The 72,089-nt window shown below is 40.6% G+C and overlaps 1 protein-coding gene across 1 annotated transcript; it reads right to left on the bottom strand.

The window, feature by feature from the left end:
- Positions 1-15,730: 15,730 nt before the first annotated feature.
- On the bottom strand, positions 15,731-16,711 carry LOC111862170 (protein rtoA-like). Its single transcript, XM_023847353.1, has one exon. It carries the CDS (start codon positions 16,709-16,711, stop codon positions 15,731-15,733), a length of 981 nt encoding a protein of 326 aa, XP_023703121.1.
- Positions 16,712-72,089: the final 55,378 nt, after the last annotated feature.

Here is a 72,089-nt window from a genome sequence, read left to right on the forward strand (position 1 = left end):
CAGAGGCGAAATTGAACTCCGCTTCTGCATACTAATTACTTGTGTAATGAAACATTCCTGTCTGCTCCCGGTCCGTTACAGCAGTCATTTAAATGAGAAGCTCTTTATTTCCATTTCTTTCTGTACGAACCAGAGCAGATGAAATACAGCTCTACACTTGCTACAAGCTTATATACAGGGATACTATAGCATGCTCCGAAGCTCAGGCTGTTCCGTAAGAATAAATTATTTAATTTCGTTAAAATTAAACTTCCTCTGACACAAGTTCATTATGATCTGTTCGGAAAGTGAACAAATATAATGAAATAAGAGTATATGGAAATATTGAAATTCATCCAGGAAGCTGCTTAAACAAATATTGAAAATTCAGTACAATTCAAATCACTTCTTTGTTATTTATGTGTCGAGTCAATAACTACAAGACCAATTACAGGCAGAGTACGGTGTATGTACAAGTAATTTCATTGTGAACAAAGGCAACATAGAGTCAAAGACTCATTATATGAAAGCAATAGAATATATTAATGCAGAGACGTAAAAAAAAGCAACAAAGTAATAATAATAATTCCAGTAACAGAAATCTACGTTATTACTGAGAACTGAGAAATGTAAAGCATAAGCATATAGAAAGAATAATTCAATTCAATTCAGTTCTTGTTTATATATGTGCAAATTTCACAGTTCAGAGGCGAATCAGTAAGTTAGCACTAGTACTTAGAAGAGCACAGAGAAGTAACTAATTAACAAAATACGAAATAAGGTAGTCTAAATAATAGCGATTTAAAAAATAAATTAATAATAATTCAATGAAATTTAGAGTTTTCATTAATATATGAGAAAAACAAGCTAACTACATTTCCAGTAATTATGACTTTTGTGGCGAGAAAGGACTGTACACGTACGTACATATATAGTGCTTATTAATAATAACAATAACTGAATTAATTCTTACTTATTTGTCTGCTAACTCAACATCCAAAATAGTAATAATAATAATAATAATAATAATAATAATAATAATAATAATAATAGCATATTAAAGAAATGATCGATGAACTCTCCTTGCTCCGAATACGTCAACATCCCCGAAAACAATATTAGCAGGTGTTGCACATCTAACAGAGGAACAATTTTTACATGAGGGTCAAACATTGAACAATGCAAAGTCTCTGACATACCGAGCAGGAACTCGGAGGCCAACAACTTCCAGAACAGAAGGGGAGAATTTTTCCTTATATAAAAGTTACTGTCCTGTTCATTTGGGGCGCCCTCTCTGACGAGAGGTCGGGTCTCTCATTTGCCAGCCATAGTCCGTATTAGTAAGTCCATTGTCAGTATTTATTTATATTTACAAATTTAAACTTAATTTCTATTTCTATGTACAATATATACAAGGCCTCTGTCAATCCAGGCTCAGTACAATAGATTAAGCCCTATTTCTAGTACTATTCGCTACCTAGACGTAAACACAGAGAAAACTGAGTATACGTTACTGTCTCGTCACCAAAATGCAGGGCAAAATCATAACATAAAGATAAGAAACAGAAGTTTTGAAAATGTGGCACAGTTCAGATATTTGGGAACAACGGTAAAAGATCGAAACTGATTCGGGAGGAAATTAAGAGGTTATTGAACTCTGGTAATGCTTGCCATCATTCAGTCAAGGACCTATTGTCTTCTCGTCTGTTGTTGAAGAACATAAAAATTAGAATATACAAAATTATAATTTTGCCTGTGGTTCTGTATGGGTGTGAAACTTGGTCTCTGACATTAACGGAGGAACATAGACTGAGGGTGTTTGAGAACGGGGTGTTGAGGAGAATATTTGGACCGAAGAGAGGTGAAGTGACAGGAGGTTTGAGGAAACTGCATAATGAGGAGCTTCATAACTTGTGCTCTTCTCGAAGTATAATTAGAATGATCAAGTCAAGAAGGATGCGGTGGGCAGGTCATGTAGCACGAATGGGGAGACGAGGAATGCGTATAGGATATTGGTGGGAAAGCCAGAAGAAAGAGACCAGAGGGAAGACCAAGGCGTAGGTGGGTGTACAATATTAAAATGGATCTTAGAGAAATAGGATAGAATGGTATGGATTGAATAGATCTTGCTCAGGACAGGGACCAGTGGAGGGCTCTTGTGAACACGGTGATGAACCTTTGGGTTCCATAAAATGCTGGGAAATTCTTGAGTAGCTGCAGAAATGACGGCTCCTCAAGAAGGGCTCAGCTCCATGAATAAGTATGTAAGTATTCGCTACCACGGCAGTCTAGTCACTTGAACAGTCGTATGCCTGACCGCCGCCAAGTGACAAACCTCTTATACTTTCTGTGTCGGACTTCTCCTTGTCCGATGTTGCCAACATTCTAATTTTCATGACTTTGTATGACTTCTGCTTGTTTCCTGCATAATTTTGTTATATAGTCATAAAGGTACGGGACACCTGATATTCCGCGTTATATAGCCTCGGAGCGGACATCACGGAAAACACCGTCTCTCAGAAATTCATAAGGGTGTTTACCGCTCCTTTGCCTAGAAATGGACTTCCTATTGTAGCGTATTATTGTACGCATAACCCAGAAACGGGTTCTTTACCAAGAATCTGTCTCCGCGGAAAAGTTTTTGTCGAGCCTTTGTTTATCGTTGGCTCGATACTTTACAATACTCTACTGCACGGTGTCACATCTCAGAAAACAGTTACTTTAGACTTACTATTTATCGAAATAAAGTAGCACTTAGTAACACAATTCTTCATTCACGTGACCTTGTATATATTGCCAGTATCAAACTTGGGCGGAAACTTAAAGTTCTTCGCTTCAAGACCCCAGCATACAGCATTTTCACTGAAAACGAGGCTGAAGTCAGCATCGTCCCTGCATATCTCTCCTTCCCGCACGTCATGCAACTATACACGCAAAACGACTTCTGTACTTTCAAATTTGCTATCATCATTTACACGAACATGGCAGCCGACCGAACTGCTGACTAGTGACAGTGTAGGTATACAATTCCTTTTGTGTTCACAGATTCCCGAAAATTAAAATATAATTCCTATATTAATATCGTTGTATAATGTGAAACGACATAACAGTCGTCAGATAGGCCTTATTTTTGATGAAGATAACCTATTGAAACCGTGGAGCTACACATGTACAAGTATAAATTATGAACACATAAAAATTCGGTAGGAAAATCTTCGTACCTGTATATGTCAAAAGATCGAGGAATGAAGATAGTGCAAATCTTTGAAGTTATATAAAAAATCTGATGTAATTAGAAATTATGAGTAGAGATGGATCATTACGTTTACTAATGATTATTTTATAGTTCTCGCTAGACTCAACATACATCTGCAGTTGCAACTGACATTTCATTTTTTAAATTGATGATTTCATGCTGCGTTCCACTGCATAACTCTCGAGTCAAATAATCTAGAGACAAATGTGCGGCATAGATCTTCAGAAGCGTTACTGCATAGAAGTCAGTTCCTTCTTCATAAGAAGTAGACAACGTCACATTTCGACCCACAATTTCACCTCGACCTACAAAATCAATCTTGCAACTGCTCCAGTTAATAGTCAGTTAAGTAATGTATTCGGCGGAGCAGAAGTCAGTCAGTCGCGAGAAGAAGAAGAAGAACCAAGTGCGTGTGCAATAACTGAGAAGTCAGCCAGTGCAGACTTACTGTGTGCCTTCAAGACTTCAAGACTTTGTGTGTGCTGTGGTACCGTTATATTGGCAGTGTGCAATTCAGAGAGACTTTTATAGCTCCGCGTTATAAATGCGAGAAAACTACTGAAGGTAGAGCGAGGAGGTTAGTGTGTAGTGAGGGTAATTTGTGTAAATCAGCAAGAGTGTCATAAGTAATTGTAGTTACGACCGGTAAGTGGTTTATAAACCCAAGTAACAATTCGAACGTCGTCTTCAGTAGCCAAACACGTTACAATATTGTAGCACATTTGCTCGAGGCAAGAACTGTGAAGCCAGAAGCGACAACTTTTGCTAGAGAATACTTATGCAAACGCACCCGTTGCTAGACAACCAACATAGTAACTGGGAAAAGGTGTTCTCTAAGCTGTCCGTGCCGATAGCTACATGATGCAACAACAGAAGAATTGAAAAATGCCGTCTTCTCGGCTGTGGCGCCGTATAGCCATCTTCAAGATATAAAAATCCAAGTGCGAGGAACCAGCGTGGGCAGGCGTCTGCAGTCTGCAGCCACCTGCTCACGCTTCTCTTTGCCCGCGGATTTTCTACCCTGAAGATGGAGGCAGTACGCTCCTCCTAAACGTCGGTCCACATAAGATCTACACGGCGTCATATCCCAGTAGACGACATTATTCATGGTCACCGCTGTGAGAACCTCAAGCTTTACACAGTATAAAATTGTTTGGAGAGGTGTTTTCTATGTGGTCCATGCGGAGGATACATATGGAGTCGGTTGTGCGTTGTAAGTTAGTTCGGACCCAATGCCTGGGGATATAACTGGGCCAGCCTGTTCCTTGGGGCCATAAATACAGGAACATTGTCCTTCAGTTTGGAGAAGTCTCGAATGAGAGAGAGTAAAATACAGTCACGAGCTCCGCGGGAGTCAGACCTGAGAATAAGTGCGCTGGCAAGGGCCAGTAGTATTTGTAAAGGACAGACCCATCCTCTCATCAGAGTGGATGTTTTTTAAGGACTATGAAAGCAAGTATTCACTCGAAAAAATACTGGTCGTGAGTTTCAAGGGCCTTGTTGTTAAGACGAACTGATTGGCGGTAAACAGTCAATCGTAAAGTAACTCTGACTCTGATCGTGAGTATGGCAGTTGGAAGTCAGTTCATCTCGGAAACTGAAGCGGGAATTTGCCAGCCGGGGAGGACAAGTGCCGTTGGACAAGGAAGCCGCTACCAAACAACGCAATAAAGATCTTGACGGAGGACACTGGTCAATGTATGAGAGTGATTTGTAGAGTGCAGTCACAGCGGCCGAGCGATCTAAGGCATGGACCATATTCGCTCTCTCGAGCACTAGGATCGTGGGTTTGGAATCTTACTCGAAGCATGGATATCTGTGTGCATTTATTATGTGTTTGTGTTATTATGTGTGTAGGTAGCGACCTTGTGAACGTCTGATCCCCCGCCCAAGGGGTCCTACCGATTGTGAACAGATTAAGACACTGAAAAAGCGGCCAGGTTCCACAAGGGATGTAGAGCCATAGCTAGATAGACAGATAGATAACATGCTGTGTTGAAACGCCCAATAAATCAGATTACCAATCCAAACCACGTTGTTGTATCCCGAAGGATAGTGATGGGATGTACTTGTAGACCGAGCGGAAGTCTTGTGGACTGGGATCGTGGAGCACTTAAGAATTGAAATTCAAGTCTTCGGAAGTCGGTTTTCAGGTTAATAGAACGATGTATTGAATCAAATGCTTAAACAAGGTTACAATAGGAATATTAATTATAGTTACTTGATAAATGAACAAAAGGATGTGAGTGCACTATGCACCAACGCGGTAGGATTCGGCAGGTAGTGAGAGGTAGCCTCCAGGGAGGTGCTGAGCGTGCCACTCGATGCTGCCGCACTGAATTTCAGTAATAACACACAAATGCTTGAAGCTAGTGATTAAACTGGCGAGGAGTCCGACCGAAGTGAACAAGTCAAACGTTTAGCGTGGTGTCCGCGTGGCTGGCAAAGCCTGAGTTTTGAAGGGATTCGAACTCCGAACTTGGTGTTTGGACACCCAGAGACACGCCTATTGAGGGCGTAGTCAGATTCAGGATCGACATTTGATTCGTCGTTTTTAAAGAAGAGTTTGACCATTCAGACGTATGGAGCACTGGATGGTCATAGGAATTCTAAATGAGGATTCCAATTAAAATAATTTTTTAAATCACGAGGGGAGAACATCTGCAGGAAGTGACCATAAGCACGTCTCTCCCCAAAAGGGTGAACCTCTTATTTTGTATTCACTCAGAATTTCGGGGTCTAGACTACCCCATCCAGGAAACGGACAACTTAGAATAAACAAGTAGGGTAGCTCGTGGTGCATGGTACAATATCACATGTCGTAAAATTATGTGGGGGTTAAATACATATTACACTGTGTATAGTCTCACTTATCCCGTGACAGTATATTTTGAACGAAGTCTCTGTAGAGTGCCTTGACGAACCACTGATCAATAGCATTAATGTGTGGAAAACAGTTCCTTTTAATCCTATTGTCCAATTAGATGCGTCACAAAAAGTTGCGCGCCATAAAGCTTCGTGGAAGAGGAGCGTGAAGGTGTTGGGATTCTGATCCACTACTTCTCATCGGGCACTAGAAGAATGTTCTTGGTTACCCCGCTGCTCCACGTATTGTCGGCGATGGAACTCCCAGTAAGCTTTGCGCAGGACGGTGTGTGAGGCCTAGCGGAATCACTGCCCGTAGTCAGTGAGACCCTTTGGTTCCTCTCTCCTCTAAAATTAAAACGTAATTTTAAATTGCATTGTGTTGTGGGATATGAACCTGTGCAGTGAAGCAGAACTCCCATAACATAAGATTAAACGGCGTCACAACCCACACGGTAGTGTTATGCACAGGCATATCTGTGACTACCTCATATATAGAAGTAGCGTGCGCTTCTACAGGTTATGCAATAATGATTTCAGTCAAGACACGATCATTAATGTACTCTGTCGTCATTACTCTGCCGTCTGTCTAAATCAGCCTCACGTTTCACACACGCATCGCGGCCGATTAATGAAACAAATAATCATACAAAATATGCTGAACAATTTTGTTGACATAACACAAAAAGGGATCCCATCACAAGAAGATATTTCAAGACTCCTCGTGTTGAATATAACGCTCTTAGGTACAATTATAGTCAACCGACGTACGAGTGAGTCGAGCGAGAATCCAGCATGAAGCAGAGAGGTGGCAGCTGCTGTAATTCCGTGACACGTCGAGACGAGAGTATTCTTCGCCTTATTTATTGTACACGTATTAGAAAAGAACTTTCAAACCTTGCAATCTCAAGTGGCACTGCAGTTTCCCTAAGCGAAATAGGACATTGACTGTGTATTCACTGACTAGAATTGCAAAAAGCTAGGAATTTTATGTTATTTTTTCATGGTTGGATTCGTCAAAATGGACAAATAGATTCTGAGTAATTTGAAGTTTTTGACTCGTATGTACGAGGTTCATATATTATATTCGAAATTTAATTGGGACAAGGAAGCAGATCGACTTCTTGGACCAGCCACCGAACAGATATTATCTATTTACTTAATTATTTATTGATTCATTTATTTGTTTATTTACTTATTTATTTACTTACAGTTTACTTAAATGTGCTGTCAGTAACTCAGTATAAATAACGTCGAATATTTGTGAATTTATGTTGAAGGAAGCGGCCATGTTGCAACTTAAGATATATCCAACATTTGCCTCTAGGGACTAAGGAAGTACACGGTAACTTTGTTGGTCAGGATAGGAGGTATCCCGCCTGAGATTGAGCAGAGAACCCTACAAAAAAAGTCTCAAAATGGAACTGGATTTCTGATACTGGTTACTATATTTCCTGATGTGACGTCTTGTAGAATGAGAGACCGAAATTTTAGAATAAATGCCCTGAAAATGCAGGCAGTACTTTCTTCTTAGTGTCTGTGAACAACTACCGAACTACACTGTATTATACCCAAGAAGACAGAACTCTTCAAATTCAGAAGCTTCACCGCTTCAGCTGAACTGCTTGAAACTCTACCTGTCATAACGTAATTTCGTTAGAGGCGCGTCTGTCTTTGCGCAGTCGACAACACAAGCTTCTGCACTGCCTGAGGTGTTCTTGAGATCTCAGGTCAGCAGTCCGGTAAAGGGTAAGGACAATAACCTGCAACCTAGAGAAGTGATAACATTCAGGGCAGATAAATTACCACAAAAAGGTGTAACCGTTCCACTGCCAAGAAGCCTACTTGTAATTTCAATGTAATTTAATTTATTAATTTAGTGTTTGATTGTTGAATGCAAAGAACAAGTATGGAGACATAGGTCTGTTCTTACATGTAGAGGAGTTAGCGTCCTTCTCATACATGAACAATAGGCCAGGAAGAGGCTTGTAAACCTTTAGAAATATTACGCGAAAAAGTAACTGCAAGAAATCTTTTAGTTAAGGCAATAAAATTTTACTGGTACAAGCTATAACTTTGGAAAGCGAGATGTTAAATAGCCCAAGCAACGCTTCGCAATCTATCAAATTCTGACAGGATACCGTTAGAAGTCAGAATGCCAAGAAGCCTTGCAATGAGGAAAAAGATTGGCGGAATACGTAATTCGGATGCTCCAGATTTTTAAACCTAGCCAATCACTAAATTTTGAGGGTGTGACAGAGCCGAGGCCTAATGAAACCAGGGCTTCATAGTCCTAAGTGGAGTCAGTTGTCGAGGAGTCACACACAGGCCCGGGAAGAAATCAGACGCAAACTTCGTGTCAGTCAGTCATTCACCGCTTCTTTGTAACTTGTTATGTGTGTGTGCCGCAGATTAAGATAAAGTACTGATTTGAAGTTATATTCAGAAGTGGATCAGCAATAAGCAACTAAAAGTGTGTGAAACATAATTAAATATAGATTTTAATTGTGCTTGGATAGTATGTGTTCTTTCTTCATTCTTTGAGTTGTGGCCCGTCAAGGCTCTGGGATAAGAGGACTCAAGCTCTACCGGACCAACAAAACCCACATCCTCAATAAATTAATCCAAAGATCAAAAAACCCTGAGATTTAGCGCAAGAAAGAACAGCGAGAGCGACCAACGTGTGCGGGCGAGGTGAAAGAGCAATTAATAAGAACAAGGTAGGTGAAGGTGTTAAATATAAAAAGTGAGAAATGGGAAAAGGAGGCCGGAGCGGTTAGAAAGGAAAGTTTCGTTGTCTATTTTATGATACTCTCCCTAGCATTTTCTGTGATAGACTGAAGAAAATCATGAAAAACGTCAGCCAGTATCAACGTTGCGGGGGCCGAAATTTGAAACCGGAGCCTCCTGATGTTACACAAGTAGTGCGCAGTTCGCAGACATGTTCTGCAGAGAAACTGTAACAAGCAGGGAATAGAATGGGACAGACGCAGCATCCCTGTAAAAGCACGGAGTAGTAAAGAGGGAGTCAGTTAAATATATTCACCATACCAAAGAAGGAGGTTGGAACAAAAAGGTATTTTATACTATAATATATACTATAATAATGCATGAGACTGCTGAATAAAATAAACAATAATATAACCCTAACAAAAAGAATGACACTAAGTTTATTCTCTTAAAAATACAAAAGTGTGACTTTTGGAATAAACCGTGGAAGCATGAGCACTTAATTAAATTAATGAGGTTGAACCACTTGATCTTGTTTTCTCGTCTAAAACAAAATCGAAACTTAATTCTGCATTTAACAAACTGAACCTAAGGAGAAATTGTTTCACTATGTTGGGATATCATGTAAAAGTGAGAGTACCTGACGACTCCAGACCTCGCAAACAATGAGCTCAAGAGTTCGAATTCCACTCGGCCGGTGATATATGTCCACGCATATTTGTGTCATGAAGTTTTGATTAGCCTAGAGAGAAACAACGCCTGATCAATCCGCCGTCAGGGTGTCCTGCCAAACATCTGCTGGATTTCACCGTCATCCCGAACCATGCAGAATCACAATACAGCCTGTCCCTACACCCTCTGGGTGCAGTTCATGTCTACATAACCACTCCTGCAGACTAGGATCTCGTTATCCTACTGGTTTATTTCCCATCGTAAGTCGTGTTCGAGTGGGTAGCATTTATTCTGTTTCGTATTCGTGACAGCACAAGTTCAAATATTGACCTGGAGACCGGACGCCCATCTTAGGTTTCTCGTGATTCTCCTTAGTCCCTCCTGGAAAATTTCGGTATATCAACTCTAATCAGACCACGACACTTATTTTTCCTATCTTTTTCACTCCATTAGCCACTCATCCACGCTGTGGAATCTGGGCTAAGAAACCTACCGGTAACTGAAGCAACTCTGGCGTTCGCTTCGGTGTTAGGTTTGTCTCCATTTTGTTTATGTACAGTAGGCAGTTAATTTGGCTTCCTCCAACGTCACTGATAAAAATGGAAAAAATTAACCTGTTAACTGTGTCTGCATTTCGTTGAACTAATCTTCTAATATACAGCGAAATCTCTGATTGTGTCTGAATTTCGTTTGTGAACTAATCTTCGAGTACACAGTGAAATTTCTGCTTGTCTGAATTTCGTTAGTGAACTAATCTTCTAATACACAGCGAAATCTCTGATTGTGTCTGAAATTCGTTGGTGAACTAATCTTCGAATACACAGTGAAATCTCTGCTTGTCTGAATTTCGTTAGTGAACTAATCTTCTAATACACAGCGAAATCTCTGATTGTGTCTGAAATTCGTTGGTGAACTAATCTTCGAATACACAGTGAAATCTCTGCTTGTCTGAATTTCGTTAGTGAACTAATCTTCTAATACACAGCGAAATCTCTGATTGTGTCTGAATTTCGTTGGTGCTCTGACCTTGTAATGCATAGTGAAACCTCAAATGTGACTTTTTAAAAATATTTTCCAGGTATCACTACAGTAATTCTTTCTTCATTATACAGAATAATATTAATGCAGCTGATAACATTAAAAATTCCTCCTAGATTTCAGAAAAGTGTAAATTTGGTATTTCAGTGCCTAGTCCAGACATTTCAAGATATATCTCCTTATACAAACTCTTGAACTATATTCGTAATATTCCACAAAACTTCGTCGCTGACAAACCAAATCACAGAAAGCAGATTCGCTCAGGTTTTAGCGCTTTTGAGTCTTATAAAGGATGTCGACTGGGAGAGTATTATGACTGATGAGTTTCGTGGGTTTCTTAGGCCGGAAACACCCGAAACACTTGGTGGCGAAGTCGTGTGTCGACAGCGTTAAGCATATTACAGCTGTAAACGAACGAGAACCGCTTCAGTTAGTTCAACGATCCTGAGAAGCTTATCGTCTTTCGCCCGTCTGCAGTTTGGGAAGTCTAAATGTTTTCTAACCATTGCTCTGTTCTGAAGCAAGGATCCGCCATACTGCCTCTCAAACGCGAAGTAACATTGTAAATGCCAAAGTTTCTATTCAAAATATAAATCCACTACTGAGCAGCCAAACATTTCAAAGCAGAATATTTTATTACTCCATTGTACATATTTTTATTGCATTACATGAGAGGTGAAGAACGCAATGAAATGAATTAATAAACTGTAGAACACAATTGACAAATATTTTATATTTCTTACGGCATATCTTTTTCAAAGAAAATGGAAAATTTTGTGAGATAGTTACGCCAGTGAATTGTTAAGGAGGAAAGAAGACAAATATGGATCAGCCTCCCCAACAGGACGGAGGCAATATATATACTTCCATCAACTCAGGTCCCTTGAAGCAGGAGTACCATCAACCAGATGAATTATACAGTGTTATTAAAAAAGAATGAACCGATTTTATTAAATGAAAGTAATACAAAACTCCAGCCAAGTTACAAGTATTCTACTCACAATCAACTTTTATTTCCTGTCTTACAAGTGTTCAATGTGGCCACCACCTGCAGCACAGACAACATCATTGCGATAAGAGAATTCCTCCCAGGCACGTATCAGCGTATCACGATGCACTGAGTTAATCGCTGTTGTTATTCGATGTTTAAGGTCATCGAGGTTAGTGGGTAGCGGTGGAACATTAACGTGATTTTTACATATCCCAACAAGAAGAAATCACACACGGTGAGCTCTGGGGATCTCGCAGGCCAAGCACAAAGAGCAAGGTCTTGGGCCCCCTTCCGACCAATCGATCGCTGGGGCACTTTTTCATTTAAAAAAGCTCGGACCATCAGGTGCCAATGGGGTGGTGCTCCATCTTGTTGAAAAGTTAAGTCATGCGAATCTGCTTGCAGTGAAGTGAAGAGCCGGTTTTGGAGCATATCGAGATAGGTTTGTCCTGTAAAGGCGTTTCCTTCAAAGAAAAAGGGACCATAAACCTTGTCCTGAGACACAGCACAGAAAACGTACATTCACCTTAGGGGAATCTTTTTCGTGCTCAGCTGCTTCATGTGGGTAATCTGCTCCCCAAATACGCACATTGTGACAATTGACTGTGCCGCTCAAGTGAAAAGTAGCTTCATCACTAAAAACTAAACGTGAAAGGAACGTTTCGTCTTCCTTCATCTCCAGCTTCGAATCGCAAAATTCCAGTCGCTTACTTTTGTCGTCATTGGTATGTGCCTGAACTAGCTGCAGTCTGTATGGTTTCAAATGTAGATGTACTCTTAGCACACGCCAGACAGTGGATTGTGGGATCGCAAGCTCACGGCTAGCTCGATTTTTGACTTCCGCGGGCTCCCCTCAAACGCAGCACGGATTCTCGCCACTTGTTCCTCCGAGACTCGTGGTCGTCCTGGATTTTTTCCTTTATACAGACACCCACTCTCTTGAAACTGTCGAAACCACCGTCGAATGTTCTTAGGACAGAGCGGATTAATGCCGAATCGCCTTCGAAAACCACGCTGCACCGTGACAACCGAATTTGTTTTCGCGAACTCGAGAACGCAGAACGCCTTTTGCTGAGGACTCGCCATTCCGAGGGTAAACGAAAAACTGAACGTTGCCGGAAGAACGACATGACTTCAGCGCCCATATGGCAGCCATTTACAACTTAGATAACTCCTCTTTCAAATGGTCACTGACTCATTCCATGACGATGCTTGAGCACTGAAGCAATGCATCATGATCGCTTCATTCTTTTTTAATAACTCTGTACTTTCTTACCTCAACGTCAGCGAAAGACTTTCTCCTGCCAGAATACCCCACGACTGTGTTTGATCTAGAAATATTCTCTTTCAGAACCGCCAGTAGTTCTTCAAACAATTTTTCAGCATACGAAAATATTGAAAGATTTTCTGTTATGTTGCCACAGATTTTCGTAATGTACATGAAACAGGCCTTTCTGCGCTCTTCTACTTAATAAGGCCAGAGCCCAACACTTTCTTTGGTTTTTCTGTACAGTTTTCTGTAAATTATTGTCATAAATAGTGTTTCTGTGACAGAGTCCGTCTTGAAAGTTAGGGACTGCACACAACTGTGGACACTGTTCCCGGCTTCAATCCGTTTAGCTGAATCACGACGTATCTGACCAACTAGTTGCAAGGCAGCAGCTCTGTAAATACGATTCGCGCCCGCAACAGTACTGCAAGCTCTATTTTCCGTGCGTCCGGCAGTTGGCGACGTTACACATCAACAGTAGCTGGCCGTCACGTGACATATGTTTCCTTCGTGTCCTTCAGCTACGGATGTGCGGTGACGTCGCACAGCAACAGTGGTAGTGGTCGCGTGATATGTTTTTACACTTAGTCCATGTCGGCCCCTCGGCTATATAAGAGAGTCGGAGTTCTCATGTGTTCGTCAGAGAGAGAAATAGTAACAGCGGAATTACGCGAAAGGAGCGAAGTGGAGGATCCAAGAGGGTTCAACTGTTAAGAGTAAGTGCAAGGACAAGGATGGAGCGCGGCGTGTCCTTAGAGAACTGTGAGGATTAACTTGGTACAGATTAGGATATAGGAGTACAGAGTGATTTAAGACGAAATAACAAGAAGTCTTCATAGCGATTTGAGGTATACATTCTGTGTTGAGATCCGTTGCTAGAAGACGAGTAGTGGAAACTGAAATGCCTAGTACGTGTGCAACACTGAACTGTAAAGTGTGTGAATCAGCGATAGCGCTGTATTGCCTTAGTAAATATAATTAAGGAAGTTTATAAACAAAATGCTAATAAATCCAATCATCCGAACTATAACCCGTCATTTTCGTCGCGCGTACCGCCCTACACTTGACAGTATCTTGCTCCTTAATGAGGTCTACTGAAAGCATAAATAAATCGCAAATACATAAACAATTTAGACTGTCTGTAGGCACTATGCTTTTAATGGTCATCTTATGCAGCTCTCTTGTCATAATTCTGAAACTGAAGCTACCCTCCCAGAGGGAAGCAAACTGAATGTACTGCACAAGCATAAGATCTTAAAATAATAAAAATATGCGGTAAGTCGGCTCAATTAGGTAACGTACATCGCGTGTACGCCGGACGTACTCAGTCCGATTTGAAGCTATCTCGACTGTCATAGTTCTTGGTTTTCCTCAGTACATATCAGCAAATCCCAAGTTCGTACCTCAAAGTAGGCAACGATGCTTTCTTCCACATTCTTTCTCAACCATTACTCAATAATCACCATTCCATTCCACTTTATGTCTTCTCGGTTGCCGAGAATAATAACAGATCTCTCTACACATGTGACAAGAAGCTGTGGGAACAACTAAGGCCATTTTCCTTTTGATACGACGGGAGCTGGATAGAAAACGAGGCGTCCAAAAATTCTGCTTTTGTTGTCTATGTATTCGTTGACGCGGGAAGGCCGATGCCTACCAACGATAGGAGATACACACAGACAGCATAGTAATCTCATACGCCTACTTCTATTTTCTCAATGTGGGGGAAGCAGGCTGAAACATACTGTAACGGGAAGATGAGAGCTCTGAAATTACGCAAATTCGGGTTGCCATAGCAACAAATTATTGAACGTTATCACGTTTTAAGTAAATTGTGAAGTAGGTCACGAACAAAGGACTCATTTGTTTGAGTGTATCGTGCATATTCTGCGAGTATTGATAATAATTTATGTGGGTATATAAAGTGAAATATACTACATAAAGGGGACGGTTTATGATTGACTATTTGTGGGAGTTATTTGTGTGGCTTGTGTTGATAGTCGACCTCGGCGTATCATTCGATAACATGTAGGTCTGGAAAGATATCCGGGAGAAATCAGAGGAAGTATGTTTTACGAAAGTAAATATAGTAAACTATGAGAATTTCCATTGAATTTTTATTCTGTGTTCCAATAGTAAATGTAGATTTGTGAATGACAGGAAAAAGGATTTATAAAATCTTTAAAAAATATGCTAAGACTTGCTTACATGAAAGGTCTAATATAATACGGAAGCTGATGTTGGTTCAAAGTATAACAATTGTATGGCATAATCTCGGTTCCACAGAATGTAAACACATATAGGGCTATTCGGAAATTTTGGCACCATTCTGGGAATATCCTACATCTCAGCATAATCTGAAGATACAAACATCGCACTACAACGCACTATACCACTCAACAAAGAGAACAAATTTTGACGTTCTAATTAAAGTTATGGGGTTAGACCTAAATATAGAAATGCACGAATAATGTAAAAAAATACAATTACAAACCTAACATTTTGTTTAATATAGTAAACTCAGAACAACCAAGTGCACGAAATAAAACACATTCATGCAATAACTAACACGCTGATTAAAATTTTAGGGTTATCTCAGAAGAATCCATCGCATGAAAAAATAACTCGGTGCAATATCTAAAAATCAAATTTAAATTGCTAGATTAACACAGAATGCGGCGAAGCGCGACACTGTTCGATAGTCCATATTGTAAAATTTCTGATGAAGTTTTAGGTTAACCACAAAAGTCCTAGCGCAAGGAACAGATCAATTCGTACATTATCTAAGGTTGTAGCAAAAATTGTTGGGTTACACCCGAACATCTCGAGGCAAGAAAATAATGTAACAACGTGTACTAATTCTAATATTCTGGTTAACACTGAGGGTAAACTAAGAACTTTGTGTTCACATTTCACACTCAATAAAAGGCTACTGGTAACATGAAGGTTTCATTAAAAGAAAAGCGATTATGCGAATACAAAAAAGTGAGCTAATTGTGTTCTTGCAGACGTTACCTGGTAACTCGAGGAAGTTCGAAGTCCTCCGCTGGCGTCCTCGAGGATTGCTACTGAAGTTAAGCGGCCCAACATCTTCCGCGGACGCTTGTGACAGTTGTGAATCCCTGCTGCCACGTCGTGACGCTAGATAGGCCAGTCCTCCGCCTCCCTTGATACTGCCCGCCCGGCTCCGCGGCGAGCACGGTCGGGACAGAGAGGTAGCCGTAGTGGAGCAGTCTTCCTCCATGAGGTCTGTCAAGTCTGAAGTAGACCTGCGATACCTGGTCCATGAGGATGACGAAGTTGAACCTGTGTCGGTTGAGTTTACGTCCTGAGTGCTTCCAGAGTTCGAGTGCTGAAGTGCACTGCTGCTAGAAATGTTGGAACTCGACGAGAAAGAATTAACACTGCTCTCAGCCCTAGTACTTGGGCCCCGAGACCCAATTGAAGACGATCTTAGATAACCGTTTGGACATCGAGGAGCTGTGCTTGGGCTTCTGGAACCAACAGGGCTCTTGAGACCGAATGTAAACTGACTAGAGCTTTTCGAACTAGGACTTTTAGGACCAAATGTAAACTGCTGTCTTGGACTTTTAGGACCTCCTGGACTTTTGGGTCCAAAGTTGAAATTCATTGGGCTCTTCGGACACCCTTGGCTCTTTGGACTGTAGTTAAATTTTGTAGGACTCTTAGGAGCACCAGGGCTTTTAGGACCAAAGTTGAACTGAGTGGAATTATTCGAGCTTCCAGGGCTCTTAGGACAATAGTGGTTGGGACTTCTCGGTCCTCCGGCACTTCTTGGAGGTGCAAAGTTAAAATGACTTGAGCTCTTAGAAGCGGTTGGACTCATAGGTAAAGGACTTTTGGGGCTTCTTGGACTTAAAGGGTATGTTCCAGGACTATTGAGTGCCATATTTAATCAAGATGCCTTACAAAAGTCGGGAAAATTTCCACGAGCCTCTAAAAATATAATATTTTTGTTAATATAAATGTGAAATCTTAGTATCTGTTATTATCTACACCAACGAAGATATAATAATTTTAAATAAGCAACTATAATATTCTGGTTTCGTCTTAGTGGATGACGTTATGTAAACTTAAGGAACTTGTCCAATCACAAGAGGAAGCACAGAATGATCACATTTTAGCGTCGTCCCCACATGCAGTGAGCGTCTACACCAGACGCGTCTCGACGCGACGCCACTCGGCCGCGCACTAGCTAGTGTCTGCCACATACTTTACCGGCCCCGCTCACTGCTGTGCTAGGTAGCCGAACTGCCAACCTGTGCGCAGTTCCGATATCCCTGAGCTGGAACTAGAGCCGGTCTGCCGCAACGCCCTCAAATTGCTCTCACAACGACTTACCTAACTATTTAATTAACTACCAGAACAAGCAATTGTGTTGAGCAGATCCCTTCTTAACAAGCTCAGAGTTGCTCAGCTACTCTCGAAAACCCTCCACTTTGAATGAACACGACAATTTATTACCGTATTAAAATTTTTCAGCCACTTAATTTTATCAATAGCCAGGGAATCCGATCGACACCCTACCATCCTACATAGTCAAGATACTTTTCAATATTATCCTTCCATTTACACTTGGGTCTTGCCAGGAAGATCTTCTCTTCATGAAGAATTCGGTTTTCTGTGATGTGGCGTCGTGTAAATCTTGTGTGAACAGACGTTTCGGAGGAACTTATCGCCTCCATCTGCGGGATAGAAAAATCCGCGAGCCAGGAATCATCTTGAGCAGTTGGCTACAGTCTGCAGTCACCGCAGTGAAAAGCTCAAATCTTACATCTTCTATTTATGTTTTCCGAGGAATGTTTTATATTCATTTATGATCTGCCACATGCCCAGCCCTCCTCATCCTGTTTCATCCGATTATTCTAACAACACACAGTGAAGAGCAACAGTTACGAACTCATCATGACGCAGTTCTTTCCCACCTCCTCTTACATCTCACCGTTAGAATGCAATTCGCGATTAAACCGAAGTGCAACAGGTGACTTCGTTTCATCATGGAACCAGTTGAACATAAATAACAATTCTTACTTCTGAGTTAAGATTTCTGTAGTAAGTCTTCTGTTGAGAGAAAATGGGCAAGAAGACAAATAATTAACGGTTCGCCTGTTTGGAAAAACTGGACTGACGACTGTGTACAATATTACGCAAGTCTTATGTGCCGCTTTAGTTGATTTACAGAAGTCTGAATTTTGCACTGCGACAGAAAGACACGTTACATAACATATTCTGAGATATGACGCCGTGTAGTCTCGTAGAAGTTTATCAAAACTTCAGAGGAACGTATTTATTTATTTTCGTGGTGGTACAATAAACTGAGAAAGCAAATAGTTAAGTAGAAATCTCTTCGTAGACACTTCAGTAAAGCTCACACGAGATACTTAGCTTACAGCCACACATAACTAAACGTTTTACAAGTGTTGCCTTAGATTATCTGATTTTTGACAAATTTCACTTTGAATTAGACCTGCCAACCGCCACATATCTACTCTCCTTTCAAGTAACTGTGCAACAAACGTGCTACTGAGTGCGCTAATATAAATTGCCGGCCGTCATATTTAGCTGACTTTTCTTACATAGAAAGAATAAAAGGAGGTAAATGAGATCACGTTGATGCCTCTGCATCTGTCTGTCTGTCTGTCTGTCTGTCTGTGTATCCCCTACTAATACCTACTGGAGCCCTCTGTGTCTCTATGTGTATGTCCCTTGTCTTTGCTAGACAACGACTTGGTAAAACAATTGTTGTACGTGTTTTCTTCTTTGCGATTCATGTCGTATCAAAGAAAGAAGACGATAAATATAAATGTACGTGGAACTGGACAAGGAGAATCTATGTATGGGAAGTATAAGTGGTTTAAACTCGGCGGCGGTAAGACTTACGACCCTTCAAGTGGCTAACTGCGGTTTCTAGGTGTTAAAATAACTTGAAAATATTTGTTGCATAAGCCTGCATTGAAGGGTGTCCTTTGTATATCTTGTATAAATGTTATTCATTGCAGTAAAGAGACAAAGAGCTTATAGTGTCCATAAAATATAAATGCCTTACCTGGACGCTGTGTGAGTGCTGGTACACTCTTGCTGAATTGTGACTAACAAATGTGACGCATACTCAGAAAGATCAAACTCTTCTCTCGACGGAGAGGATACCCGATTTTCAAACACACAAATCGTCCTAGAACGAACGAAAATTTGGTCATGGGTCCCTGTGGGGCCCGAAACCAAGAAAGACTGTGCTGGCGAGAACCAGCAACGATAAACTGTTTTGTTATGTTATGCTGTGCTATGCTACTTCTTGCCAGAATTTCTTGTTCATTTTCTTGTGGTTATATCCACATTCCATCAGATACATTACTGGTTGTGCTTACACAAGTGTGCTACAATTTTATTTGTGGTTATATCCACTTTCCACCAACCATACAATTGAATTATACTAGGATAAATCGCCTACCGTCAAATTTAAACTCTGTTTTCAGTTATGGCTACTGATATTATTCCATTAGACAAACTACTGGTTGTGTTATGATAAGTCGCCAGTAGTCAAATTTCCAACACGCTCCTCAGATACAAGCTTCAAGGCTGTTACGGAAGACACAGTAATGGGATAAGCTGATTTTGTGTCTGCAGGCAATTCGTACAATCTGTTCCTAATCCTGTCTTCCAATACAAAAGGAATCAATTGTCTTCCAAGATTTACGACCCAATAGATAGAGTAAGTTTAGTAAATGAGCTCCATCTTCCACACATACAGACTTACAGGAATAGAATCCCTTTGTACTGAATCAGGAAGCAGCTCGTCCCTCAGGCTAGAACAGTGCACAGCTTCAATGTAAAAATATAAATTTTTGTAGAAACTCTTTCAGCATCATAGAAAAGTTCTAGGAACAGTTAATCGCCTATATTCCTTCCACTACATACTTAGTACTTAATAAAACAGGGACCGTATTAAAAACCAGGCCAAATAGTTTTTCTTTGTTGCGTGTGTATTCGTTGCCATGAGAATTTATTTACAGAGCCATTGCCTAGAAATCGCCGACTCTTCTATTTCCACTATTAAGGCTTTTTAAGGAATAACACACAGACAATTTCAGTAAGGTAGTGTCGTAAGTATAATTGCATTTCTCAAAATAAGGAAATGAGCATAGAAAAGAAGGAACAAAAGGATGTATATTGTCACGTGTTGGAGAGAATATAGACGGGGTTCGGATTGTAGCTGCATTCACTGACACTCACAAGTCGTAACTACAATTAATTATAACACTTCCAAGATTACTGTAATTGTAACGTATAAATAAAATCTTCTATATTTTCTTATACTGGTCGTTGCTAGGTAACACATCTCAACATTGGGTAAGCTTTGACAATATTTTCACTATCCGTTTCCCGTCAACGGATCTTACGCAGGTATTATAAACTCTCACTTAATCACACACTCGCAATATCACTGCACTAGAGCACATATACATACATACACAAAACATACATATAAATATATACATACATACATGCACAAAAAGCATGTCACGTGTTCGCTATCTCGCCAATCCATTGGCGTGCTGACTGGTGCCTAGCAATTAGCTATAACAGCCGCCCTATTGTTGCATGCGCGAATCGCGAATTGTTTATCGAGCTGTAGGCTAGCAATGCTTTGAGCAAATCCGTTATAATATTTGGAAAAATGTATTTTTCTCAGTTTTGAGCATTTCTGCTCCTTTCATGTGCATGTGACACAGATTCTAGGAGATATGCGAGAACATATTTTTTTAATCACTGTACCCTTTTATCTAAGAAGAAAGCAAAATGGTTCGGCGTGTGGTACAGAGGGATGCAGCGTGGTCACGCAACTGGCTACCTGTTGCAGAGGTGGAAAATTGGGTTTAACTTGGGAGAGGAGTGTCGGAAAATATCACGGACCGGAGAACCTTGCTATGATTATTTTACAAATAAAATATTGTTAGATACATATCCTACATTCGCACTGGCTGAGCATACATAAAACTACGCCATCAACAATCAATTCGTACAGGATATACGTAAGTACTGAACTGTGATGATCTGGTACATTTAAGACACACATTAAATGTAAACACGATTTAGACCCATTCGACGGTTTCATAAGCAGTTTTATGCATAGCAACTGGATATAACGCAAGTACATACCTGGATCTGTATCCGTACACCCGGAATATGTAATTACGATTAAATCTTAATTTTTAAGTATTTTGTTTACATTTTCGATATTCAGTCTATCTGTCTATGGCTCTACAGTCCCTTGTTGGATATTTTTCAGCTTCTTAACCTTTTTACACAGTCGGTAGGAGAGATATCAGCCGGTCACAAGGCCGCTATCTGCTTACAGGAGAACACAAACACAGAATAAAGGTACACATACATCCATGCCTCGAGTGGGAATCGAACCCACAATCCAAGTGTTTGAGAGAGCGAAAACAGTTCATACCTTAGACTGCGGAGCCACTGCGATCGGCTTTTTCTCACTATAGAAGTGCTCATAATTTTCGAGCCGCGGAAGGCCTCCATTATACCGAAAAATACGGGGAAAATGTAAAGATGGATATATTGTTACAAATTATGTGTTTTCAGTCCCAAGTGCTGGAATGTTTTACCTAGGCCGATTCATTACACAGCTAAATTTTTATATCAATTGTGAGAAGTCACGACGATGTTGTCAAGGTTACATGACGGCGAAAGGGCGGTACATTTGCGGGCTAGGGGGAAGCGGTAGTGAACGAGAGAGGGGTACAGCTTGAAGCAGGAATAGTGATCGAAACCGTTGAGTTTTTATGTGTAGACGAAAAGAAAAGTGCCGTGTGACCATCTGCCACAAAATGCTGCGAGCTCATAAAACCACACATTATAGTACGGAACAACATAATGTCCGTACTTTCACTGCAGTAAGTGTTCAGACTGTGGCCATCTTGCTGCTCACACTAGGCAGTACCGCGCAGTCACAACATGCGTAGTGATGCTCATATAGCGGGGATATCGTCCTGGTGTGCTGTAATGCTAGGCTCATCCTATGAGAGCGAATTTCAACACTTTGAGACTGAAAACACATAATTTACAGAAATTGTCACCTCCAGGTTTTCTGTATTTTGCCATTAAATCGAAAGCGTCCTAAGGCCCTGAACTAACGGCACATTCAAATTTATTGCATAAGAACCAAATTTGGCATTACGCAACATCGAGTTACCATACCGAATAATTTTCTAGGCTTAATATATTTCATGAATATAAGCTATAAAATTAGCTCACGAACGAGCTACAAGTCTTCCTGTCAGTTATGGTGTATATGAATACTGACAATATTTCTATGTGAGATGAAGTAAACCACGTATACTGCTTTCACGATCTACTATTTTTGCGTGTTATTCGTGGGAGACTACATCAGAAGTCGGCCTCGAAATATCGTTTGATGGTATGTAGGACTGGGAAGAAAAGAGGGAGAAATCGGCAGAAATTAATACTAGGAAAGCTTACGTAAAAAGCAATAAGAATTCCTTCGAATTCTCAGCGGGTGTCGTGCAAGTTTTTATCTATAATTCTGTCACTTGTACGGGGTCCCGTGACAAATAATGATGGGTTCTGAATTGAATGATTGGATTTATTAGCACAATCTAACTTAATACCAACAAAATATAGAGCTATCGCCAATCTACTCACTTCACAGATCACTGCGTCACGTAATCCGTTCCCTGGCAACGGATTTATCACAGGACCTATCACTTTACACACCTGAAGTTCTTTTGCCATTTCTTGTTCAATCACCTTGGAATGCCGACCGTCCAGAACTCCACCCAATTCTTCAAGGCGGCAAGGACCTACAGAAAACAATTGTCACGTGTTAGATTGTGCGGCATGGATCACATAGAAAACACCGCTTTTTCTGTTGTTGGGAAGGCAAGTTTACTGCACCTTTGCCTAGCAACAGAATTATTCGCAGTCGCAGGAATGCGTTTAAGAAGCCGTTGCCTAGCAATGGGTATACACGTTAGAAGACATATGACAGAATAAAAATGAAGCAATGGTTTTATCCTTAAGATTATCTAAGTGTCACTTCTGGTCCAACTGAATTTTTCACTGGTATTAGGTTATCACCAATGGACTCCATACTGGATGACTGGGTTTCTGTTCCCTGAAGGTGACCCTTGTTTTGCCTCCGAGTTCAGACAATTTCTAAGGACCATCCAGCTTCGCAGTCAGTCCCTAAACGACTTTCTTTCCCAAGCAGAGAACACCCTGGCAGTCTTCACTTATCCTCAAGTGGTAGCGGAGTTAAGTCTGCATAGCGCTTTCTCTTCGCACCCAGTGTATTATTATTATTTATTTAATTACTTGTGAACGTATGTATCTATCTCTTCTTTCTCCTGGCATAATAGTTCGCGCTACCATACTTACTGAAAATTTATTATTTTCTAACGAGGCAAGTTTCCTTCTTTCGTCTGTTTCCGTGCACACGCGTTGGTTTTGTTTCTTCCCTATCTCCTGCTTACTTTACAAATGATCTTCGGGTCGCTCGGTAAGCACGTAAATAATGAAGTACTGAAATAAATTATTTCGAATATTGTTCTGCCCCCCTCGTAGCGTCTGATATAATATAAAAGAATTCTCTCTCATCTCGGCGGCCCGGATTTGACCCTAGGTCACTTTATTTCGGATTTGTGGTGAATAAAGTGAGTGAGGGGCAGGTTTATCTTAGTACATTGATTTCCCCCTGCTGTTCTCATCCAATCTACTGCCCGCATTCATTGAACACGCCATCACCTGGCACTCTATCGTCTAGACAATGACAGTATAATTAAGCTTTCGAGAAACAAATATTGCTCACCGTAAATTTACAATTTTTTCATTTATTCTGCCGTGAGGACTAAGGTTTTTCCCAGTTTTACTGCAGCAAAATTCCGGGCGGCAGGCCAATAAGCAAAGCTTTGGTCCTTCTTTGCTGTCTACTTCAAGCTGTTTTCTTGTTGGATTATTTTCAGCCCCGAACCTGGAAGTGAGATGATCTTCCGAAACGTCGGCTTTCTTTCAACGGACTATATGATTTTATTCCAGATGAGAGCACCCTTAAGAATTTGTACTTATTAATATATTATGCGCAAAACAAGCTAAAATAAAAATTTTATTGTCGCCAGACGAGCAAATTTAGAAAACTAAGAGGATTTGTAAGTTTTTCAGTACTCTTTGCTCTGAAGCTGCAATTGTAATGAGTGGCGGTGAAACGAATTGTATTTGCCGTGCCTTAATTCCGAGTTTCGCAAACCGTCTGGAGCGGATTCACAGGCAGTACCACAAGAGTCGCTTGCTTGTAGGAGCAGTACTGTAGGCTGTAGTTAATTCGCATTTACTGTGTGAGCACTGGGTAACTAGTTTCTTGTCCCTTCATAGTGTAGCACATTCTGTGGAGGACTGTACCTGAACAGTTTTCCAGTAAACAGTCAGTACCAAGTTAAATGGTCGATCCGAGTGCTGTTGAACCATTCACTGCCCTTTCATTAGCCAATTTCACTGCATCAGTTTCACCTACTCCATTGAAATCGCAGTATTAATTTAGATATACATTCATTCAATAGGCCCATTCCCTTCATTATGCTACGAATTTCACTCAGGTGATTACACATCCAGTTGCTCGTTTCATCAGTTATTTTCTTTACTTCGTCTCACTGTACCTGATTTAGGACAGTAGAGAAAGACGGGTCATAACATTGTTAATCATACAGTTACTATCGATTACTCACTTAGTCAATCGACTGGGGTGTTAGTCGGTAAGCTAGTTGGTTATCAGGTTCATTTGATGGTTAGTTAGTTATTTAGTTAGCGGCCTCCGTAATGTAGGGGTAACGTTCCCACCCTTCAAACCCGGCGGAGGTCGTGGAATTTTTAAGGGAGGAAAAATTCAGGGAACAAGTCCCCCGGGAGGGACTTTCAGTCGTGTGTCCCGTGTCGTAGATTTACGACACGTAAAAGATCCTCATGTCTCTAGGAGACCTCTGAGCAAAATTAGACAAAGTTTCCCGCCCAGGTAGTTTCCAATTCCTCCTGTAGATGGGGAAGTATCGGGGACCACTGCCAGAGAGGATCGACCTCGCTGGCAGAACGGGGCTGATAGCGAGCACCAGTACTGGAAGGGCATGGCGACTGGTAGAATAATTAAGGGGGACCCACAATAGATTAACAACTAGTCGCAGTGCATGGTGAAACCCACCCCCTCCAAAATAATAATAATAATAATAATAATAATAATAATAATAGTTGTTTAGTTACTCATTTAAGGAGACAAGAATGCCAAATACAGGCTGCCCTCTCTCTGAGAGACGACGGCATGAACTTTGGGTTCGACGTATGCATATATAGATGAAAACAGACTTAACAAATATTGGGAAACTTTTGTCTTACGCCACATTTTGAGCAGAATTGATCATAAAGTTCAAGAAAATCAGCAGTCTATGCTAATGATTTTCATTTATTGATAGGAAACGCGACTATCACAAGCAATAAATTTGGGAAGAACTAACCGCCTACTGTCCTCTGATACGGCAGGGACCGCCTAAGAAACAAATACATTAGGGGAAGAACACAAACAGATGGACAGACAGGGGCGGATACCAGACAGAGAGCAATTCCATCTCATAAGCCTCTTTTTCGTTTTCAAAACAAGGAGAGTAGGCTAACAGCGCAGAAGTTCTGTTACGTTCTAGTCTAGAAGTACTCGTTAACGTAGAGGTAACCAAGCTTATGTTCTCGTCTCCTCACCAAAATGAGACAGTGGTTAAACTGCTGAATCATAAGAAAACGTGGAAAAATTCAAAAGCCTGTGAGGAACAGTAACGGAAACGTTGCATTTCCTCCTCCCCCCCAAAAAATTTGCAGAACAATCACAAGGAATGTTTCTTCCGTCTGTTGTCCATTCTTTGATATTAGTCCACAAGCGAACTATACCGACCGAGCGACCGCCGCTTGTCGGCCAAGTTTAGTGCCAACTTTTGCGGATAGAGGGTGTCGCGTGGTCAGCGCAACGAATTCCCACGGCCGTTTTTCTTTCGGTTTTATAGACCGGAGCCGCTATTACCTTGAAATAGCTCCTCAATTATCATCACGAGGCTGAGTGAACCCCGTTCCAGACCCACTACTTCTCAGAAAAAATCTGGTAGCGCTGGGAATCGAACCCGGACCTCTGGATATGTAGCCAGGAACACTGACCACTAGACCACAGAGGCGGTTGTTCACAAACATAGAAATTAAAATGTAAATTTATATATATATATCGCTTGTTTTATATGAGTATGAAACATGGTCTGCCACATTAAGGAAAGGACATAGATTATCGGTATTTGAGAGCAAAGTGTTGAGAAAGAAATTTTATGATCTTACGATGAGAAAGTAAGAGGACACTGCAAACAACTGCATAAAGAAAAATCTCTTAAAATTCAACCCTTCACCACACACTACTAGAAGTAGCAAATCACAGTGGATCAGTTGGACGGGAATGTAGTACGCATTGGAAATATGAGAACTTTAGGCAGAATTCTAGTCGTACCACTGCTTTAATGGAACCATTTGAAAGACCTGCGTGTACATGGAAAAATGATATTAAAATAAATCTTAAGGAATAGAGAGATTTGAGTCTGGATACATTTGATTCAGGATGGAGACTGGTGACGTGCTCTCGCACAGCGCGTTGGACAAGTGGATGTCAGAAAAGGCTTTGAATTTCTTCACTACTTCAGCGAATTTAAGCTTCTCAAGAATTAATTTTTGTATTTAGTTAATCAGCAACATTGAGAGGGTTAATTACGCATATCATGCGCACTAAAATTATATTGCAGTCTACAATTTTGTATGTACTTGCAGCAGTTGAGTTCTTCAGCTTCACTCTGAAGCATCTCGATGACTAAGCGTGGCAAACGGCTCCAGCAAACGCTTGTCCCTTAAAGATTCTGTATATGATCGTTCATTTTGCACAACAGTGGTTGTTGCATAATTGTGTTGACCCTCTCTGCATCCGTTGCGTGAAAGCAAAGTGTGTCTCATACTTGTAGCACAGCATTAAATTTTGCATAAATATTTTGCTGTGGACGCTTGTGTTTTCAAAAGTATGTTGAGCTTTCCCTTGTTTTTGTGGCGCCAATACCCATCAAGGAGAGTTCTGGAGTAGATTTATTGAAACGTACTAGAGTTTACCTGCACTTTCGGAAATTTAAATCGATTTATGTACGAACAAATTCTTGAAAAGTGAAAATTATGTTGAACTAGTAGCTGAACTGAAGGAAACTACATTTAGAGCGCATGGAAATTTTGTATGGCGAAAGGTTAGTACACTGTGGTTTAAAGGCACAAGATAATTAAAGAATGAAGTGAGAGGTAAAGTAAGGCAAAGTTTTCTCTGTGCTTAACTGACTAAGCAGTACGGCATGAAGGCGTATGGGGGAATGGTTGTATATATCCAAATTCTCTCGGCACTATCTGGAGGTGAGTGGTCAGCTTCACGCCCTGTCGCTTTACCCCGGTGAGGGACACCACGGTATCCATTTGATAGGACGCTGTGTGGGTCCCAGGGCCTGTCCGGACGACATGGAGAAGTGAAAATTCTTGCCCCCACCGAGACTCGAACTCCGACCCCTTAATCGTCCACCCCGCAGCCAGTCACTACATCGGCTACGCTATCCCGGCTCTTATGAAGTGTGAGTAAGATGACTAGAGACGCTGCGTCACTCATATCGACTCTGTGAACATCGTTCGCATGTAGGCTGCTACTGTGTTTCTCACAGTAGCTTGCTGCGCAACAAGGAGATTGCATTAGATTTATATTGCACAAACTGATTGACCATTATTGGACCCTATCAGAAACTGGACATTCAGTGAACGACGGACACCCGAAGAACATAATGGAATCTGTCCTGGAACCAAATTAGGTGCTGAACATCTTTTCATGTTACCTGCTTTATTCTATTGCTAGTGGAGTGGTACTAAGTTCCTTGTACTGCGGCCACTTCTGGTCTATTGTACCAGCAACAGATGATAGGTGAGGCTGATTGTGGAGCAATTGGTGGAATGAAGATCGGAGAAAACCTATCCCAGGGCCACTTTATCCACCACAAATCCCGCTTACGAGACCAGGGATCGAACCCAGGCCGCCGCGGTGGGAAGCCAGCGACTAACCACTTGAGCTATTGAATTGAATTGAATTTATTTACATTCTATAAATCCTAAGTAGGTTAGTACCTTTGGATACAGAACAAGTCAAAAGGTTACATACATAAGTACAGGCAATTTTAGCTTAAAAATTAATATAACTTAATTTTACATCATTCTCTATTTACATTGAAGTATTCATCTAAAGAGTAGAAGGAATGAGCATGTAGATAATTCTTTAACTCTGATTTAAACTTTTTAGTATCATTGCCCAAGTTTTTAATACTTTGTGGCAGATTGTTGAACACTTTTATGCCAGTAAAGTAGACTCCTTTTTGATATACTGATAAAGTTGATGAGGGTAGGTGGAAGTTATATTTTTGTCTAGTATTCATGTTATAGACATCAGAATTTAATTTGAATTTATCTTTGTTGTAAACAACAAATAAGAGAAGCGATAATATGTATTGCGATTGAAGAGGTAGAATTTTTAATTTCTTAAATAATTCTCTACATGAATCTCTACTTCTACATCCTGTAATGATTCTAATTATATTCTTTTGTATTTTAAAAATTATTACACTATGTGAAGAGTTCCCCCAAAATATTAATCCATAGTTCATAATAGAATGAAAGTAGGCATGGTAAACCATCTTCAATGTTTCCTGTGACATAAAAGGCTTAATTGATCTCATCGCATAGCAAGCTGCATTTAATTTAGGTATAATTTGTTCAATATGTATTTTCCAAGACAGTGTACTGTCTACATGTATTCCAAGGAATTTTGTATCAAGTACTTTACAGATTAATTTGTTGGCATAACTGATGTCCAGATCAATTTGGTGGTTGTTTTAAGTTGTGAATGATATGTAATGGGTTTTATCAAAATTTAATGAGAGTAAATTGGCTTCGAACCATCTGTTTAAGGCTTCAAATACAATATTTATGCCATTTTTAAAGTTTTCAAATTTAGAGTTTTTAAATATTATACTAGTGTCATCTGCATATAGAATTGGTTTAGATTTATTGTTGATGGTTTGCGCGGCCCCATACTACCTCTTTGGTTTAAGCAAATGAATTTCCCCAAGCACATCATGGCGGACATGCTTCATGCAAGAGCTGTTGAGTAACAGAAACAGCCGTTGCTAAATAATACACGCAAACAACAATAGAACAATGGGTTTTGCAGCCCATTTCTAGGCAACGGCTCCGTAGTAATTCCACATATGTGCTGACGTCACAGAACAATACAGCAGCAGTGTTTTATTTATGTCCGTGCAGCTTATGCATGCATAATGGCACACCCCAACAGTGCTTAACTATTATGAGATTTGTGTTTTCTGTGTGGTCTGCAGTAAAACTCTGTTTTCTGCTCTGTCTGTGCCGCGGCTATATAAAGCGAGTCCTCTTGCAACTGAGAAGCGTTTTAGTTGAGTTCCGAGGTTCCAGGGTGATTGAACAAGAAATGGTAAGAATACCTCATGGTGATTTTAAGTTCTAGTTTCTGTGTTGGAATCCGTTGCAAGAGACGACTAGTAAAGACGGAGAATCCTAGTGCGTGTGCAACGGTGAGCTGAAAGTGTGTAGCATAGCAATAGCGTTATAATTGAGTGTGATTAAGAGAGAGTGTGTAACCGAAGTGTCAATAAATCCAATCATCAGAACTAGAACCCTTTATTTTCGTCACGCGTAACCCCCTACAAGTGACAATACTGTATATAATGTTTATGCTACCACAACAGGATAGCAGTACTTCCATTGCGACGGAAGTTGGTACAGCGAAATTCAGGATGGCCGCGGGACGTCAGGAGAAGTAAGGTGTCAGTTCTCTGTTATATTCACCATGAGGCACAGGATGAGTCGAAACATAATAAGACCTTAATGGTGTCTGCAATGTCACATCCACTATACTACGAATATCACTCTTAGGTTATTTAACTACGTAGACAGAAGTATATAAGTATAAAATCGAGTGACTCGGAAAGACGATTATGAATTGGGTAAGTAGGCAAGATTTTAGAAGCAGTTTCTTTAGTTGGTTATTTAACGACGCTTTTAGTATGGACATTAGAGAGCATCGGATTTGGGATGGCCCATGCAATATGAAATGAAAAGGATTTTAGAAGGAAGCGTTCGTGGCCTATTTTAGGCAATATCCCGGAATTTGGGTGGACAAACAACGCAGAGTGAAGCTCGATAAGGAAAACAGTTTTCCTTCTTTTATTGCATTTTCTTCATTCGCAATGTAAATTTAGATTCAGTCATTCACCGAAATGGTTTATATAACGACAACGGGTTTATATGTAATATATATATTGATATTTATTGTTTGCCAGTTGTATGAAACAGCTGTCCTCCTGGTCATTTTAGTAGTAACTAAGTACACCAGTTTACAGTAAAACCATCTGTCAGTCATTTACGCCAGCAAACTGTGACCGTAAATATTTCTGTTTCAGTTCCCGAACCCCTTACTTCTAATGCTTAGTTATGGTTTCTTTCTTTTCTCATAGCAAAAAGGTAAAAAAAAAGGTATCCTGTAACAGACCGTGAAGGCCCATAGGGTTGTGAGACGTTGAGGGTTCCACATTCTCTAGAGAATTGGCTCCAAGATGGCGGTAAGGTTGTCAGCCTTACGAGCCGACCGCGATTTACTCTCCAGGAAAAGTATTTAATTAATTCCTGGCTGGAAGCATTAGGTCAACTGCTCTTTGCTGATTCCTTTTCATCTTTTTTTTTAAATACGCATGAGCCTATCTCACTGCCACAGTATCCCAGTTCCCGTTTAACACAAGCATTCCTGCATAGCTTCATTTAGAAGTACGTTAATATTTTACGTAGAGATCTTCTTCATCACAACGAAGCCGACATTTTTCTTTGTTCAGTTTTACCAGAAGTCAACCTGCTATAAGTCACAAAACCAATTTCTGATGATAAGTAAATTGTTAGTACTAGACTGAAGTTTCCTGCGGCGTGCCAACACACTCCTAAATGAAAAATGAGACAACATTCTGGGAAGAATTCATGACGTCTCCTCTTCAGTTGCTTCAGACAGCGTTACAAGGCTAGCATAAAGTAGGACGTAATAGTGATACTGTTTCACGGTCCATTCTTCTTCAATATTTCTCTCATAATATTTCCAGCTATATTGAATTTGCCATACATGAATTCATGGTTTCCCATCGACGTTGTACTAGATTTCTATGCCGGTCGAGAAAACCGAAAGGCCGTAGAGATTTGTTGTGCTGATAACGCAACATCCTCTATCCGCTAGAGTTGGCACTAACTTCGCCTACAAGCGGCAGTCGCTCGGTCAGTATAGTTCGCTTGCGGACTACAGGCATGGCAGTTTTATACTGTTAAAATAATTTGGATACGTTTGTAGCTACAATGTGATCACTGATCACCATTCTCATGCCTATGTCCACTCCATTATTTAATCAAACAGAAAGCGAAACACAGAATTCGCGGTGCAGTCATGGAGTTGCTTACATTCTACAAGAGTATGGTTAAAAAACGTAAAGCTTCCACTTAAACGGGCCGTGAAGGCTCATAGGGTTGTGAGATTTCGAAGTTCCCAAATTTTTAGATAATCGGCTCACAGATGATTGTGAGGTTGTCAGCCTTAAGCGCCGGCCGCCCTTTAACCCCAGGAAGATTCCTGGTACTCGTTTCTGTTAGAGGCTGAGTCGACCTGAGGACCATAGTGCGGCTGGTAGGATTAGGTAAATTGAAATAATATACCTCATCAGTACTCGAACCCGAGACCTTCCGGGTTGTAGCATAGTAACTTAACCAACTACGCTCCCGAGTGCTCCCTACAAGATTATGCAGCCAGTAGAATCAGCATGTTATAAAAATTGTATAAACAAACCAAATTGTATGGCCCCGTGAGGGGGAAGGACAAAACTGCAATGATGGTAGGAGATCAAAAACAAAAATTGTGATATGATTTCCAGTGGTAAGATACACATGCTTAATTTCAAGGAAGTCCGCCAGTTAGTGTGAAATTGGTAAGACATACACGGGTTACACAGGGACGATGAAAATGTCAGGCTGTCTTTGCATACGGCGGAAGTAAGAACTTGCATTGACCGCTGGATTTCCTATATCACCCTCCTGAAGTCCATTTAATATATGAATCCTGAATGCACTCAATCTCGCCTGAAGTCCGGTCGTTGTTTTGGGGTGAAGCTTGCGGAGTTGGCAGCAATGCAAAACAGTTCCGCGCGCAATCGCCGCTCGCCTACTCACACTCCCGTTTCCAACAGGTAGCAATAAGGGGATGGGGTTTATATCGAACTGGGTGGATGTATTCTTGATAAGGGGGTGAAAGAGGGCTGAAGAAGAACTGTAAGGGATGTGCGGTGCCTGAGACCCCAGGAAAAGCTATTATCGATCAATTTGTTTGCTTGTAAATGCCCGTACATGATTATCAGTGATACATTGAAACGAGGGAAATTCGCTTATATGATTCTATTTGACAGCATTCGCCGTTTATTTCAATATCCATTACAGACAGAGAAGGTCAACATTTTACTTTCAGTTAGTCAGGTTCGAAACGTGTGCATAGTGCTAAAGTAACTTGACCATGCGAAGAACAGGGAAGGGCGTACACAGGCCAACTTTCTCACCAGAGCCGGTCATGGTAGATCAAAGGGACACAAATACAAGAGTACTATGTAGGAAATTCTATGTATGAATGCAGTTTGCTTAACTTATTTAAATCTAAGGAAAATGGAGGAGCAGGTCGTACAGGATGCACGGGAAGTAGGTATTTTGGAGCATGTTATGTTAAAGCCGTACAAACCATTACCTTTCGTGTGATTCTCACGTCTAATTACTTCACCGATGACAACATTCATTGCATTGGGGTCAATTTAAGAACCCCAAATGTCTGCGCGGACGAAGCAAGAGATAACAATGAAATTCATTTTTATCACCGAAAATTTAAATTTAGCTTCTAAGCAACGGAAGATTGTTACTATAAATGCAATTGAAAAGTGAAAGTGGTTCCTATGATTTAAGGTTTCATTTTGGAGGGCGAAGCTTGCCACTGTTTCACTGCCACCAATTCTCAGTATCTTGACGTGTGTGAGGAAGTTTTCAGTCTTGTATCGTCGAGACGAATTCTGGAGTTACTCTTGTCCACGTTACTAGTGGTTTCCGCTCTCAGAATACGGAAGTGCCATACTGTTTGTGTGCAGTCGCAGCTCTCAGGATTCCTTATTTTGTCTTCCGTTTCGTTCTCAAGTTAATTCACTCTCTGAAGACAAATATTCGACTCATCTACGTGTTCAATGATGAGAGAGATAAACCCAGTCCTACGACCAGTGACGACGCTGAAGTTTGGCCCTTCATTTCCAGAAATAATTCAGCTTCTTTCTTCAAAACATGTAAAATGTTAGAATCCTACCATGATAGAACCATCAAGAAATTATAAACAATAAATAAACAAATTCTGTATAACTCAAGAAATTTTTGGTTGACGGTGATTCATTCCTTCTAACCGATTGGAAGCGAAGAGTTTTGAAACAGTTTTATGAAGGAATGATATGTTTACAAATCTCAATCTGTCCTATTTTTCACGTCCTTGGTGATAAGCTGAAGCATGACAATGTTCCTTCCCGTCATACTTTGAGTCCGATATGTCAGAATAATAAAGAAATTTATATTTTCTGAGATACTCGGCAGTGTAATCCTGCAAGATCCAGGCGACATTTCAGAGGTAAATATCTCCTCTGAAAAATCGACTAACCTACATAGCGTCACATGACAGAATAGAGAATGATTAGAACACCGCTCTGTAAACTTGAAACCCCAGCATCTCACTACAATATTATATTTGGTCTCTGTGTATTGGCCTATACAGACTACAGCCCAGTCTGGACACCTTCATGTGAGTTTGCACCTGTGGCCACATCTTTCATTGCCATTGAACCAATTAATTCCTCAGTTATACCGAACTCTGCGCCGATTTCCCGAACGAAAGTAACAAGCTGGGTTCTGACACCCTCGTTGGTGCTCTGATCCATACAACAAGAGCTGACTAAATATTAACGGTTCACGATTTGAACCTTTCTTCAGGGTTGAAATGTGTTACTGAGTGTTGTTTCGGATTTCCTCTATACCCCTTCAACTCGTGATTCTTGATAAAATAATTTTAGAAAAATATACTGTGACGTATTTGCGCTATGCAGGACATCCCCTCCCCTGCCAGCGGTGACGTAACAGATTCGGAGCTCTGCCGCTGCTACGGTAACAGGCCAGTCAACATGCCGCCCCCCTCCCCGCGGTGACGTAACAGCACTTCCCACTGTGACGTAACAGGGGAAAACGCTGGTAACACGAGGAAACAGATAAAGGTATAAAAAGCAGGCTGAGCAATATGTGAGGAGTGTGTGATCAGGAGTGACAGTGCGGATCGTGAAGTCGCCGAGTGCAGCAGAAGTCTAGCAGTAGCCAGAGTGAATGGAAGTAGGGGAAGTATTTATGATACTGCCGATGACAGTAATTGTGAGAGCGAATGTTCAATAAATTCGCTACATTTAATAAGGCGTGAAGTTATTTGTCTCGTTATACACCCAACACGTGACAATACTTTTCTCAGCAATGCAAAATTTACAGTTGTCTCTGGGCATTCTATTTTTATTTCTCCACCTTTAAAAATTCTCAAGTTTCTTCCTAAAAATTCTGGAACCACTTAACTTCTTAGAATTGCAGTGTCTGGGTGGAAGGTTGGAATGTTGTTAAAATTTTCTATTAAAATTATATTGAAACTGAACTAGTGTGTTCCTTTTTAGCTGGTCCTGGACGTTACTGAATTCTGAAGTATGCTTCCTTAGGCCGTGGCCTAATGTATTCAAAAGAAATCTTTTAACACGCTTCTTTTTGTTGAGGATCTTAAAGTCATCCGAGCTATTAATTCCCCTAATGGTTGTTCACTTTTAGAATCACATATTAATTGTGTGTATTAATATTTTTCGGAAAATTTTATGAAGCCTAACTTAGTAAAAGTAGGGTTATTTCTTTCGAAAGGAAAGCAAACGTTCTAAACTGTGAGTACGGACTTGCAAATTATCTTGTATTGCGTTGAGATATTTTGCGGATTTAACTGTAAATGTCGATTGTAAACTTCATATTCACCATCTTGTCCATGTACCTTTTTCACATGCAATGAAGTAACAAGGTTGGTTCATAAAGTTGCATTTCCCTTTTCCACCACAGACAGTCGAACGTTACTGTATTTTACTTTGGTGAGATCTAAACTGGAGTACGCTTGGAACTCTCGCATGATTACTAACGAATATTAAGTACAATGCATACAAAGAAAATTTGCGGTCCTTCGCCAGAATAGATTTTTCAAAATGCATATTATCACCAAGATAACTTAGCGGAAAAAGTAAATTTGCTGACACTGCGAAATAGGCGTCGTAGCTTTGATATTCTGTCCTTAATAAATATCAATAGTGACACTGAATATTTCTTTTTTCCTCAAAATAGAAGATATTTGTTTTCCTACTCGAAACATTCGTAACGTCTTCAGTTTCACATTCTCTTCTAGCCACTGTCCTTCAGCAATATGTGTTTCAGAGGCAAATATAGTTTGTAAACGTACAGATGTTTTCAATGATTCATGTTTAAATGCAAATATATTTAACCGATCAATTGTTATTTTTTGTGTGTTGTTCTGTATTGTCTCATTGCTGTTGCTCTTTGTTCCTGTGTTGACTCTGTGATGGCCTGTGGCCGTTGAGCTCAGCACTTAAATATAAAGAGATTGAAATTAGTAGTAGTAGAGTAGTAGCAGCAGTGGCATCACTGATATAGGTTTAGTAGTAGCAGTCGTAGCGGAAACAGCAGCAGTAGTATAGAGTATTAGGATTAATAGTGATGGTGGTGGTGATGGCGTTTCGTGGTGTTGGAGTTAGTGCTTATTGGAGTTTGGTGGTGGTTACCGATATTTGGGTCGTAGACGCATTACTGTAATGGTTGATTATAGTTTTAAAAAGATTGAAATATATATAAATTAACAATTAATTTATTATAATTATTAGACTATATGTTTCGGTCTGGTGACCATCATCAGATGTGCATAAATAAATACATTAAATACTATAAAACGTCATTGCAGAATTGTCTACTTACATGGATCTATTCTCCAAATATCATAAAATATTGAAAAGATTATATAGATATAAGCATTGAAATTATTGTAGAATAAAATGAAAAGTAAATAAAATACATCAACACGAATAGTGGTATTTGTGTGGGATGTGTATTAGTTTCTTAGGGTAAAATTGGTGACATGTGGTTTCAGGTTCAGTTTTCGTGTCGTATGTGCAGTTTTCTAATAAAAATGGCACGATGTTTATATGTTGGTAGCTTCGTATTCTTTTAGATTTCCTTTAAATAGTGTATCGATAACCTAAACTTATAGTTGTGAAGTCTAATGATGAAGTCATGTAAATTAGGTATATTTCTAGGTTTTATACCTAGGCTTGAAAGATGTGATGTGCGACGACGTGTTTTATTTAATGGATGAAAATTGTCTTATGTATTGTTTGAAAGTGATATATAATGATATAGTAATTGAAGTTTTTGATGAAAGTTTCTATAATTGAATATCAACAGGTGAATTATTGGTATTTACATTATGTAGTTCTTATTGTATTAAGTGTATTGGAAATAATGGAATGTGTGTGTGTAATTAGCTTAGCGTGTTTTAAGATATATAATTATGAAGAGGTAAGTCATGCCGTAGTGGCATTTTGGATGCGGTGGCTTATACGTAGTAGAATATATTTGTTGATGATTGTGGTAGCAGTAGAAGTAGAAGTAGTAGCAGTAATGGTGGCAGTGGTGGTGGCGGTGTTCGATTTGCTCAGTTATGTTTAAAAACTTCTCGACAGTTCGGATAAATATTTTAATATTACGTAAAGATAAAATTTTCGCCGGTCACGGTAGCCGAGCGGTCTGAGGCATGTACTGTCTTCGCTCGCTTGGAAACCGGAATCGTGGGTTCGAATCCCACTCAGGGCATGGATGTTTAGTTTGTGTGCGTGCGTTTTTCTGTTTTTATGTACAGCCTTGCGACTAGCTGATCACCCGCCCAAGGAGTCCTACCGAATGTGTAAGATCTATAAAAACCGAAGTGAACGGAGAAGTTCATGGCCCACTGGGGCTGTAGTGCCAAGAGAAAATCATTAAATTTTAGTATAGAGTCAAATAAAAGTTGGGTTTTACCTCAATTTCATCCTTGTAATTTGAATTATCTTTAAGACAATGTGAGAGAGGTAAATTGTAATTGATAATTCATGACAACAATTTAGAAACCACTGATTAATTCCTTCAGAACTGTGGCCTATCGTGTATTACATTTGGTTTGCTTTCCCGTATGAAGTAAATATGCTATATCAGAATACAAATTTTATCATATATCATGCTACAAAACAGTATTTTGTGTCAGTTTGAGGACATATGAGTAGCATGAGTGTACATTTATAAATTTATCGTTCCATGATGAGACTATAAACAAAAAGATGTTGATTTGTATGCTGTAGGCCTAGTCTGTAATAGACATTTTGCTGTAAACGTGCAATTTCCACAAATTAATAGCTTGAACTGGAAAGAGATGTGTTGAAACGTTCGTCTTCACAGGTCCTGTCCGTCATTAAAAGGATAATGAAAAGCAGTCATCAATCTGACTTCAAGTTAATTCTTTACTAATCACTCACACACTCATGGAGTTGAGTCCTTCTTGAGAAGCTTTCAATCGTGCTGCTACTCAAGAACTTTCCCAGCATTTTATGGAACCCGAAGGTTCATTACTGTGTTCACAAGGGCCCTCCACTCTTCCCTATCCTGAGCCAGATCTGTCCTGTCCATATCATCCCATTCTATCTTTCCAAGGTCCATTCTAATATTGTCCACCGACCTACGTCTTGGTCTTCCTAGTGGTCTCTTTCCTTCTGGCTTTCCCACCAGCATCCTATTTGTATTCCTCTTCTCCTCCATTCGTGCCACAAGTCCTGCCCACCTCATGCTCCTAGACTTTATTCTTCTAAGTATACACCGTGTTCAGAGCGCAGGCTGATTGGACATTGATTTCACTGCCGAGAGTTTCCTGCGAAAGCGCTGCGCCACTTGCCGAGAAAATTGCTGCCGCGAGGCCGGAACAGCTAGCACACATTGCTTACTTCTTTCATTTTAATGTTAATCAAATATAGTAATTAATGTTGTACTCACCATCATAGAAGATGTCCGAAATGTCTACCCTCTGCTGTGAGACATGTCTGAATTCTTTTAAAAGTATTTGGGGGAAATTGTTGCAATGTTTGTGGTTCAGAGCTTCCAGGTCATGTGGGTTGTTGGCATACGTAACACTTTTGAGTTTTCCCCACAAATAAACCCTACAGGGGTTTAGATCTGGGGATACAGGAGGGTGGGCATTAACCCTTGATAATAATTCTACCTTCCCCGCTTAGTTCCTCAAACACATCGTGTAATGTGCGGATAGTTTCCTTAGCTGTGTGTGGAGTCGCGCTGGCTTGCATAAAATAACCAAATCTTTCCTCTGCATGTACCAAATTCACGAAAAATTGATTGAGTATTTCAATAATGTATCGTTCAGTATCAAGAGTTCCTTCATACATCGCAAAATGTAGGTCCAATGAGACGGTTTGGGCTTCTCGCACGCCACACGCCACACGCCACACGCCTATCTTTTGGGCGTAAAGGGGAAGCTGCTTCATTACTGCTAGATCTAAACGGTTCTCACGATGGTGGATGACACACAGAATTATTGGGTTTTTTAACTTTTTCCGTTGTCAGGAATTATAGGTAATAGAGGACACGACGTTTCGGAAAATGGACCTGTTTCCGTCTTCAGGCGAGAAAGGAAGACACCTACTCAGTTGGGCCCCTTAGAAAGAACTGATCTCACTCACTGGACAGTAATTCCAGTAATTCTGTATTCCAATACTGTTAACATGTTCAGAGAGGTTAAAATTAGCATCATCTGTGAAAAGTATCACCTTAGGATCAAACAGTCCGTCATGCACATGATTGATAAAGCAATTACAAACCTTCACTTCGTTCATAATCCACAGGTTTAATTTCAGGTACAACAGTAATTTTATACGAAAGAATATGCAACATTTATTCGCTTTCCACGCACTGCCTACAGCAACGCGACTTTGTGGTGTTACTCGCCGCAAAGACTTTGGAGGAGAATTTTCTAATCAATGACCGATATCATCAAGTTTTTCCTCAGCTTAAATACAATTTCGTTTTAAAGATATTTTTGTCAATTAAAATTTCGTGGATTCGAACTTTCTTCGCTAATTTGGAAATTGTATCCCCAGATGGACATGTTGTTTCGGGAAATTTACGGCGAAATTTTCTCCTGCATTATCTATATCAGTTTTTTTAATATAAAGTCATAAATGAAAAGCCTTTGTCCTGAACTTTAATCTCACACGAGCCATAAAGAACACAGAACAGAGCACTATACAAATCAGCTTCTGTAACGCCGATTGACTCACTGATCAGGTGATCACCGAATAAATGACCTTCAATTTTTCGGGGGCTCCTGACGTGAGTCTCGAGACGATATATTGACAAGTACCCGGACGTCTCATAAGTCTGCGCTGGGTACTTTACGAAGAGTACAAATTATGAAGCTCCTCATTGTGCGCTTTTCTCCAGCCTCCCGTGACCTCATCTCTCTTCGCTCCAAATGTTCTCCTCAGCACCCACTTCTCAAACACCCTCAGTCTGTGCTCCTCCCTTAATGTCAGAGAGCAAGTTTCACGCCAATACAGAACCACAGGCAAAATTATAATTTTTGTATATTTTAAATCCTATGCTTTTAGACAGCGGGGCACTCGGTAGCATAGTTAGTTGAGGGGCTAGGCTACAAGCCGGAAGGTCGCGTGTTCAAGTTCCGATGAGGTTATTGGATTTTTTCAACTAACCTAATCCTTCCGGCCGCACCATGGCCCAGGGGTCGACTCAGCCTCTAACAGAAATGAGTACCAGGAAAAAATTAAATAATTTTCCTGGGGAGTAAAGCGCGGTCGGCGTGTAAGGCTGATAATATTATCGCCATCTTTGAGCCTATTGTCTAGATAATGTGGGACCCTCAAAGTCTCACAATCCTATGGGCCTTCACGGCCTGTTATATGGATATCTTTATTTACATTACTTTCTGCTTTTAGACAGCAGACGAAAAGACAGAAATTTCTGAACTCAACGGTAGCAAGCATTACCTGAATTCAATCTCCTCTTTATTTCCTTTTGAATCAGGTTCTTACATGTTGTAGTCCTTTATAAACATCTGAATTGTGTCACATTTTCAGAACACCTGTTAGTAATCTTTGTCATTATTTTGCCCTGCATTCTGGTGTTGAGAGAGCGCCATATACTTAGATTTCTCTGTGTTTATTTCTAGACCAACATCCTTAACAGCCTTTATTAGTTTATTTGTTTTCCTTTAAGACAACGTGGCGTGTCGCCTAAGATCGGAAAATAAAAGACACGTCCATTGCCAGGCAACGGCTCAATAAGCGTTGTTTCCTCAACAAAAATTACGCGAGGGATAAAATCAACGTGTTACCTAAAAATGAAATCACATTCCTGCGGCAACGAATAGACCAGCTATCGCTGCAATAGCTAATACCGGAAACGAAACCCTTAAAGAAAGTGTCTTCTAGTCCGTCCGACTGTAGAAAAGACCAGACGGAACACAGGACAGGTCAGATCAGATAAGACGGAGCTGAGATCATCAGAGAGGAAGAGAGAGCAGTATAGAAATCAGAAGTGACCAGAGCGGAGATCAGATCAGAGAAGAACGAGAGGCTAAGAGACCAAGATCAGAGGCAAATGGAGCACGGCTGGAAACAGAAAAAACCAGCTCAGCTAAGGACCAGAGGACGACAGACTAGCCAGATGGAATCGTCTGGAAGACATTATTTCAGTGTGATTGTAGTTGTAGTTGTAAACGACTTATCTGATCTGTAGTTGATTTGTTACGTCGAAACCCACACTGCTGATCACCAGTAATTACAACTATGTATGGAATTAACCTTGAGAGAAGAATATATTACAAAATTTTGTACGAAGTTGATTGCAGTGCTAACCCCCGATATTTACTGCAGTCAGTTTTATCACCCTTCTTGTGAACTGGTACAATAATAAACTCTTTCATCAGATCAAGCAATTCTTCCCTATTCCAAATAGAATTAACTAGCTTGTGGAATTAGAACGTAATACGTACTTTCTATGTCGGGCTTCGCCTTGTCCAATATTGCCAACATTCCCATTTTCATGATTTTGTATGACTTTTGCTTGTTTCCTGTATAATTTTGTTATAGTCATATACATACGGGATTTTGAAGGCCATGTGCAATTCGCGGACCGGTGTGCGCCTTGGAAAATTGCTAATGGTGCGGAGATCTTGTTTTGCAGGCACTGCAATTTCACTAGATGGGTGTCTGCCGCAAACTCCCAGGCGAGACTAGCATAAGCCATTACAAATCTAATGAGAGCTTTGTGGAGGATCAGCTTAATGTTAGCGTTCAATCTCTCAATTTGAAGAGGGAATACAATCTTATAAATCTTCTGAAGGCCTTGGCTTCGATAATTTCTATGTGTAATCTCCATGTAACCCTCCTAACAAAGAATACTGCGAGATATTTTACACAATTTACAAATGGAATATGTATCTTCCATTCAATGTAAGAAGAGATATAGGCGGACGACGACTGCGAGAGAAGTAGATCCCCTGAGTCTTATCTTCATTAGTTTTGATATTCCAGCGCTCACACCAGGTCTCCATTGAACTGAGGTCGCGTTGAAGTTTTCTAACAACACAACCCTTCTTGCGATCTGTAGCATACAGAGAGGTATCATCTGCAAATAGGGCGAGTTAAACGCAGTGTGTTTGGTGGGGGGCATTATTTAAGTACTTATTGAATAGAGCAGGGGAGAGGACCGAAACTTGTGACACACCTGCTTGCATTTCTCTTAATAATTTAAGCTTAAACGGGTCTTCTTTATATAGGCCCCGCACGGACAAAACAGAAAACAATTCACGTGATAGCTAGTACGTTTGAAATGTGACGTCATTGAGCTTGCGTGGAAGTGTGTTTACCGAACCGTTGCTTAGAAGCGGGTTGCTTCCGTTGTTGTTCCATTGTTATTGCGTGTGCCTCTGGATGTTTCTTGAGCCGTTGCCTGGCAGTGCGCTGACATGTAACAGTATTCAGTTGCGGTAGGGGACGATGGATCTTAGTTTATGGCAAATCCCATATTGTATGTACTCGTATAAGATACCTTCACTACAGGCGAAGTACTTACTCTGAAGAGGAAACCGGCATTCCAGTGTATTGATTACGCAACTAATTTTTCTTGCAATTTTCTGGAAGATATATGAGTATATAGGATGATGATCATATCATTCGCTTTGTTGATATACATTCTCATTCTTCACTAAGTTACTGCTAGGTTGGTAACCACTCTTAAAGTCATTTATTCTTCTGCTCAGGTCTCTGTTACCGTTCTTACTGTTCGTTGCAAGCTCATCAATTATGTCTTTCAGATATTCCAATATTTTATTCTTGAAATGCCTGCTGGTTTCACGTTTCATATTGTTCAGATTATCACAATTTAATTTGTTTGGATCCTGTAACCCTTACTACAAGTAATTGGCTTGGTTCCTTTGCTTCAATTAATTTTATCATACTTCATCGAACCATGATTTACGTTTCTTCACTTCATGATAACCTAGGCTTTCTTTGGCTGAAATTTTGATATTTTCTCTAATAGTTTCCCAAGCTCTATTAATATTCATCTCAGTGTCTAATTTTTCCAAAGCTGTGATCTTTTTTGAGAATTCAGCATGACTCTGCTCTCTACTCTCTACCTCGCTTAATTATTTGAGATTGAAACTCTTCTTATGAAATCTATGCGTTTACTCACTGCCAGTCTCTCCCTAACCGTTGCCACCATCTGATAGTGGTCAGTAGCAAAATCTGCTGCCCTGAACGACTGGACATCAAATAAACTTGCATGCCGTCTACTATCAATCAAAATATGGTCAGTTTGATTTTGAGTCTGTCCATTAGGAGGTGTCGAAGTAAATTTGTAAATGTTATGATGTGAGAATATTTTACTTCTAAGAGTCAGAGTCTTTGATGTGGCACAGTTTACTATTCTAACTCTATTATCATCACTAATTTCGTGTAATATCTTAATCCCAACTCTTGGTTTGAAAATGTCTTCCGTACCTACTTTGTTATCAGCTTTAACGGTAATTTCCAACTAGATGCTTACCGTAAGCGAATAATCGTATCGCCTAAAATCGTGTCTTAAGATATAAAATACGCACAATTAAGTATACAGTTGCAACTAATATTGTATAAGAGGCTTAAATTTGGCGGCGGTCAAGCCTACTTCCTTACAAGTGACTAGACTGCCATGGTAGCGGAAACTACTAGAAATAGGGCATAATCTGCTGTACCGAGCCTAGACTGACAGAGGCCCTGTATATATTGTACATTGGAGTAGATATTAAATATACCCTTGTAAATACGTGTACTTACTGACAATAGACTTAATATTACCGACTACGACTGACAAATGACAGACCCGACCTCTCGTCAGAGAGGGTGCCCCAATTTGACAGGACAGCAACTTTCATAAAGAAGAAACAATTAGTCATGAGCCCCAACTGGGGCTCGACAGCAAGACAGAAGGACTGACCGACCGTCAGTAGCAATGTGAATTTGCCTTAAGTTTTAGAGAGTCCAGGAGAATTCAAGGCAGTTACGGAGAATAATACTAGGGGCGGAAACATGCGAACCGAGTGATTTGGGACTAGGAGTACAGAAGAATACAGGAGGTAGACCAGTGGGGATTTACCATGTGATTTGAAAACTCTGTTTCTGTGTAATACTCGGAGCATGTAATTCAGTGAGACTCTAACAAATTTTGTGTTGAGATCCGTTGCCAGGAGACGACTAGTGAAGGCTGAGAATCCAAATGCGTGTGCATCGATCAATTATAAATCGTGTAGAAACAGCGATAGAGCTCTATTGCTTATATTTAAGTATGATTAAGATAATCTGCAACAAAGGTGCTATAAATACATTCATCCGAGCTAGAATCCTTTAATTTCGTCACGTGTACTGCACTTCACTTGACAATACACATGCTTGAACTAACTCCCCCCTTCAAAATAAACACAACCGCCTTATAACATCGACAGTATGTGTTCTAAAATTCCGGCGTTTTTTCTTCCTTCTTGGAAATCCCTTTTTTTATTTTCTTTAATTCCCATAATGGGGGTGGAGGCCAGTTGGTTCCACTCGGCACGGCGTCTACTGATTGGCCTATTGTACCTGCCCCGGGTGATTATGATGATGGAGAATTTGGTGGAATGAAGATTGGCAGGGGTAACCGAAGTACTTGGAGAAAACCTACCCCAGCGCCACTTTGTCCACCACAAATCCCACTTGAACTGATCCGGGTTTAAACCCGGACCGCCGAGGTGGGAAGCCAGCGACTAACCGCTTGAGCTATGATGCGGCCTCATGGAAACTTACATTTACATTTACTTACATTTTGTAGTAATTCTTACATATGTAATCATTCATGGAGCTGAGCCCTTCTTGAGTATCCGCCAATTTTGCTGTTACTCAAGAACTTCTCAGCACATTATGGAACCCAAAGATTCATTTCCGTGTTCACAACAGCCTTCCACTGGCCCCCATCCGGAACCAGGACGATCCAGTCCTTACCATCCCAATCCTATATCTCCAAGATCCATTTTGATATTGCCCACGGACTACTATTTGTAATTCTGTATTTCAGCATCCTATGGCACATCCTTAATTAAACGTCTATGTATCAAGATACATTGACGTTTAACTGCCCACCGAGGTACGTCTTTGTCTTCCTCGTTTATTTTCCTTCTGGCTTACCCACTAATATCCTATATGGTGTCCTCTTCTCCTCATTCGTGCTACATGCCCTGCCCATCTCATCCTCCTTGACTTGATCATTCTAGTTATACTTGGCGAAGCGAAGAGTACAAGTTACGAAGCTCCTGATTATGCTGTCCTCTCAACCGTCCTGTCACTTCATCTCTCTTCGGATTCTGTTCTCAAACACCCTCAGTCTATGTTCCCCCCTGGATCTCTGAGGCCAAGTTTCACACCCATACAGAACCACAGACAAAATAATAGCTTTGTATTTCTAATTTTTGTATTTTTATACATTAGTCATCATACACTATTATATTTTTAATTCTTAAATTCCTTACAAATGCCTATTTCTTTAAATTAATATGCAGCCTATATGGGCATAAGTTAGCGTTATTTAACATATTTTTATATTTTTACTAGCATTGCCATTTCATAGCATTCTGTCACCATATGATTACTTCTCACATATCACCTGATGATATGGGCCGAAACATGTTTGAATAAAATAAAGAAAATGTGTTTGTGTGACGTAAAATATTCATTCTTATTTCTAAATATAGAGAGCCTACTACTACTGATTTTATGTGTCAATAAACACCCATTCCATTTAATCAGAAATTCACTCATGATTTATAACCTCAATTTCGATACACGAATTACGTAATCAAGCAAAGAGTGAATCTAATTCCCCTCTTCAGTACCAGTTCGTATACGATTAATTAGGTACAATTTGACCCCTTGGATGCGTAACATAGTAACAGATGAATCCAGCGGTGTAGAAGCGAAGTAGACGCCCCATATATTTCCTGTGCATACATGTATGTTCCTTCGCACAGCGGGGTGCGAACAAATTGAGAAAGTGTGTCATATATCACGTTTTCAATCCGAAGGAGACTCGAAACCTAAGGAATTCTTGACATTTGCTCTTATTTTATCTCGGCAGGAGAGAACACTTCGTATCCAGCGGACATAAGTCTTCCATCTCTCAGTCACTATAAATTCAGTTGTTATAAACCGGCAGACTATCCTCACCTCGCGTGTTTTCTCTCGAAGTCTCCAGTAGTTCTCACAATCCAACCCCAATATGCAGTCTCTAAATATTAAGTAACGAACCTGATTAAATGACAGTACATAAACGAAAGAGATATGCGGTAGCGTAGTTTGCTAAAGGCACTATCCTACAAGATGGAAGGTCGCGATGTTATTCTCGATGAGGTCATTGGATTTTTGAATTCACCTATTTCTTCCTGCCGCAATATGGCCCTGATCTCGAATCAGCCTCTAACAGAAATGAGTACCGAGAATCTTCCTGGAGGAAAAGGACGGTCGGCCGGAATGTAAGGCTGAAAACCTCACCGCAATCTGTGAGCCGGTTGTCTAGAAAATGTGCGAGCCTCGACCTCTAATAAACCTGCGGAGCTCCAAGTCCTGTTAAAGGGATAGTTTCTTATCTCTCCCTAACCATCCTGTTCCCTCCCTGGCTTTCCACCTGCAGCGGCTTTTGCTGATGCTTCGTTGTGTCTTTGTCGCTCTCTTCTTCCGCTGGTTCCAGCTGACTCCACTCCTTTCTCCTCTCTCTCTTTTCTTCTTCTTCTTCTTTTTCAGATTTATAGTTTTAATATGTTGGGCGCCATTGAGCTTAGGTGGAATGCTCACTAAACCGGAACAGTGTGGGAAGCTTACCAAGGGAAACAGGTGATTATGCTACCTCAGAAGATAGAGTTGAGACTGTCTCAGGATCTTTTTACGGGTCTCGCTCCCACAGGGAGGCAGAAGTGTCTGATGATACGACACCACGTGCACTTTGTAGAAGAGAACACTTTATTCTTTGAAGAAAAGAACAGTTCACACACACAACAATTTACTAGACGCTGACACTTATTTGCAAACTGAACCACCAAACACTTACAAACTGCTCTAAGAAATATTTTTTCTCTTTAGCTGAAATATTTTTGTGATGCTGAATTCGCGTCTGAATTATGTCCTAGCTGGACCACCACCTTTTTTGAAGACCGTTTGAAGACTGCTTGAAGAGTGTTTTTCTGAAGAGATGTGAGCCTCTCCAGTTTCCGCGAAGTTCCCAAGTCACACCCTCAACTTTTGAGGATTGGCAGGATTTGAAGTAAGTGCGTTGACTTTGAATCCGCTACCTCCAATCATCTTTACTCTACAGGCAATTTTTTTTCTTTAATGACCTAACGAACTTTTGACAGGGAATGATGTATACTGGCCATAGCGACCCCTCCTGGCACGCCTACGTGTGACTTACGACTAGCAGAACCTGTCAAGAGTCAAATTTTCAAAGTGAGTCGCCGAGCGACTCTGGAACCAAAATTCTAAGAAACGCTGAATTAAATCACCAGGGGTCCATCTGGTATCTTTGTGTGTGGTCTATCTGGGAAATAGGCCGCTTCGAGTGTGCAAGAGATGGACAATGTCACACTCTGCGTACACACTCTGCGTAATTATTATAAAATACTGATAATTATCCATAATGAATTACAATTTAGGCTTCTGGGTCATTAGGGCGGTTATAAGTTTTTCCTTTACCTTAAATTTTATCAATAAGCCGTAACGAAGGTCATCAAGTATGGAAAACCTTCTCTCATTACATACACCAAATATTATGCCTACGAATACTGCAGGAAATCGTCCTCTGAATGACCTGTCAGATCTGTGTTCACAGTTAATTATTTATTTACGATTTATTTAACAAAGCTGTCAACAGCTGTGACAATATATCGTCGAACAGTAAGACGATTAATGGACGATGAATTAGAAAGGGTGTGGAACAGAAGCGTCATGCTATATTTCACCATTCGGCATTCGCCTGAATGGACCGATGAAAATTATGAAAATGGTCATTCAGTATAGACATTGTCTCCTTTGGGATTTCAAGTAGACACCTCAGATACAAGTCAGAAGCCTTATCGGCTGATCCAGCTTGCTGCGTGTCGTCACGTTACTCTGAATATTTTGAACAAGGCTTCAAATCAGTTTGGATTATGTTTTAGTATCGGTTAGAACAGTTTTCTTTCCTACGGAAGGGCATGGGCCATGATACAAATCGTTCGGACTTTGCGTCGAAAGTAATATCGTGAACGTACCAAAATTGGGAGGCAAATTTCTTCTTAGAGTGGAGGAACATATACATATGTATGAGGGGCACTCATTTCTTACCTCAAAGGTAATGTATAAAACTGTTAATACATTTATCCCAATGTGAGATAAGACGGTCAGTTCCATCCTTAAGGAAGTTTGTGTGCTGTCTACGGAACCACAGCTTTACCCAGCCACACACGTCTTCATCCGATGCAAACCGATGTCCACGAGTGTCTCTCTTCAGGTCTCCAAAAATGTGAAAATCACATGGGGAGAGATCTGGGCTGTAAGGGGGATGTTGAAGCACTTCCAAACCACATCTTTGTAGCTTATTCCTCACAGGGTTTGCAGTGTAGGGGCGCGCAAAATCATGAAGAAGGATAATGCCGTTCGATAGCATTCCAGGGCGTTTTGTCTTTATGGCACATCTCAGTTTCTGCAAAGTGTCTGTGCACTGATTGCGGCCTCATGCTCGAGACATTCGACAAGCAGAGAGCCCTTTCAGTCGAAGAAGAACGTCATCCTCACTTTACCGGAATTTGCATGCACTGCTTTGGATTTCTTCGGTGGAGGAGAATTTACGTGTTTCCACTGTTGGCTCTGCCGTTTGCTCTCGGGTTCAAAATGGTGACACCAAGTTCTGTCCCCAGTTGCAATAAGGGACAGAAAAGCATAATCTTCCTCATAGCATCGTTGCAAGTGACCCAGTGATGCAGTCATTCTCAGAGTCTTCTGTTCCTCCGTGAGTTGATGTGGAACCCACTGCGCCCAGATTTTGCGGTACAGCAGGTGTTTTGTCACAATGTCGTGTACGGAGCCGTGACTTATTCACATCAAAAGACTAATTTTTTCCACAGTGATCCGTCGGTTTGCTCGGATATGACCATCCAAAGCAGCAATAACATCAGGAGTAATGACACCATGAGCCTGTCCTGGGCGAGCATCATCTTGCAGTGACACAGGTCCCTCTCGGAATCTCTTATGCCACGCCAACATACGCGACGTGACATGCTGTGTTCGACGTAAACAGCAGACATGCGACGATGAATTTCTTGTCCTCTTGCCCCTTCAGCAGTCAAAACCCGCACTACAATTCGATGTTCTTCTTTACTGATGTTAGACAACCTCACGTATTGCTGACCTTTTGTTTTAATGCTAGTGGGGTGGGACTAAGTCCCGTGTACTGCTGCCACTTCTGGATTATTGTACTAGCCCCAGATGATAGGTGAGGATGACTGTGGCCGAATTGGTCGAATGAAGATTGGCAGGGGAATCCGAAGAACTCGATGAAAATCTGCCCCAGCGCCACTTTGTCCACCACAAATCCCACTAGACCAGACCCGAGATCGAACCCGAGCCGCCGCGGTGGTAAGCCAGCGACTAACCGCTTGAGCTATGGTGCGGCTCAAGCTCTAACCTTACGTCCAGCACAATAAACAAACGACTAGTATTCAAGGACACGTTGTCACTTTGCTTAACCGAGTCCCCACCAGATGTTTGTACCGTAAGCAAATTCCAGTGTTACCAATTTGCGCACCGTGTGAGTTATGCGTGGTGACCCGTTTTCATTTGACTGCCCTTATAATTTTTTTTTCATAACGATTTTGAAAAAAAAGGTTTCTTTCGCTGTACGAACCTGGGACTTCTCTCCTTATAAATTCTATCGCTTTATTTAGAGATATCACTGATAGAGATTCTGTTACATTGCTTTGTAAATGATTTGGTTTCCTCAAAACGTTCCCTGAAATGTCAGAATAAATATTTTCCTGCTCAGATTTGCTCATGACCAATAAACATCTGGGCACAGAAATTCTTCTTGTCCAGGTGCCTGTTTAGAATGAACACGGGCCCCATTTCTCAATCGGTGTTAAGGTAATATTCCATTGATGACGATGGAAATCTCCCTTTTCCAAGCTGGGTACTACATATTACTGTCATGTAATGAACGTCAGGTTTGCACGCCGTGGAAAGAGCTGCAAGATATTTGTATGAGAATTAGTTTCATCCGTATGAGTTCTGAATGGGGACAAGCCACAGCATTGCTAAGTATTCCGGATTTTTCGCTGAAAGTGCAGTAAAAATTAAATTTTGTTGGCTTCCTTAGACAGGAACAAATGGCGGGAGTAGTTTCTTCAAAGAGCTGTTTACTTGGCAGCACAAAAATACCACCCTCCCCTGTAGTTTATATGCTGAAACAGGCATCCTCCAAGCTCTTTTCACCCATTATAAAAATGGAGATTTGCTTGCAATTTGCCAGTTGTCAGTCACACATTGTAGTCATAACAGATCATGAGGTGGAACATATCATTTTATAGTCAGCATATTTTTCCAGTTGTCATTATGAATCATGGGGCTTAATGTGTTCTCTATAAGGTTCTCTCGGCAAGGACCCTTTCGCAGGATGCTGGAGGCATTGACAGGACAACACCTGTTCTTATTATCTTTCTGGGGGCACGAACTCCTCTAATTTTGAAGAAACAGAATTCCATCATTCTGCGGCTCACTGCCTTGAATTCTTAGCGCTCGCTGAGGATGCATTCTGTGAAGTGATGGAGTGGAAGCTCGAAACGTATGTCTTTATTTCAAAGCTATCAAACATTTTCAGTATAACAATAGGTGACCACAAGTCAGCGTGAATAAAAAACAGTATTTTCACAAGTTTCGGATTGAGAAAACGTTTAATTCAAGATCTTATTTTGAGATTTTATACATTTTCTTCTGTCTGCTGAGAATTTTATATACGTGTATACTTGTGTTGTTCATTGAGACTAAATTAATGCGTTCCTCGTGCCAATGAAATACAATTTTCATTTCTCTGCCAGTCCTACAGAGCCTTCCAGCTTGCGCAGGGCTTGAGAAGCATTTCCAATGTGTATCACAGTCACATTGCTCAGCACCAGGTCTTCCCTTTGGAAAAATAGGATTTGTTTCTTAATGAAGAAAGAAATATCGCATACCCGTTTCGTTACTAGATAACTGCTCGGTAGGCACGTTCCCCCGGAAAAGAATACAGTGAAACCTCGCTTAACGAACACCTCTCATAACGAGTAATTCGCATAACTAGCAAAACAAATTATATAAAAAATGACTCGCTTAACGAGCGACTTTTCACATAACTAGTGACGAGAGGGGAAGTCCCGGATTGTGCGCTTGCTACATCAGTCTGTGTTTAGCGCTGGTTCCGCTAGCTCTTAGTGTCGCTTGTGATCACACATTTTTCCAAACTTCTGTTCAGACATTATTTGTGATTTTTTTGTGCATAGTTCAACCCTTGCAAAAATGTCCCCGAAGAAAAATCCGCAAAAAGACAGCCATAAGAGAATAAAAATAACTGTAGAAATTAAACGTAAAATCATTAAAAAGCGAGAACGAGGTGTGAGCGTGGCTGATCTAGCACGCACATACAATCGGTCTACAACAACGATTTGCACTATCCTCAAGATAGTTCATTCCGCATAGAAGAAAAGATGAAGAAGATTCACGCTCCTTAATAATGTATATATGATTTTCTTTAAATGAACATTATATATAAAATTTTTTAAGTATTTTTTTCGGCATGGAACCCATTATCGTATTTTACATTAATTTATACGGGAAAAATTGTTTCGCTTAACGAGTGTTTCGCATTACGAGTAAGATTCTGGAGCGAATTATGCTCGTTAAGCGAGGTTCCACTGTACATATAAAATTAAAATAATTGTTCGGGGAGTCGTTTTCTACACAGTCCATGTCTTATCAAAGAACAGTCTGTGTGTTTCTCTAATGTTGCTAGGCAAAAGTTCGGAAAACACCTTCCATCAGCAACGAAAAATTGTAGGTGCCGTTCTCTATGCCGTTCGTGTCGTATGAAAGGAATTTAGGGGATTAGTTCTTATAAAATCTTCTTGAGAATTCAAAAAGTCGATTTGTAAGTATAATAAAAGTTCGTACGTAAAATAGCTGATATAGTATTGAATGTGTGTCTTACGGAAGACCACGGATCGTAACTTCAGTTGTTGGAATGGAATGCAGTTCGGCGGCGGAGAAGGCTGTTGCTTAGTGACTGGTTGGTATCCGCAAACTCAAATCCCATCTTCTTCGAAAGGAATTCTGGGTCTCTTTCAAGATTGACTTGAATTTATTGACACGGTTCTCTTTCTGCTCTTCACTCAGGGGGCGGGGAACAAATTTGGCTGCAATCCAACACATGTTCAGATTGTCTTTCAGAAAGCTCTGGACTGACCGAAATAAATTTACCAACACGTTGGTATCTTCATGGATAGCGACGCTTCTGTTTTTGCGGACAAATTCGTCATTCCATCCACACGCTCATCGGCCTTCCTCTTGGACGTACATCCCAAGCATTCGAAATTTTTAGCAGATATCACACCTTTTTTAATGTTGGAAAACCTCTCAAAAACTTGCGTTTTTCCCACTGTCTGGTCTCCGAAATATATTTGATACATTTATAAGGTTTCAATAACATTTCTCCTCAGTTAAATCAAAGTTTGTTGCATACACGCTGTTCTTTCTGGTTTACAATTTTATGGGTACATAAAATCGCAAATGGAACACACGTGGCAGTAGAGGTTCGACTTGGCAGTGGTGTCATCTCTGTCAATTCGGCAGTTATTTGATCATACCTCGTATTATGGAACAAGTGAGGAAGTGAGGCCTGACTGGGTAAGATGCATAAAATTGCAATAGATGGAAACTTGGAAAAGGAAACCTTAAAGGATTGGAACCTATGAAGAAGAAATGTAAGCAGAAGAATCCTTCTTGAGAAGTAATGGACTGATCTACCTTCAGTAATACCCACTTGGCTACCGTTCTGACTCATGAGACAGAAGCTACACTACAGCAACTTATTAAACTAGGGTTCTGATAATTAGAGTGATAAACACAATTGACATTTGAAACTTATGTTGACTTCGCGCTGAAATTATTAGGGGCATATATGACGACTCCTGTATGTCGTACCAACTGTTAAAGGTCTGTGCAAGCACCTCCAATTTGCCCTCTTCACGGGACTTTGGAAACCATCGAGCGGTACGGACTCTGTGTCTCTGTATATGGTAAGAAGGCGCAGTGGTTGTTGCATGCGTTCACTCTGCGATGAATCATGGGACAAGAAAGCGTGCAAGTGAGTTTCCAGCCAAGGCCCCATCCCCCGTCATTTGGTCTTGTTTGCTCGGGTGAATACTCCACTTCACTCGAAATCGGCAGATGTGATCAATTAACTGCCACATCATTGCACTGGGCGCAGACGTGGTCAGCGGTCCGAGCGATCGTCTGCCATGACAACGAGAGGAATTGTAAACAAGTACACTGAGCGGAGGAAAGACGCGAGTTAGCTAGAACATTCCGCTTCTGTTACTTCGATACACCAGTGCTATATACCGATGACATACAACCCTACAGATACCTCTCGCATATTTACTTATGTAACTTAGTAATCACTGCAGCTAGACATGTGAACATTCATACTGAGTTTTGTGCCGTGTTGTGTAATGGGTATATTACGGAACTAAGAGGCATAATTGAAATGGCTTGAGGTATCTACAATATCCTGAGGAGGCAGTGAACTCTGTCATGCTACAGCAACTGTTCAGGCCCACTCAATGTGGCGCAGACTTCCTTATCGGATGAATCTTTTTATGTAAACCAGACAAGATGGTGACAGCCATCTTTATTATTAATGTAAATTTCTTTATTATTTATTTATTTAAAGATATTTACAATCTACTCATAATGCACTAATACAGAGTAATGCGCAAATGTTAGAGCGTTGCGTGGCTTGTAGGGAGTACCATCCACTGATGGGTTATCCTACGTTACCTAAAAGAGGTCTCCTGGCCATTGACGTTTGAGTCTTCTGTTCACTAAGGGTTGGACGGCGAGTTCTTTTATTAGTTCGTTTTCATGATCCACAGTGCGGTGTGTATTTTATGCCTGGTTTGTTTATGGCCTCATTTATATAAGAAACTCCAAGTTCTTAGTGGAGAGTTTGATTTGATACGAACCATGGAGCGTTAGTTATGTAACATAGTGCTTTTGACCGGAATGTTTGTAGGATCTTGGTGTTGGACGGCTTACTACAGCCCCACAGTTCTATACCGTACGTCCATATGCGAGTGAGTATATTTTCATAAATGAGAAGTTTATTTTCCAGTGATAGCTGGGATTTATTAGCAATTAACCAGCTGAATTTTCTCACTTTGTTGATAGTTGTAATCTCTTGGCCAAGATGTGGGTCTTCCATGTGAGCTTTTGATCAAGGTGAAGCCCAAACTACACGTATGTGACTGTAGATTGTATAAGGATTAGTGCATCGTTTATTGTGATTTGTGGGCACGTGCTCCGTTTTGTGGTGAATGTTATTTGCACTGATTTTTCGACATCCACTGTGATTTCCCAGAGTTGTAGCCAATCTTGGAGGGCATTTAGGTATTGCTCTATTATTTTGCTGCCCTATTAGGGTTTATATGAGAGGATAGAATTTCAGTGTCATCTGCAAACATAGCCAATGTTATGTCGTGTGCTTGGGTACATGTCAGTAGTATAGATTAGACCAGCAATGGCCAACTGGAGGCCCGCGACTTGATTTACTCCGGCCCCCCGCCAAGTCTCAGGTTTATTTTCAAAAATCTTAACTTCACAACTGTATTGGCATGGAATTCAGTTTTTAATAGGACGTTTCATTAGCTTACAGCATTTTGCAATTGACTGTATACGTTCGTACCGAGTTGGACAAACTCTTTTCTAATAACTGTGTTCATGTCATGAAAATTCCTAGACCACCAGCCCTACTTCTGTAGGGAGATGACACTGAAGGGAAGACCGTAGTGGTGAAGGATTTATGAAACCTTCAAAATAGTAACCATTCCAGCTTGCTCGCGAGGATGGGATGTTTACCGTTTCTCTCGGCATCCTGGCCTTTGTTAAGTACCAGTTTCAGCAGAAATGTCTTCCAGTTAGTGCGATTTTAGAAAGTGAATTATGATTACGGAGTGTGAGTGTAGAACTGTTTTTCGATTAAAATTGTGTTTGAAGCTATTGTAAGTGATACAGCATGTCAAATAGTAAATTGAGAAAAGTTGATAGTGAAAATAGGGCGTTCAGATCTGAGTGGCAAAATGACTATTATTTTATATTAAATAAAGACCACAAGCCACAGTGTTTAGTATGTTTTCAAGTGCTAGCAGTTTTAAAGGAGTGCAATCTGAAGAGGCACTACGTGACAAATCATAAACAGAAGTTCGGGAAACACTCTTGTGAATCAAGGAAAGTAGTCTGGGATCAGTTAAAGAAAACTTTCCAGCAGAAATATATTTTTACCAATGAAACAAAACAACAAGGAAGCTTTGCTGGCTTCTTATTTCGTGACATATGAATTAATGAAAGCTAAAAAAGCGTTAAGCGATGGTGAGTTAATTAAGAACTGTGCGATAAAGATGGCAGACGATTTAAATGAAAATAAGGTAGGAAACAAATTTCAAACAGTTCCTCTTTCAAAACAGACTGTTACTACGAGGCTCGAAGACATTAGCAACCAGATATCTAATAATGTGAAAGACATTATCGCTAATTGTTCCTATTTCTCAATTGCTCTCGACGAATGCATAGATGTTTCGTATACTAATCAGTAACTCATATTTGTTCGTGAAATTAAGGAAGAAATTACAATTTTCGAAGAGTTGTTAAACGTGTGCTCTTTACACAGCACAACTAGAGCTGTCGATATTTTAACGCTGTTAACAGTGTAATGGAGGAATTCGGTGGTTTTGAAAAATTGTCCTCCGTAGTAACAGATGGCGCTAAATCAGTTACAGGGACAATACGCGGTCTTGTTGGATTTTTAGGACAGAATCAAATTACTGTACCTACCTTGTGTTGTATTATACATCAGGAGGCTCTATGTGCCAAATCAATTAAACTTTCTACCACCATGGCTACTGTCACAAGAATTACTAATTTGATCAGAGGAGGAAATCGATCACTCACTCACATAGAATTTCTGACCCTCTTGGAAGAAATGGATTCTGCTTACGGGGACCTGCTTCTGCACACTCAAGTAAGATGGTTAAGCCGTGGAAAATGCCTGGTACGGTTCTTTTAACTCCGTCATGAAATAGCAACATTTCTAAGAGAAGAGGTTACGAATTCTGCTGAACTGCAGAATGATCTCGAAGACGTCGAATTCTTGAGAAACTTGGCCTTTCTCACTGATATCACTCAACACTTGAATGTCCTGAATCTGCAATTGCAAGGCAAGAAGCAGACAATATGTCATATGGTTTGCTTTGTTGTCAGTTTCCGTAAAAAGCTACATTTATTTAAGTCTGCATTGGACAAAAATAACCTTCTACATTTCCCTTGCTGTCGGAAACTCAGAAGAAGAAGGCTTGGAGTTTATGGACTACACTGAAATTACTGAAGATTTGTCTTCAGAGTTCGACCCACGATTTAACGATTTTGAAAGCTTTCGACCTAATATTTCCTTATTCAGTAATCCTATACATTGTGATATAGAATCTCAGCCAGGTCATCTGCAATTAGAGCTTTGTGAACTTCAACGTGACTCATCCTTAAACACATCTCAGGTTACTGGAATTGACTTTTGGAAACTGCTTTCACAAGAACGTTACCCACTGTTACGAAATTGGGCTCTCAAACTTTGCTCTGTTTTTGCAATTACTTACATATGCGAAACAGCGTTTTCATCACTGAAGCATGTGAAGTCTAAGAACAGGAACAGACTTTCAGATGTCGTGTTATCACATATTCTTCGAGTGGCAACCTCACAATTAGAAGTGGATTTTATATCATTGGTTTCCAGTTTTATGAAACCACAGTGCTCTCATTAAAACAGTGTGTATATGAGGATTTAGGTATAATCATTAGACCATAAAAACTATGATTGAAAGTCTTGTGTGCTTATCCCTGCTGAAAGAGGAATTTGTAATTGCAAATTTCAAGTCATTTTATTTTTCTTTCTTAAATTATAATTGCATTTTCCCCGGCATATATAAAACTAAACATAAGGCATGATCTGGCCAGCGTTTCTTTAAGAAAAAATGCTCTGGGGGTAGAAGTGATAGAAGGCAATAAAATCGATTGGTGAAATTTTCAATATCGGCTTAATATTATTGGTGAAACGTAAAATTTAAATACGTAGGTTTAAATGCACTTGTTTTTACACGAGTTGTGACTGATTCAGTTTGGGGGGCAAAACTCCTCGACCACTCTTCTGAAAAAAACATTGTATCTGGCCCCTGATGGTGTTCTATAAACTAAATTTAGCCCTCGAGATGTATATTAGGTTGGCCAGCGCTGGATTAGACATAGAAAGGAGCCAAGAACACTACCCTGTGGAACCCACGAATTGATGGGATGGTAGCCGGAGTGGGTATTTCCAATTTTGACTGAAAATGGCAGTCAGTTAAGTAAAATTTTAGCAACAGGTATATTTGACAAGGAAAGATATTTTTTAATTTGTATAGTAATCCCTGGTGCCATACTTTATCAAAGGCTTGTTGGATATCTAAGAACACAAATGCACACATCTGCTCGTCCTCTAGGGTTTCCTTCATTTTGTTAACCAATCGATGGCACTGACAAGTTGTTGAGTGGTGGTGCCTGAATCCGAACTGGCATTGGGGAATGATGTTTTCTATTGCTCTCATTTGTTTTATTCTGTTTAACTGTAATCTTTCGAAAGTCTTGGACATCACAGGTAAAAGACTGATTGGCCGATAGGAAGAAGCTTCGGTTGGTGGTTTACTGGGCTTAGGAATCATAATTATTTGTGCGAACTTCAATTGTATGGGGTAGTAAAAGAGTATTACCGTACTCTTGTATATCGTTGTAAGGGGTACTATTGCTTTTGTGGGAAGGTGTTTAAGTGCGACACCTACTAGTAAGTCGAATTCCGGAGCTTTGTGAAAGTGCATTTTAAGGACTTCATGATGGACTACAGCTGGAGAAAAGGGCCGTATTTATAGGGAGAATTGACAAGAAACTTCAAGGAATTTTAGGATTTTTGCTCGATCCATGTTGTCATATTTTGAAGGTGAGAAGATTTTTGCTAGGTGATCTGCAAAGATATTCACTTTTTCTTGGTTGGTTCTTGCCCAGGTTCTATTCAATGTTCTAAGTTGTGATGTTGCGGTGAGAGGCCTTTGAAACTTCTTCGTTGACTTCCACATTGAGTGATCATCAGGAGTTCACTTTGATATATCGTAATGTCTGAAGGTGTCGTTACGGGCTGATTGTATTGTGGTGTGTAGTTGGATGGTGAGTCGATTGGGAATTTTCTTATCTGACGCATTTTCCCTTTGTTGCCAACTTCTGCGAGATATTCTTTTTTCCGCTACCCGTTGTCGAATACGTAGAAGTATGTTTTGACTTTGAGATACTATTTTTTTAAGGGGGGTCGCTTGCCGATAGCAGTCCCTTGAATTAGTTGGGTTAGTTAGTGTACTAATTCTTTGAGCTCAAGATTATCCTTTATTCTGTCGTTTAGTCTTATGTTTTTATTTATGATTTCTTGGAAGAGTTGCCAATCAGTACCACTGGAGCACAGTTTAGGTTGTTGTTCTTTCCAGATTACAGCGATGATTATTGGGCTGTGGTCAGAGCTTGGGACAAAATTAGACTCTATATGACTGTGGAGTTTGGATATTCCTTTACTTATGGCGATGTCGAGGAGATCAGGAATTTTGTTCTTGTCTCTCGGGCAGTACGTCCGTTCACCCGTAGAGAGTATTTGTATATTCTGCTGTTGTATAGTTTGGAGAAGATTGCTTCCTTTAGGTGCTGCTAACCTGGATCCCCATGCAGTGTGCTTAGCATTCCAATCGCCGACAACAAGAAATCTGGTCCTAGTGTCTCGAGAAATCCTGCATATTCTTGTGACGAAATAAGGTGTAGTGGGGGGCCGTAGACAGCTGCTATGTTTATGTGCAAGGAGAGCGCCGGTACTGTTATTATAGCACTTTGTACTTTAGTAGTTATTTGGGGTTGCTGTACCTGGTGCTGTACGTTAGACTTAATTATGACGGTTGAACCGGCGTGGGCCATTCCGCCAGGGTGATTGGCGTAGTAAATATTGTAATTTGCAATTTTGACGACAGTTCGATCCGTAGCCTTACTTTCTGAGACTATAAGGATATCGATAGAGTTGATTTGTAGAAACAGTGTAATTTCATGCACGTGATTGGTTATTCCGTTGGCATTCCGGGCTGCTATTCTCATAGAGGTAGCCGCTATTTAGATAATTTACTGATCACAGTAGTAAGCATGCTTAGTATCGTGCTATTCTGGTTTAGAAGTTGATTGAGCATGGTTTTGAATTCATTTAGAAATTTTCCCATTAAGGTATTGAAGTCTTGATTATTTCCATTTTGAGTTGGGATATTTGTGGTCACCGCGTGGCTATAACTGAATGCAATTTGTTGATGGCTGTGTGGTAGTGAATTTGTACGTCTGTCAGGATTTGGGGCGTTTGGTTGGTTTTTTGGTATTTTCTTTGTATTTTAGCCGTAATAGATCGCTGTATACGGTGTAAACCTTATAGTTTGCGGGGTGTGTTCCTTTGCATAGTACACAAGTCGCGGGGGTATCTTTAGGTTTACTGCAATCCTCAGTATCGTGGGGCCCTACACATTTAACAAAGTTGTATGTCTTCAAAGAGTATTGTCTGGTGTACCCATAAGATTGGCACCTCAAGCACTGAACAATGTCTTTTTGGTGTCTTGGCCCTTCAACCCTGGGTTTCGTGTTTTCAGTGTATTCTATATTGTATGCATCTTTTTTATTGTTTTGCTGTTCCAAATCCACAAAGAATAACGGTAAAGGGTCTTTGGTAAGTCTATGACGTACGTTTATAATATTTCTTACTTCGTGACTTTTGTTTCCCAGTTCACTGATGATATCTGTTGTTGGCGTGGAGTGATGAAAGTTTCTAATCACAATTCTACATGATCTGTCTTGTTTTAGTTGGTAAGAGTGATGTAATATTTTTTCTTCTTTGAGGTCTAGGTGTCTGGTGTATGTGCGTTGATTTGGACTGTATTATCCGGGAATGTCTTCGTTTTTATGTCTCTGAAGCGACTATTTGAGTTATGTTATCAGTCATCTGTTTGTAGTTTGTAACCCCATAGATGTAAACTGGAGTTGGTTTGGGGTCTTTCGGTTTATCGTCATATGCATTTTTTATTTGAGTGGTTTCTTCTTTCGAGGGTTTATTGTTTGTGTCCGCAAGTACTTGGAAATTATTTGTTGTCGCATCTTGTGCTGTGTTGTCCTAGATATGATGGGTAATTTTTGTCAGTTTTCGTTTTTTGTGACAGTCTGCCAAGGGTGTTGCTTCTTATTCAGGGTTTTCCTCTTCTTTGTCTATTGACTCGTCACTGGTTGTGTCCCAGGAATAATGTGATTTTCTTCTTGTTTGATTTATGGTTTGAGGGCCATTGTTTTGTTTGCGGACATTGATTATGAGGGGTAGGGAGTGTTCCAGTGGAGCATGGTCAGGCAGTGGCTGTGACTGTCCCATAGTCATTGGGGAATGTTGGGTTGGAGGTAGATACTGAGATAAATTTTATGGTTGTGGAAATGGGGAGTGATGGGTTTGAGTGGGATATTGGGAGAAGTTGGTTAGTTGTGTCGTTGAAGGGTATTGTGATTGCATTTGGTACTCAGGAATGTTAATGGGTTGAATGGGGAATGAATTTTGTATTGTTTGGTTTGGCCCAGGGCCGTTTCCAGTTGGAAACATTAGAACTTACGTGTTAACATTAGCTGTATCTTCACCACGCTGGTTTATTGTTGACTATTTTAAGTTGTACTCAAGACCGTAGTGAATTGCGTTTGCGAACTGTTTATCTAGGAGAGTTTTCGGTGCTCTTTAGCGTACAGAGCGACCTGCGCTACGGTCAGGTTCAACGTTAGTCGAGTGTATATTCCGTTTATCTGCGTCCACACGATTCCCGGAGCGATGAACAGACACGTCCGCACTCTTCAGCGACTAGCAAGCGACTCGTTAATATAAATGCAAGAGAGTAATTCCTCTAGATAAGTTGTACTATTCTCCTCTTTATTTCCTTTAAAGTTAGGTAGTATCCTGTCCCGGTCTCATTTATAAATCTCTCAATCTAGAATGTAGTATATTTGTAAATAGTAAGGAAATTAAGTTCTTAAAAATACCAGTAACTAGTAATAGGGGCTGCAAGTGGGGGCTACAACCGAACATTAACCTGTATCTACGAGACGTCTGTAGAGACTGGGCAATATCCGTAAACGTATTCAGATTGTACGGAGAGATGAAACACTAGTTCCGTAAGTTGTGGTAGCAATGGCACCCTATTGGGTGCACCTGCACTCGGTACAGCATCGTGATAAACTGAAAAATAAACCCATAAACACTGCACGAAACATATTTACAAGAAGGGAGCCTAAGTTGTGGAGGAGTTTAGAGACGATTAGAGAAAAGAAAAACAAGCAGGGCATCAGCGAAATAAGGATAATATTACTTCGTTCAATTGCCTATAACATGGTAGAGATAATAAACATTATTGACAGCGATAAATGTTACATATAGCAACCACTGGAAAACAGAAGTTTCTCCACAGTAAGCACCCACAAGTTCCTAATTTGCAGAAGTTGTATTATTTATAAAAACAGTATTTATTGCTCATATTTGACAACATATTTCCCTTTTCTATTGTCATACAGATGTCACACAAACTGCTCAATTTTGGAGTGAGCGCAATCCGTCTGTTCCCACTTCCTGCACATGAGACATCATATCGAACTTCGTGATCAGAATAGAACAACTGTCACCAGTACACGCATTCTGAGTCCGCATTGTCGTCAGTACGTCACCCCGCTCGATATCATTGGCAGATAAGCCGCGACCAATTTTTCGTCATCAGATTCTGTTGGCCATGAACATTCCGCAGCTTTTCTTGTCCCAGATTGGGATACCACATTCTCCGCATAACAGGTGTTATAAATAGACTTGGTTGGACGAGTTCTAACCTGTATTATACAGAGTATCCTAGGAGGAAATGTTAATATTGTGAGAGGTAATATTACCGACCATTCTAAACAAAAATACGTGTATTTATATGTACTTTTGTCCGATTCCGAGAGGTTTCCGAGATACAGCTGTTTCACTGTTCAGTACACTGTACACTGTACAGCCGAGCAACACGCCATGTCCTCACACGAGTTGCAAAGTGCATTGATGTTGACTGTGGTATTTTCGAAAATGTATTATACAAGGTAAACTGTCCCAACTTTGTCACTTGAGCAATAAATACCAATATAAGAAACATTATGAGTACAGTTCGTTGTCGAGAGCGATCGTGTTTCCGGAGAGTTAATAGAAATAGGTTGCTACCTGGAGGACTATCGAGCTCGTGTGGGCAACTGGGCTGCAAGGACTCCCTGGCGCCATGCCCAAGGTCGGGAGTTGAACTGACAAGCAAGAAGCTATATAGGCAACATGCTTCTATGCGCAGCGGCTCTAGCCATAGTATTAGTAATCGGCGGTGTGGAGCAAAATACTGGTCCTGTTGTGGAGGCTGAGAACATTCTACAATTATTGTGTAGCGTGTGTGAGAGGAACCTGAAATCGGGAACACAGTGCGACACCTGTGGACTCTGCTTTCACAACAGCTGTGGCAATGTAAGGGCCCAAATGGCAGAGAGCGGGAAGTGGAGTTGTGAGAGGTGCAGATGGGGCAGGCTTCGACAACTGAAAAAGAAACTGGAGAATGCAATGAAGCAGATTGAAGAACTTAAACGGAAGAACAGTGCGCTGGAAGATCAGTTACGAGGAGCGGTTGCCAGGGATGATACGGAGCAGAGACAGCAAGATGCTGAGTGCTTAGTGTTGGGTGACTCCATTATACGCAATGTGGAAGCTGAACATATGAGGGTACAGTGTTTTCCAGGAATTAGAACTGAGCAACTTCAGCGAGTCATAGACAACAGAGATCTAGGGGCCTCTGATACTGTCGCCATTCATGTAGGCACTAACGATCTAAGACGAACTGGAAATCTGGATTATGTGATGGGTGATGTATATGCTCTGGTGAAGAAGGCTAAGACAAAGTTTCCTCAAGCCACTTTAGTTCTGAGTGGCGTACTTAGGCGCAGAGACGTGTGGTGGCGGCGTGTTGGAGCACTAAACGTCAGATATGACTGGGTAGCGAGGTCACTAGGAGTTACATTTGTGGACCCAAACAGTTGGATTGAGGACTGGGACTTCGGCAAGGATAGACTATACATAAACAGTAGCGGAGCGAGGAAACTAAGCCAGCTGTATTCCAGAGTGTGTGACTTCGGCGGCCGAGTGCAAAATCGGAACGAGTGACTGCTGCTGAGGGTTAACAATGAGGGAACGCCTGGAAGGATGACGAACACGATTACCGAGGATCCGACGCTAACCGGGGAGGCGACAAGGAGACAGGAAGACACAAATGATGGATGGGTAGCTAAGGGAGGGGCCCAGAAGATAGAGGGGAATTCTTTGGTTTTGCTTCAGGTAAATTGCAGGAGTATTCTTAATAAATCTTTAGAATTTTGGAATTTAATTGATACATATAATCCCGATGTTATAATAGGTACGGAGTCATGGCTCAGAGAGGAAATTAGCAATGCCGAAATTTTTAGGGACGAGTACACAACTTTCAGGAGAGATAGGAATACTCGAGGTGGTGGAGTGTTTATTTGTGTAAAGAATTACATTGCTTGCGTGGAACTATGGGTGGACGAGGATTTCGAAATGATTGCAGTTGAAGTGAAAGGCAGAGACCCTAAATGTACATGGAAAATTGTAGGCATTTACAGAGCTCCGAATGAGGATATGCGGGTTATAGAAAGACTGGCAACCCGAGACGATTCTTTAGGAAATTTTACAAAGCGTAGCATTATTGCAGGAGACTTAAACTTGCCCTACGCCGATTGAAATGGAAACGTGCAATGCACTAGTGGAGGTCAGGAATCTGTAAATAGATTGGTGTGGGAAAGTGGGTACACGCAGGTAGTAAACAACTCGACACGAGGGGATGCATTGCTGGATGTATAAATAGTCCGGCCGGAAAACCTGTTTACATCTTGCAGCGTTATACAAGGGATCAGTGACCATTGTGGGGTGTTATTAGAAGTAGAATGGGAAGAAACATACTGTTGACCAGAAGTAGAAAGTACACAACACACAGCACATAGGAAACATCTAACCATAAGCCATACAACCTCANAGTAGAAAGACTGATACCGGTGTACCACAAAGCAGATACCATAGGTCTTCAAACTTTTCTCCGGGATAAATTTGCAATATGGGCAAGCAATGGTGGATGCGTTGAGGAAGTATGGAATAATTTCAAGAACACAATAATTCAGTGTATCGAAAGATTTATTGCACATAGAATACTCAGAAAATATTCAGACCCTGTCTACTACAATAAGGCAGTGAAAAAAATTAAAATTAAAGGTCAGAAAAGCATATAATAGAAGAAAATTAGGGCAGCAGTATCGAGAGGAACTGAAGCGATTATCAAAGCAGTTGTTATTAGCCAAGCAAAATGCGCAGGGGATATTTTTAAGGACTGTATTAAAAATGAAGGTAACTGCTGGACTGAGGTTCTATAAGTATGTGAAAGACGCAAAGGAAATGGGGAAAATATTCCTGCATTCAAAGATGTTAATGGACGACTCGTTACTGATTCGATAGAAAAGGCTAACTTCCTCAACTTATATTATTCTTCCGTATTCAGCAGTGAGCGTAGCATCCCGCAAATACAGCACGATATCTCAGGGGAACCCTTCGCAGTTAGTACGAAAATTATTAGGAAAAGGTTAGCAGCGATAGGTAAGAACAAATCAGTAGGGCCAGACAGCATTTCTGGTGAAATTCTAAAACTGGGTGGGGAAGCCATGATTCCGTACCTGGCGCGATTACTGGACGTGACAATTAATAATGCCGCTATTCCAGGTGATTGGAAACAGGCCATAGTGGTTCCTGTTTACAAGAGAGATGATCGATCGCTGGTCTCCAAGTATAGACCCGTCAGTTTAACCTTAGTAGTATGCAAGCAAATGGAATATGTTATAGCATTGTACCTGAGGAAAATATGGGATAAAAATGATTGGTTATTTGAGGGTCAGTATGGCTTCAGGCCGGGATATTCATGTGAAAGTCAAGTAATCACGGTCTACCAAGACATTGCAGACTCACTGGATAACGGAAGTAAAATAGACACAATTGTAATAGATTTTTCGAAGGCCTTCGATTTAGTTTGTCATGATCGTCTGCTTACGGAAATTGCGGCCTCATGAGTGGACTCAAGGGTAGTTATATGGATAATGAAATTCCTTTTGAGCCGTACGCAGAGAGTCAGAGTAGGGGGGCAACTATAGGAGGAAGTCAGAACAACGTCAGGAGTACCGCAAGGAAGTGTGCTGGGCCCACTACTGTTCCTCGCCTACGTAAATGATATTTGGAGAAATATTGAGTCAACTATTAGGCTATTCGCAGATGACTGTATAATATATAGGAAAATTAAAAATAATAATGATAAGGAAAAGTTGCAGATAGATCTGAACAGACTTGGGAAATGGGCGGTTGAAAATGAGATGAAAATTAATCCAACTAAAAGTAAGGCAGTTTGTTTCACGAGGGCTCGAGTAACGGAGCCACTAAATTATTCGTTAAGGGGCAGAGTAATCCCAGAAGCGAGCAGCTGTAAATATCTGGGAATAATTTTACGCAGCAACCTAAGCTGGTCTGATCAAGCTAATTACACTGTGAAAAGAGCCTGGAGGGCACTTCACTTTACAATGCGTATTCTAAAAAGGGCAAATAGCAAAACTAAAAGTCTAGCATACACATCTTTAGTGCGTCCGATTCTGGAATATGGGACGGCGTGCTGGGATCCTTACAGAGAGGGACAGATAAATGAGTTAGACCGGGTGCAAAAGAAAGCTGCTAAATTTGCACACCATAGGAACGAATCGAACTGGGAAACCTTGACCGAGCGCAGAAAGATAGCTCGCATATATGTTCTCTTCAAAGCATACACGGGAGAACGGGCTTGGAAGGCTATAGGTGACAGATTAGAAACACCGTGCTATCTGAGCAGGGATGATCATAGCAAGAAAATTAGGAGTAGAAAGCAACGGACAGATATCGGGAAATACTTCTTTGTAAATAGGACCATACAGCTCTGGAACCAACTACCTGCAGATGCTTTATGTACTCTGTCCTGTAAACCAAGCAATTTTAGGCAAAAGGTTAGGAAAGTGATAAATGAGGCGAAGTGAAATTGGGGTCGAAATAATTAAAAAGAAAAAAAATTGCAGTGAAGTGAAGTGAAGTAAATGACATTACGCATCCATGACTGTTGGTTTCCTTTTGTATGTGTTTTGGGTGTTGTATTTTTTCTTCTCTCTCTCTGTAATTGTTGTTGAATTTGTTGCTGATGTTAGTATTTCTCTGTAATTGTTGTAGTTGTTAATCGTATTTGGTTTCTGTTCATTGTGGTAGGATGTCCTTATTGTTGTGTTTTGTGTATTGTGTTTTGTTTGAACGTGTTGTCACTTAGTGTAATGTGTGTCACTTCTCTGTTGTGTCCTATTGTGTACTACTGCCACCGGGCTGAAACCCAATTGCAGTATAATGAATAACATATATATATATTATCTATAATTTTGGAACTGTACAGTAAAATAGCTCTATCTCGGAAACATTTCGGAATAGGATACACGTACATACACACTTTTGCTTAGGATGAGCGACACTGTGACAGGCTTCATTCCCCTACTTGTTAAAAATTATAAATATGGCTACGGTGTGAACATTTACATTCGTACAGCTATCTGAAGGTAGCGTAGTTGGTTGAGATACTATGCTACAAGCCGGAAGGTCGCGGGATCGAATTCCGAAGCGGTCATTACATTTCTTTTCAATTTACCTATTCCTTCCAGCCACACTATAACTCGGCCTCTAACAGAAATGAGTACCAGGAATGTTTTTGGAATGTTTTTGAGGGTAAAGGACGGCCGGCGCGTAAGGCTGACAACCTTGCCGACATCTATGAGTTGATTGTCTAGAAAATGTTGGAACCTCAACATCTCACAACCTTATGGTTATCCACGGCCTGTTACAGGGTACATTTACTTTTATTTACTTTTACTTTATATGAAATATTAGAGTTCGTCAGAATCTGTGCTGGTAAAAATTATGCATCGAAGTGACTAACTGAATTATATGAACAATTATTACTTTTTCTAGGTTCTGGTAACCTGTCTCTGTATACTGAAGCATTTGAGCACTGAAAATATTTCTTTGTGTTGTATACTGTCTCGTCACGAAACATACGCTATGATTACTATTCTTAGACTCGAGGAGTTTTGTAGGCCATAATCATCAATCGACTATGTTGGATGTGAGGTTCCAACAGTTGTGAACTATGAAACTTCTAGCACTTCGGTCGTCAAATCGTATACATCTAAGAAGAAAATGGAAATGAACTGTTAACACTGTGTAAGATTTGAGGTTTTCATGGCGCCACATCCCAGAAGACGGCTTTCTACAAGTTACATTGTGCTTCTAATTAATTCAACACCGGTACAGTCCATGGCCCATAGATCATCTAGATTCTGGTGATTATACTTATAAAAACCAGCTAAATATAAAAGTCCAAACACAGCCTCTATTTCACTCATATCAGTCTTTTGAACACTATTAATTTTGGCGTAATTAATTGTTTTCTTTCTATTTCGTCTTTCGTATTCTTTAAAATTAGGTCTACCATATCATCAGGAAAAAAAATATCCTCTAGCAATCTAAAATTGATTTTGCAATGTTTGCTTTGCACAGAACACCAGGGGCTTGGTTAGCTATGTTACGTAATCATGTTCTTATTCGAGATCCTAACTTGATTTACTCCATCTTGTTTGCTTATTCTTCGCCAAGTAAAAGGCTCCCTGTGTGTGTTCTTCCTCTGAATATTCTCCTCACAGTCTTGTTCTGTATCAGGCTAATGGTTACTGATTAATTCTGAATCAGTTTCAGTATCATTATCTCTGCAAAATTGCTCCTCGTCTGTCAAAGCGTCATGTTTAAGTTGACGTAACCTCTATTCTTCCAGCTCATCTGGTAAAAAATATAGTGTCACATGTTGGGTGTGTCACGCGACAAATAACTTCACGCAATCCTGGATCAAGCGAATTTATTGCATATTCGCTCTCACAATTACACAATTCACAATTTCACAAGTACTGCCATCTGCAATATCACAAATACTTCTCCTGCAGTCATTTCCATTCACTCTATACAACCCGACTAGGCGACTGTTAGACTGCAACTGACTGGTTACTCTCGCACTCGTAACTGGCTCAATACTCACTACTCTAGTAGCTTCCGCACTGACAACACAGAAAACAGTTACGCGATAGCTACCACTGTTGCGTAACGACGTGTTTACAGGCGTTGCTGCGGAACTCTGCCAAGAGTTGTTTATTGCTGCGTAGTAACCGCTGTGTCCCCTGTTACGTCACTATGGGAAGTGCTGGTACGTCACCGCGGGAGGCGAAGGAGTGTTTACCGAGCGTTACGTAATAATGGAAGGAGTGGAAGTATGTGACGTCACTCGCGAGACCGCAGAGTTCACGTGAGCTCTACTTCCCGTTGTGTCATTCACGCCACAATATATTCTCAAAATATTTACGAAAAAAATATTTCCTTATATTTGGTATGTAAAAATACAGAAGACAGAGAAGTAATGATAATATTTTAGTAGAATATACACGTACATTATTATGCCGTGGTGACATGGGGCGTGGAGGTATCCCGCCGCTGCCACCAAGTTGTTGTGCTTCCACCATCTTGGTATGCCGTAAGGGTGGCTCAGGTAAATTTACAATCACTGACGTATCTGCCGCTTTGGCTTGAGTTTGCAATTCTCCAGAAGGATTCGGAGGGGGGTTGGAGTCGGCAGGGGTGACGATAACACTTGCGGGAATGCTAGGTTCAATTAACATCACAGCGCATTTCTATCCTACTCTATTCACCTCTGTCGCTATATACATAATATAAACACAATTTGCCCACGTGTGCCGGTTCTCATTACATGTGGGTTATTATCCTGTAGTACACACTTTAGTTCTACTCCTGTCACCCTGCTATAGGTTATCCGATACTTCTGTCTCTCTTTCTCTGTAAACCTAGTCCATCTAGTTTACACTTTCTCTCCCTGGGGTTTGCACTTTAATATTATCACACTTAATGTTCATGGCTTATATGAAGTAGGTCCACTTACTTGTACTTTTGAAACAGGCGCTCGCCACCCCAACCTCTACTCGGGGTCATCTCTCTCTCTCGGCGATAGCCTCCGGCTGAACTCTTTGACAGTTAATGATCTTTTTTCTGATTGATACCTCTAGAGTTTATGTACCCTCTTTTTGCTGACTTACTGGGTTCCGGGGGTGTACAAGTATTCACCCTCCTATCCTGATGTAATTCTGGTTGGGGTAGCCTACTCATCTTTTTTTCTGATTGATTCCTCTAGAGTTTATGTACCCTCTTTTTGATGACTCACTGGGTTCCGGGGGTGTACAAGTATTCACCCGCCTATCCTGACGTGATTCTGTTTGGGGTAGCCTACTCTCATTGGCTGTTTATGGAAAGGGGGTTTGTGTTTTCCAGTCTACGCCCTCTCCGACTCAGCGATTACCTCGTGCCCTGGTCTTTCTATCCTGTCTTCATATAGCCTCTTCCGTAATGTCAGCCTTATTACGCTGTCGGGTTAACATTCTGATTACAAAGCCATTGCTTCACTTCTTACATTACACTTCTGTGTAAACCCTCGCTTCCTGTAACATTCCATTATTTCTATTTCTTAATCTTAAAGTCTAGATACACTTATTCCAGATTACCCAAAAGACGTATCTACTTGTATATAACCTTTGGGGCATAACATACATGAAAATGACTTAAGTTTGGGAAGTAAATATAGTCACACTTTTGGTAAGGTGGGGTCTGGTGGACCCCAGCACAATTTACGCGTCTGCACACTAAATTTGCTTGCACGCAACAGCCTGTCGTCTATGGCGTCTAGTAGCTGGTTATGGGAGGAGAAGGTACACTGAGGCACGACTCACTGCCACGCGTTCTTAAAAGGTTACAGACCATTTAATATCTTTGGTGTCTGTGAGACTCCACCTTACTAACTCCGGGTTAAGAGAAACGCATATATCATCATAGCGGCAGAAGGAAACAAGGGAATGAGTAGGAATGATGTGACGAAGCGGTCTGTAAGTAACGTGGGCTCTCTACTAATATATCGCAGTGAGTTTTCTGCACATTTCAGTCCAAATCTTCTCACTGACACTTCCCAAAGTCCGCCTTGCACTATGGGCATGTACCTAGAGACAATTTGCAAAGTCACAAACAAAGACCTTAAAAACAAGAATCAGACAACATACAGCTGCTTCATTACCGTCCGTGTGGCGACGGGTTGTGGGAAGATCTCACCTGCAGCGGTTCAGAAAAAACGCGTACAGTTACAGGCAGAAGTACCCATTTATTCGGTTACTTACTTACTCACTCACTCACTCATGAAGCCGAGTCCTTCTGGAGGAGCCGCCAATTCTTCAGCTACTCAAGAATTTCCCACCATTTTATGAAACCCGAAGGTTCTATACCGTGTTCACAAGAGCCATCCACAGGTCCCTATCCAGAGCCAGATCAATCCAATAAATACCATCCCAACCTATCTCTCTAAGATCCATTTTAATATTGTCCACCCACCTACTCCTTGGTCTTCCCAGTGGTCTCTTTCCTTCTGGCTTTCCCACCAATACCCTATACGCATTCTTCATTTCCCCCATTCGTGCTACATGCCCTGCCCACTTCATCCTCCTTGCCTTCATCATTTTAATTATACTTGGATAAGAGTACATGTTATGAAGATCCTCATTATGCAGTTTTCTCCAACCTCCTGTCATTTCATCTCTCTTCGGTCCAAATATTCTCCTCATCACCCTGTTCTCAAACACCCTCAGTCTATCTTCCTCCCTTAATGTCAGAGAACAAGTTTCACACCCATACAGAACCACAGGCAAAATTATAGTTTTATATATTCCAATTTTTTATATTTTTGGACAACAGACGAGAAGACAGAAGATTCTGCACTGAATGGTAACAAGCATCACCCGAGGTCAATCTCCTCTTAATTTCCTCCTGAATTAGGTTTCGGTCTGTTATCGTTGTTCCCAAATACCTTAATTGTGCTACATTTTCAAAACATCAGTCTCCTATCTTTATATCATGATTTTACCCTGCATTTCGTTGACGAGACAGCAACATATACTTAGTTTTCTCAGTGTTTACTTCTAGACCAACCGCTTTATTTTCGTCAATTAATGTTTGTGTATTTTTCTCTGCTATCTGGCTCAGGATGTGGACCGGTGGAGGACTCTTGTGAACACGGTGATGAAATTTGGGTTCCATAAAATGGTGGAGAATTCTTGAGTAGCTGCAGAATTGGCGGCTCTTCCAGAAGGGCTGAGCTCCTTGAAAAAGTAAGTAAGTGCTTTTCTTTGTGGTATCTATATTATCACACAGTAGATTCAAATTATAGGCATAGGCCAACAGCTGTCTCCTGTTTAATTTCAGTCCCACCTGGTTTCCTTGGAACTTCCTAAAGGCCTATTCTAAAGCAAAGTTGAAAAGGAGTGGCGATAAAGCATCTCTTTGTTTTAGATCATTCCGGATAGGAAATTTATCAGACAAATGTTTACCTACACGGACTTCACTATACGTTTCGTTTAAACACATTTTAATCAACCTAACTAGTTCCATTGGAATCCCAAACCCTATCAGAGTATTGTACAATACTTCCCTCCTAACCGAATCATAGGCTTTCTTGAAGTCTATGAATAGTTGATGTACTGTCTCATCGTACTCCCATTTTTTCTCCAATATCTGACGAATGCAAAAGATCTGATCTGTAGTTGATCTGTTACATCGAACCCCACATTGAT

The sequence above is a fragment of the Cryptotermes secundus genome, unplaced genomic scaffold (assembly GCF_002891405.2).
Source record: "Cryptotermes secundus unplaced genomic scaffold, Csec_1.0 scaffold1033, whole genome shotgun sequence".
In the NCBI taxonomy this organism is placed as follows: Eukaryota; Metazoa; Arthropoda; class Insecta; order Blattodea; family Kalotermitidae; genus Cryptotermes; species Cryptotermes secundus.

Excerpts from the sequence above, each read along its gene's own strand:
- LOC111862170 (XM_023847353.1), bottom strand. The coding sequence starts at position 16,711 with ATGGCACTCAATAGTCCTGGAACATACCCTTTAAGTCCAAGAAGCCCC.